This window comes from Lissotriton helveticus, chromosome 2_1 (genome assembly GCF_964261635.1).
Source record: "Lissotriton helveticus chromosome 2_1, aLisHel1.1, whole genome shotgun sequence".
In the NCBI taxonomy this organism is placed as follows: Eukaryota; Metazoa; Chordata; class Amphibia; order Caudata; family Salamandridae; genus Lissotriton; species Lissotriton helveticus.
The window spans coordinates 366,580,363-366,652,451 of record NC_136059.1 but is presented as its reverse complement, the minus strand read 5'-3'; the positions used below and the strand labels follow the sequence as shown (position 1 = coordinate 366,652,451).

The 72,089-nt window shown below is 45.3% G+C and overlaps 1 long non-coding RNA gene across 2 annotated transcripts; it reads left to right on the top strand.

The window, feature by feature from the left end:
* The first annotated feature begins 22,406 nt into the window (after positions 1–22,406).
* Positions 22,407–52,138, top strand: LOC144819355 (uncharacterized). Of its 2 annotated transcripts, XR_013607309.1 has the most exons (4): positions 22,485–22,529; positions 25,781–25,931; positions 26,859–27,029; positions 51,084–52,138. It is a non-coding gene; the product is annotated as an uncharacterized LOC144819355 (long non-coding RNA). The 2 variants fall into 2 exon arrangements; XR_013607308.1 differs by lacking the exon at positions 25,781–25,931 and having other exon boundaries at positions 22,407–22,529.
* The last annotated feature ends 19,951 nt before the right edge of the window (positions 52,139–72,089 follow it).

Genomic DNA, 72,089 nt, shown 5'->3' with positions numbered 1-72,089 from the left:
TCACAAAAGTTCACTAATAACATTTGTACACCAATGTCCAATACACATGGATAACATGTGACACACGTAAATATCCAAAGTTCTTTGCATCAAGTCCTGCAACTCCCAATATTGTGCTCAAGAGGTTTCTAAAATAAACAACCATGTCCAAATAGCAGAATAATTATCATGAAGATCGTGTTTTTTCAAGTCCTGTTCAAAGCGCGATAATTATTCATTAAATAGTTCAAAGTACTTACTGGAATCTTCTCTGAATATCTTAAATCCACTCGCGAGTGCAATTAACAGATTTATCTTACTTTTTTGTTCAGGGAAGGAAGGAGCAAAGTTCACGGGACACGCAGGAAACAGGAAGGACGAGCCTGAATCTCCGAGGGAAACGTTAAACAGCCGGACCGGAACAACAAATTGACTGTTGCTGCATTGCCAAGGACGCCTCGAGATGAGCGCAGGAACAGCAGAGGAGATGTCATCTAGTCTCAGGTGAGCAGAGAGGGTAAACGAACGCAAGCGCCTTCTGGCGATGGAGCAGGGTTTATATAAGGCTGAGTGGGTGGGGTCGGTTCATAGCCGAGAGCGTGTGAAAGCTGTTCCTCACGTTTTACACATGTTTTTTCATTTCCTCTAACCGGCAGTCTTTTCCATGTGCACAACGTTATCTTTATGTAAATGCTGCACATGGTTTAAACAGTTGCTTCAGTACGAACATTTCCGGAGAGGAATAGGCAAAACAAATAACAAGCCTCATAGAAACAGGATGAAACAAATAAGCATTGGCAAACACAAGATTATTCAAAGGGATAAATATTTGGCAATTAGAAAGGAAATAAATGTGTCAATGCGCAACTTTATGAATGGGGCCTAACAAAGGCTACCTTGGACTCATAATACCAAATATACATGTAGACAGAATGTTCATGCAATTACTGAAGTACCCTAACAGTCGCTCCCCTCAAAGGCCGTCCTACTGGACGTGGCTTTCGTGGATATTTTAAATGGAATAACCTAACTAATCTAGGAGCATGAACAAATGATGCTGGTTCCCAAGAATTCTCTGTGGAATCATAACCTTTCCAAGATATTAGATAGAACAATTTTCCCTGAATTCTTTTTGCATCAAGAATTTTATGAACTTCATATTCTAAGTGACCGTCAAGTGGAATAGGAGGAGGTGGTGGTTCTGGTCTGGTATTTGGGTCATATGGTTTTATCAAGGATACATGGAAGGTCGGATGCACAGCATATTCAGAAGGTAAGTCTAATTGGACAGTTACTGGATTTATAATTTGCACTATAGAAAATGGCCAAATGAACTTTGGTTGCAATTTTCTCGAACCTAATATTTTTAAGTTCTTTGTTGAAAGCCAAACTTTGGTCTCCAATCTGATAATTTGGAGCAGCTATTCTATGTTTATCCGCCTGTTTTTTCATATTTCTTTTATATTTGAATAGGCACTTTTTAGCTTTCTCTTGGATATCCAATAACTGATTTAGACGACCAGTGACTTCTGGAGTGAGGGAGGAAGTAATGGTTATAGGCAAGTACCGTGGATGGAAGCCATTTAAAAAAAAAAAAGGTGTACACTGAGTGGCTGAATGCATGTGATTATTATAAACAAATTCAGCAATTGGTAAGGCCTTATCCCATTCACTAGTGAATTCTGACATTAAACATCGTAGGGTTTGTAGTAAAGTCTGATTAACTCGCTCTGTTTGGCCATCAGTTTCTGGATGGAAGGCGGTGGAAAGAGCGATTTCCATCTGTAGTTTATTACATAAGCTTGTCCAGAATTTTGAAGTAAACTGACTACCCCTATCTGTAACGATCTTTTTTGGCAAACCATGTAATCGTACAATGTCTCTGATAAAAATTTCAGCAAACTCTGATGCAGTGGGCATTTTTAACAATGGTATGAAATGCGCCATCTTGGACAAGTAATCAATAACCACTAAAATTGTAGTGTAATTATTTGCTTTAGGCAAACCTGTTATAAAATCCACACTATGGGGCTCATTAGGATGGAGGATTTTCCGCATCCTCCGGGCCGGCGGAAGCCACCGCCAGCCCGGAGGATGCGGAAAATCCTCTGCGGACCCACCAAAGACCCACCGCCACATTAGGATGGCTGGTGGGTCCTGGTTTCCGTCCGCAGCTTTTCCGCCGCGGTTGGCTTACAACCGCGGCGGAAAAGCACTAATATGGTGACGGTGTCTCAGACACCGTCAGCTATATTAGGATGCCCGAAAAGAAATGCTTTTCCACGGCGGGTTTTCCGCCGTGGAAAAGCATACGGAGCTTTACTGCGGGGGCCTGTTGCGGGCCCCCTGGGTGAAGGGGGGTGGGGGTGCACATGGGGGGTACCTATGGTACCCCCCTGCATTTGTATGCATTAATCAGCAGGCACCGCGCGGTGCCTGCCGCTTGCTGCATACAAATGCAATGTATGCATTTTTAACATTGCGGCGGGTGCAGCTTGAAGCTGCACCGGCCGCAATGTTAAAGATTGAGGATGTGACCGCCACCCTGGCGGTCACATCCTAATCTGCACGGAGGGACCGTCGCAGCCCCTGCGGACGGTCCCTCCTACTCTATGGTGGCGGACGGACTCAGATCCGTCCACCATCATAATCGGCCCTTAAGAGTGTGCCACGGGGTGGAAGGAGTTGATAAAGGTTGAAGTAAACCAGATGGCGCTTTATGTGTTGACTTGTTTCTGGCACACATCGGACAAGCAATAACATACTCTTTACCATCTTTTCTCATTGATGACCACCAGAAATGCCTTTGACATGATTCCAAAGTTTTGGCATAACCTGGATGACCAGCTAAAGCGGAATTGTGATTCCAAGATATGACCTTTTCCTGTAACTCTGCAGTGGGCACATACAGAAGTGAAGAATGATAAAATAAACCTCCCTGAATTGTGTTCTCAGTGTTTTTTAACCAATCTTGTGCATTCTGTTTTAAATGTTCTGTTCTAAGTATATTCATGAAATCATCTCGAGTGACAGGGGCCACAATTCTTTCTGGAGGAATAATTGGTGGTCCTAAACCATCCTTTTTTGTTTCATGTGTGTAACCATATCTGGATAGGATATCTGACTGCAGCTGCTGAGTAGCTGGTCTGTAGGTGATTACAAAGTCAAATGCACTGAAGAAATTTAACCATCGCATTTGACGAGGAGTAAGTGCTTTTATGGAGCTAAAGAATTGTAGATTCTTGTGATCACTAAAAATAGTTACTGGATACTTGGTTCCAACCAAGTGATGCCTCCATTCAGTGAAAGCTAATTTTAAGGCCAATAATTCTCTTTCTGCCACAGTATAGTTTTGCTCTGCGGGCAATCATTTTTTTGAATAAAAGGCCACAGGATGCAATTGACCATCATGTGGATCCCTCTGAGAGAGAACACCACCTATTGCCATTTGGGAAGCATCAGCCTCCACAAAAAAAGGTATTTCTGGATCTGGATGTTTTAGAATAGGGGCTGTTATGAACTTCTTTTTCAGATTGTTGAAAGCCTGAGCCGCGTCTTCTGACCATGTGAAAATGTGTCCTTTTTGTAATAACTTAGTGAGTGGGACCACTGTTTCAGCAAAATGGGGAATAAAACGTCTATAAAAATTTGCGAAGCCTAAGATTTTATGGACGTCTTTTACTGATTTGGGTTCTGGCCATTGGTCAATCGCATTGATTTTCTTAGGGTCCATCATGATACCCATGGGAGACAAACAATAACCAAGAAAGTCCACTGTATCAGTATTGAAAATACATTTTTCCAATTTTGCAAATAAAAGATTTTCTTGTAACTTAGCCAAAACTGCTCTTATATGTTGTATATGATCTTCTTTATTCTTAGAATAAATCAGAATATCGTCTATATAGACTATTACACAAATATCTAGGAATTAGTGCAATACTTCATTAATAAAATATTGAAAAGCCGCAGGTGCATTACACAACCCAAAGGGCATAACTGTGTATTCAAATAAGCCAAATTTTGTTTTAAAAGCAGTCTTTCATTCATCATTTTCTTTCACTCATACCAAATGGTACGCACCTCTTAAATCAAGTTTCGTATAAATGGTGGAATGACGTAACTGATCTAGAAGTACCGGTATCAAGGGCAAAGGATATTTGTTTTTAACTGTAGCTTTGTTTAACCCGCGATAGTCTATGCAGGCGCGAAGAGAGCCATCTGGTTTCGGGATAAAAAAAAGTGGCGAAGACACTGGGGAAGTAGAATGTCTTAAGAATCCAGAGGCTAGTAAATCATCTAGATATGTTCTTAGATATTTAGTTTCATGTTCTGAAAGAGCATATACCCTACTGCTAGGTAAAGGAGCTCCTGGTATCAAATCAATACGACAATCGTATGTTCTGTGAGGAGGTAAAGTTGAAGCTTTAACCGGATCAAAGACATCCTTGAAATCTTGATATTCATACGGGATGCCACTAGAAGGTTTTTCAAGACTGGCACAATGAACCACTGTCATAGAGTCATTTGGAGCTTCTTGATAACATGAAGCTCTACAAAAAGAAGAGTCTAAAGTTACAGTTCGGGAAATCCAATTTATCTTGGGGTTGTGTGAAATCGGCCATGGCACTCCCAGGATTAAACCAAAATGTGGAGTATCAATCAAATCAAAACTGTGTTTTTCAGAATGGCCATTTTGTAGCACCATAATCATAGGTGTTGTTCTTTTTGTTATCATTCCTGATGATAAGGCGGAGCCATCAACAGCACAGACAGCTTCATGTTGAGTTTTAAATTCAGTAGAGATTTGCAATTCCTGTGCTAATTTTATATCCATAAAATTCCCTGTGGCTCCAGAATCTAACAAGACAGGCAAAGATTGCCGCAACTGAGTACTGATTATTAAGATTACCTGTATTATAACATGTTTAGGGATTCTTGGAACCATATTTGCCAAACAATGGGAGATCCTATTTTTAACTTTACTCGTGCAGGCGACCTCCGATCCTGACGAGTGAATCAGTTTTCCTGTTCTTGAGATGAGATATTTAAAGCATTGACCTTTTTGGCACCTTAGGTTTGACAGGACATTCTCTAGCAAAGTGTCCTGAACGAGCACAGTATAAACACAAATTTAGTTTCCTTCTTCTATCTTTTTCTTCGTTTGATAAAGGACCTTTTACTGACCCTACCTGCATTGGTTCTGGATCTGGCATTTTATTTTCTGTTTCCTTTTTCTCATGTTTAATAGTTGTAAACCTGGGTTCAAATCGAGTTTTATCACCCTTCCGTTCTCCTAATCGATGGTCTAGTTTCACAACTAAGTCCACAAATTCAGAATAATCCTCTGGTAAATCAACAATGTGTGCCAAAGCATCTTTTAAGTCATCGCGCAAACCTCTATAAAATAAGGAGGTTCGCTTTTCTTCGGGCCATTGAGTTTCCGTTAGCAACCTATTAAAAGAAGGTACATATGTCAACAAATCCTTGGTTCCTTGCTTTAAATTAAGAAGCTCATTATCACTGGAATGAACGTATGTGTGTTTGGCAAATAACTTGGTCATAGTTCTTTTAAACTTAAACCAATCATGTAGAATTGGATCATCCCTGTCAATATAAGGTATTGACCAATTTGCAGCAGTTCCTCCCAGATAAGACAACACAAAAGCTACTTTAGTTGCATCATTAGGAAATAAGTGAGGCTTACATATAAAGTGTAACTGACATTGACTTATAAACACACCAAACGTATTACTATCCCCAAAGAAACGTTCAGGAGCAGAGAGTGGTACAACATTAGGTTACAACGCGCCTGGACCCCGATCAGCACCGAAGACACCGTCCGCACGATGAACTCCATCCACTCCGGATCGCCGACCGACCCCTGCCCTCACCACATCTTCAACAAGGCCGACGCGGTCATCGCACCCCACCTGCGGGACATCATCAACACCTCCTTCGACACCGCCACCTTCCCGGAGAGCTGGAAGCACGCCGAACTCAGCGCTCTACTCAAGAAGCCATCAGCCGACCCCACCGACCTCAAGAACTACCGCCCCATCTCGCTGCTCCCGTTCCCTGCAAAAGTCATCGAGAAGACCGTCAACAAACAGCTGGCCGCCTTCCTCGAGACGAACGGATCCCTCGACCTCTCGCAGTCTGGCTTCCGGGCCAACCACAGCACCGAGACCGCCCTGATCGCAGCCACCGATGACATCCGAGCCCTGCTTGACAACGGAGAAACAGCAGCCCTCATCCTCCTAGACCTCTCCGCGGCCTTCGACACTGTCTGTCACCGCACCCTAGTGCAGCGCCTCAGCAACGTCGGAATCCAGGAGAAGGCACGGGAGTGGATCATCTCCTTCCTCGCCGGAAGGACACAGAGAGTCCGCCTCCCCCCATTCAGATCAGAAGCCACCGAAGTCATCTGCGGCGTCCCTCAAGGCTCCTCGCTCAGCCCAACCCTCTACATGAGCCCCCTCGCAGAAATGGCACGCCAGCACAACCTCAACATCATCTCCTACGCCGACGACACCCAGCTGATCCTCTCCCTCACTAACGACCCCGCCACCGCCAGAGCCAACCTACACGAAGGGATGAAAGAGGTAGCCGAATGGATGAAGAACAGCCGCCTGAAACTGAACTCTGACAAGACGGAAGTCCTCATCCTGGGATCCTCACCCTCCACCTGGGACGACTCCTGGTCGCCCCCCGCCCTAGGCAGCGCACCCAAACCAACAGACCACGCACGCAACCTGCGCTTCATCCTGGACCCCTCCCTCTCCATGACCAGACAAGTCAACGCCGTCTCCTCGTCATGCTTCAACATCCTGCGCATGCTACGTAAGATCTTCCGATGGATCCCCACCGAGACCAGGAAGACGGTCACCCAGGCCCTCATCACCAGCCGGTTGGACTACGGCAACTCCCTCTACGCCGGAACCACCGCCAAACTCCAGAAGAGACTCCAGCGGATCCAGAACGCCTCAGCACGACTCATCCTGGACATCCCCCGTCGCAGCCACATCTCCGGACACCTGAGAGACCTTCACTGGCTCCCGGTCAACAAGAGAATCACCTTCCGTCTCCTCACCCACGCACACAAAGCCCTACACAACCAAGGCCCAGGATACCTCAACAGCCGCCTCAACTTCTACGCTCCCAAACGCCAGCTTCGATCGACCGGCCACGCCCTCGCCCTCGCTGCCGTCCCCCACATCCGAAGAGCCACCACAGGGGGACGGTCCTTCTCCTACCTCGCCGCCAAGACTTGGAACTCCCTCCCGACTCACCTCCGCCTGACCCAGGACCACCTCGCCTTCAGGAAGCAACTCAAGACCTGGCTGTTCGAGCAGTAGCGGACCCCCCTCCCCTAGCGCCTTAAGACCCTCTGGGTGAGTAGTGCGCTTTATAAATGCTTTGATTGATTGATTGATTGAGGTACTGCTACAGTAACTTGCAAGGGTGCAGTAGTAGTAGAATCTGATACATTAAAAGCGGTTGTAGTTTTAAATTTTTTTCTGTTGTATTTGTATATGTTGAGGAAAAGGGTTCCCCCCCCAAAGAGATTTCCTAGGCTTATAACGCACCACCTCTTGATGTAGTAACTGATTCTCCTGTTTTAACCTATCTATTTCCAACTGCATTTGTTGCAACATGGTAGTTACTGAAGTTTGTCTTTCTAAATCCTCACTAAGAGCCTTTGCCATGGCCTGACCATCTATCTTATCGTCCTCATCTTCCATGTCTATCAAAATGAACTTTTAATTTTGTAGAGGCTTGCGTTTCTGTTAAAGCCTCCACTCACCTGAAAGCTCAGGTAGTTCAAGTTGATTGACGTGAAGCTTATTCTCGTCTGCCCCTGAGAATCTGAGCCCCAGTGACTGATTTATGTAACAGCCAAAGAAGATCACAATCCCAAGGGAAGGGGGAATGGATAAAATAATAAAAAGAGAGACACTCCAGTGAGGTATCTTCTAGCAGGCAACCTCGTCGTCTAGGATGGTGTCTGTTATCAAAAGAAGAACAGAGAAATCAAATGTATAATAAGATCTAACTTTACATATGAATAAATACTCTACATACAATTCTAGATGTACCTTTCGAGTCTGATTATATTTTCATCAGACTGCTTATAATAATTTAAGTGCTTTGAATCTTCCTTTTTGAAAGTCTGGATTCTGTAAATAAATAAGGAACAGTTTTCTAATATTAATCAAAACCTGAAATATCTAGACTTGACCAAACTAAACTATAAAGTTGTTCTACACCAACCTGTTTTGCTGAAGTAGTTTTGCTGCCTTAAGATTCACCTGTAACTGTTCAATGTCTTTCTTGTGCGCTCTAAATAACTCTTTAGAGTCAATTATTATTACACATCACCAAAGTTCACTAATAACATTTGTACACCAATGTCCAATACACATGGATAAAATGTGACACACGTAAATATCCAAAGTTCTTTGCATCAAGTCCTGCAACTCCCAATATTGTGCTCAAGAGGTTTCTAAAATAAACAACCATGTCCAAATAGCAGAATAATTATCGTGTTTTTTCAAGTCCTGTTCAAAGCGCGATAATTATTCATTAAATAGTTCAAAGTACTTACTGGCATCTTCTCTGAATATCTTAAATCCACTCGCGAGTGCAATTAACAGATTTATCTTACTTTTTTAGGTCTCGGCAACGAGAACTATTGTCGCCGAGTAAGCTCGCAAGGGAGTACAGAGCGGTGCACGAGCCGACCAGGGTCTGTGGACGTGCACACACAAAGGCAGGCAGGCAGGCACACACCAGACAGACACACGCACGCACACACACACACCCTCACTCCCTCTCTGCCCACTCCCTCTCTGCCGCCCCCCCTCTACCCCCACTCACCGGGCTCTTTCCCTCCGCAGCGGGTCAGTCATGGCAGCAGGCAGGCTCAGTGTCTTCTCCGGCGATCTTCAGCTGATGTGCACGCTCACGCTGCGTCTCCTGCGCGCCCACCACGCTGTTTCGCGCCCGTTGATCCTCAGCTTGTGATTACTACTCCTTCTAACCCGGATTCTAAATGACTATTTCTTGGTTCTCTAACTCCACTCTGTTGATTCGTAACAAACTGATATTCAGCACATTTCACAGTCTCGCTTTTGCTTCTCATAAATACAATAAGATTATTTTAAGCAATGTCTACCCTTCTTTTGGTTCTGTGCCTATTATGCTTCGGACTATAGAGTTTTAGAAAGTGTGGTGGAAGATTCCATGATATCAGTGGTGTGCACAGTGCAGAGTGAGTGTGCAGAGTGCAGAGTAGTGAGTGCAGAGTAGTGAGTGCAGAGTAGTGAGTGCAGAGTAGTGAGTGCAGAGTAGTGAGTGCAGAGTGTGAGTGCAGAGTAGTGAGTGCAGAGTAGTGAGTGCAGAGTGTGAGTGCAGAGTGTGAGTGCAGAGTGAGTGGGCAGAGAGAGTGTGCAGAGAGTGTGCAGAGTAGTGAGTGCAGAGTGAGTGTGCAGAGTAGTGAGTGCAGAGGAGTGAGTGCGCAGAGTAGTGAGTGCGCAGAGTAGTGAGTGCGCAGAGTAGTGAGTGCGCAGAGTAGTGAGTGCAGAGTAGTGAGTGCAGAGTAGTGAGTAGTGAGTGCAGAGTAGTGAGTAGTGAGTGCAGAGTAGTGAGTAGTGAGTGCAGAGTAGTGAGTGCAGAGTAGTGAGTGCAGAGTAGTGAGTGCAGAGTAGTGAGTGCAGAGTAGTGAGTGTGAGTGCAGAGTAGTGAGTAGTGAGTGCAGAGTAGTGAGTGCAGAGTGCAGAGTAGTGAGTAGTGAGTGCAGAGTAGTGAGTGCAGAGTAGTGAGTGCAGAGTAGTGAGTAGTGAGGCAGAGTAGTGAGTAGTGAGTGCAGAGTAGTGAGTAGTGAGTAGTGAGTGCAGAGTAGTGAGTGCAGAGTAGTGAGTGCAGAGTGCAGAGTAGTGAGTGCAGAGTAGTGAGTGCAGAATGCAGAGTAGTGAGTGCAGAGTAGTGAGTAGTGAGTGCAGAGTAGTGAGTAGTGAGTGCAGAGTAGTGAGTGCAGAGTAGTGAGTAGTGAGTGCAGAGTAGTGAGTAGTGAGTGCAGAGTAGTGAGTGCAGAGTAGTGAGTGCAGAGTGCAGAGTAGTGAGTGCAGAGTAGTGAGTGCAGAATGCAGAGTAGTGAGTGCAGAGTAGTGAGTAGTGAGTGCAGAGTAGTGAGTAGTGAGTGCAGAGTAGTGAGTGCAGAGTAGTGAGTGCAGAGTGCAGAGTAGTGAGTGCAGAGTGCAGAGTAGTGAGTAGTGAGTGCAGAGTAGTGAGTAGTGAGTGCAGATTAGTGAGTAGTGAGTGCAGAGTAGTAAGTGCAGAGTAGTGAGTAGTGAGTGCAGAGTAGTGAGTGCAGAGTAGTGAGTGCAGAGTAGTGAGTGCAGAGTGCAGAGTAGTGAGTGCAGAGTGCAGAGTAGTGAGTGCAGAGTAGTGAGTAGTGAGTGCAGAGTAGTGAGTAGTGAGTGCAGAGTAGTGCGTGCAGAGTAGTGAGTAGTGAGTAGTGAGTGCAGAGTAGTGAGTAGTGAGTGCAGAGTAGTGAGTAGTGAGTGCAGAGTAGTGAGTGCAGAGTAGTGAGTGCAGAGTAGTGAGTGCAGAGTAGTGAGTGCAGAGTAGTGAGTGCAGAGTAGTGAGTGTGAGTGCAGAGTAGTGAGTAGTGAGTGCAGAGTAGTGAGTGCAGAGTGCAGAGTAGTGAGTAGTGAGTGCAGAGTAGTGAGTGCAGAGTAGTGAGTGCAGAGTAGTGAGTAGTGAGGCAGAGTAGTGAGTAGTGAGTGCAGAGTAGTGAGTAGTGAGTGCAGAGTAGTGAGTAGTGAGTGCAGAGTAGTGAGTGCAGAGTAGTGAGTGCAGAGTGCAGAGTAGTGAGTGCAGAGTAGTGAGTGCAGAATGCAGAGTAGTGAGTGCAGAGTAGTGAGTAGTGAGTGCAGAGTAGTGAGTAGTGAGTGCAGAGTAGTGAGTGCAGAGTAGTGAGTAGTGAGTGCAGAGTAGTGAGTAGTGAGTGCAGAGTAGTGAGTGCAGAGTAGTGAGTGCAGAGTGCAGAGTAGTGAGTGCAGAGTAGTGAGTGCAGAATGCAGAGTAGTGAGTGCAGAGTAGTGAGTAGTGAGTGCAGAGTAGTGAGTAGTGAGTGCAGAGTAGTGAGTGCAGAGTAGTGAGTGCAGAGTGCAGAGTAGTGAGTGCAGAGTGCAGAGTAGTGAGTAGTGAGTGCAGAGTAGTGAGTAGTGAGTGCAGATTAGTGAGTAGTGAGTGCAGAGTAGTAAGTGCAGAGTAGTGAGTAGTGAGTGCAGAGTAGTGAGTGCAGAGTAGTGAGTGCAGAGTAGTGAGTGCAGAGTGCAGAGTAGTGAGTGCAGAGTGCAGAGTAGTGAGTGCAGAGTAGTGAGTAGTGAGTGCAGAGTAGTGAGTAGTGAGTGCAGAGTAGTGAGTAGTGAGTGCAGAGTAGTGAGTGCAGAGTAGTGAGTGCAGAGTAGTGAGTAGTGAGTGCAGAATAGTGAGTAGTGAGTGCAGAATAGTGAGTAGTGAGTGCAGAGTAGTGAGTGCAGAGTAGTGAGTGCAGAATGCAGAGTAGTGAGTGCAGAGTAGTGAGTAGTGAGTGCAGAGTAGTGAGTAGTGAGTGCAGAGTAGTGAGTGCAGAATGCAGAGTAGTGAGTGCGGAGTAGTGAGTGCAGAATGCAGAGTAGTGAGTGCAGAGTAGTGAGTAGTGAGTGCAGAGTAGTGAATGCAGAGTGCAGAGTAGTGAGTAGTGAGTGCAGAGTAGTGAGTAGTGAGTGCAGAGTAGTGAGTGCAGAGTAGTGAGTGCAGAGTAGTGAGTGCAGAGTGCAGAGTAGTGAGTGCAGCGTAGTGAGTAGTGAGTGCAGAGTAGTGAGTAGTGAGTGCAGAGTAGTGAGTAGTGAGTGCAGAGTAGTGAGTAGTGAGTGCAGAGTAGTGAGTGCAGAGTAGTGAGTAGTGCGTGCAGAGTGCAGAGTAGTGAGTGCAGAGTGCAGAGTAGTGAGTGCAGAGTGCAGAGTAGTGAGTGCAGAGTAGTGAGTGCAGAGTAGTGAGTGCAGAGTGCAGAGTAGTGAGTGCAGAGTGCAGAGTAGTGAGTGCAGAGTGCAGAGTAGTGAGTGCAGAGTAGTGAGTGCAGAGTAGTGAGTGCAGAGTGCAGAGTAGTGAGTGCAGAGTAGTGAGTGCAGAGTAGTGAGTGCAGAGTAGCGAGTGCAGAGTAGTGAGTGCAGAGTAGTGAGTGCAGAGTAGTGAGTGTAGAGTAGTCAGTGCAGTGCAGTGCAGGTGAGTGCAGTGCAGGTGAGTGCAGTGCAGTGCAGGTGAGTGCAGTGCAGGTGAGTGCAGTGCAGTGCAGGTGAGTGCCGTGCAGGTGAGTGCAGTGCAGGTGAGTGCAGGCGAGTGCAGTGCAGTGCAGGTGAGTGCAGTGCAGTGCAGTGGAGTGCATGCGAGTGCAGTGCAGTGCAGGTGAGTGCAGTGCAGTGCAGGTGAGTGCAGTGCAGTGCAGGTGAGTGCAGTGCAGTGGAGTGCAGTGGAGTGCAGTGCAGTGCAGGTGAGTGCAGTGCAGGTGAGTGCAGTGCAGTGCAGTGCAGGTGAGTGCAGTGCAGTGCAGGTGAGTGCAGTGCAGGTGAGTGCAGTGCAGGTGAGTGCAGTGCAGGTGAGTGCAGTGCAGGTGTGTGCAGTGCAGGTGAGTGCAGTGCAGGTGAGTGCAGTGCAGTGCAGGTGAGTGCAGTGCAGTGCAGGTGAGTGCAGTGCAGGTGAGTGCAGTGCAGGTGAGTGCAGTGCAGTGCAGGTGAGTGCAGTGCAGGTGAGTGCAGTGCAGGTGAGTGCAGGTGAGTGCAGTGCAGGTGAGTGCAGTGCAGGTGAGTGCAGTGCAGTGCAGTGCAGGTGAGTGCAGTGCAGTGCAGTGCAGGTGAGTGCAGTGCAGTGCAGGTGAGTGCAGTGCAGGTGAGTGCAGTGCAGGTGAGTGCAGTGCAATGCAGGTGAGTGCAGTGCAGGTGAGTGCAGTGCAGTGCAGGTGAGTGCAGTAGTGCAGTGCAGTGCAGGTGAGTGCAGTGCAGTGCAGTGGAGTGCAGGTGAGTGCAGTGCAGGTGAGTGCAGTGCAGTGCAGGTGAGTGCAGTGCAGGTGAGTGCAGTGCAGGTGAGTGCAGTGCAGTGCAGGTGAGTGCAGTGCAGGTGAGTGCAGTGCAGGTGAGTGCAGTGCAGTGCAGTGCAGTGCAGGCGAGTGCAGTGCAGGCGAGTGCAGTGCAGGCGAGTGCAGTGCGTGCAGTGCAGGTGAGTGCAGTGCAGTGCAGGTGAGTGCAGTGCAGGTGAGTGCAGTGCAGTGCAGGTGAGTGCAGTGCAGGTGAGTGCAGTGCAGGTGAGTGCAGTGCAGGTGAGTGCAGTGCAGGTGAGTGCAGGTGAGTGCAGTGCAGGTGAGTGCAGTGCAGTGCAGGTGAGTGCAGTGCAGGTGAGTGCAGTGCAGTGCGAGTGAGTGCAGTGCAGGTGAGTGCAGGTGAGTGCAGTGCAGTGCAGGTGAGTGCAGTGCAGGTGAGTGCAGGTGAGTGCAGGTGAGTGCAGGTGAGTGCAGTGCAGTGCAGGTGAGTGCAGGTGAGTGCAGTGCAGTGTAGGTGAGTGCAGGTGAGTGCAGTGCAGGTGAGTGCAGGTGAGTGCAGTGCAGTGCAGGTGAGTGCAGTGCAGTGCAGGTGAGTGCAGTGCAGGTGAGTGCAGTGCAGGTGAGTGCAGTGCAGTGCAGTGCAGTGCAGTGCAGGTGAGTGGAGTGCAGTGCAGGTGAGTGCAGTGCAGTGCAGTGCAGGTGAGTGGAGTGCAGTGCAGGTGAGTGCAGTTGAGTGCAGTGCAGGTGAGTGCAGTGCAGGTGAGTGCAGTACAGGTGAGTGCAGTACAGGTGAGTGCAGTTGAGTGCAGTGCAGGTGAGTGCAGTTGAGTGCAGAGTGGTGTGTATTGACAATGTAAATGACAATGCCATTTATTTATGATTTAAAGAAAAAAAATGTCATGAGCAATGCCAATAGCTCTACCTCTAATGATGCCGAGACCATTGCATTGTAAATGCTTGTTGTTCAGGGAAGGGAGGATCAAAGTTCACGGGACACGCAGGAAACAGGAAGGACGAGCCTGAATCTCCGAGGGAAAGGTTAAACAGCCGGACCGGAACAACAAATTGACTGTTGCTGCATTGCCAAGGACGCCTCGAGATGAGCGCAGGAACAGCAGAGGAGATGTCATCTAGTCTCAGGTGAGCAGAGAGGGTAAACGAACGCAAGCGCCTTCTGGCGATGGAGCAGGGTTTATATAAGGCTGAGTGGGTGGGGTCAGTTCATAGCCGAGAGCGTGTGAAAGCTGTTCCTCACGTTTTACACATGTTTTTTCATTTCCTCTAACCGGCAGTCTTTTCCATGTGCACAACGTTATCTTAATGTAAATGCTGCACATGGTTTAAACAGTTGCTTCAGTACGAACATTTCCGGAGAGGAATAGGCAAAACAAATAACAAGCCTCATAGAAACAGGATGAAACAAATAAGCATTGGCAAACACAAGATTATTCAAAGGGATAAATATTTGGCAATTAGAAAGGAAATAAATGTGTCAATGCGCAACTTTATGAATGGGGCCTAACAAAGGCTACCTTGGACTCATAATACCAAATATACATGTAGACAGAATGTTCATGCAATTACTGAAGTACCCTAACAGTCGCTCCCCTCAAAGGCCGTCCTACTGGACGTGGCTTTCGTGGATATTTTAAATGGAATAACCTAACTAATCTAGGAGCATGAACAAATGATGCTGGTTCCCAAGAATTCTCTGTGGAATCATAACCTTTCCAAGATATTAGATAGAACAGTTTTCCCTGAATTCTTTTTGCATCAAGAATTTTATGAACTTCATATTCTAAGTGACCGTCAAGTGGAATAGGAGGAGGTGGTGGTTCTGGTCTGGTATTTGGGTCATATGGTTTTATCAAGGATACATGGAAGGTCGGATGCACAGCATATTCAGAAGGTAAGTCTAATTGGACAGTTACTGGATTTATAATTTGCACTATAGAAAATGGCCCAATGAACTTTGGTTGCAATTTTCTAGAACCTAATATTTTTAAGTTCTTTGTTGAAAGCCAAACTTTGGTCTCCAATCTGATAATTTGGAGCAGCTGTTCTATGTTTATCCGCCTGTTTTTTCATATTTCTTTTATATTTGAATAGGCACTTTTTAGCTTTCTCTTGGATATCCAATAACTGATTTAGACGACCAGTGACTTCTGGAGTGAGGGAGGAAGTAATGGTTATAGGCAAGTATCGTGGATGGAAGCCATTTAAAAAAAAAAAAAGGTGTACACTGAGTGGCTGAATGCATGTGATTATTATATGCAAATTCAGCAATTGGTAAGGCCTTATCCCATTCACTAGTGAATTCTGACATTAAACATCGTAGGGTTTGTAGTAAAGTCTGATTAACTCGCTCTGTTTGGCCATCAGTTTCTGGATGGAAGGCGGTGGAAAGAGCGATTTCCATCTGTAGTTTATTACATAAGCTTGTCCAGAATTTTGAAGTAAACTGACTACCCCTATCTGTAACGATCTTTTTTGGCAAACCATGTAATCGTACAATGTCTCTGATAAAAATTTCAGCAAACTCTGATGCAGTGGGCATTTTTAACAATGGTACGAAATGCGCCATCTTGGACAAGTAATCAATAACCACTAAAATTGTAGTGTAATTATTTGCTTTAGGCAAACCTGTTATAAAATCCACACTATGGGGCTCATTAGGATGGAGGATTTTCCGCATCCTCCGGGCCGGCGGAAGCCACCGCCAGCCCGGAGGATGCGGAAAATCCTCTGCGGACCCACCAAAGACCCACCGCCACATTAGGATGGCTGGTGGGTCCTGGTTTCCGTCCGCAGCTTTTCCGCCGCGGTTGGCTTACAACCGCGGCGGAAAAGCACTAATATGGTGACGGTGTCTCAGACACCGTCAGCTATATTAGGATGCCCGAAAAGAAATGCTTTTCCACGGCGGGTTTTCCGCCGTGGAAAAGCATACGGAGCTTTACTGCGGGGGCCCGTTGCGGGCCCCCTGGGTGAAGGGGGGGTGGGGGTGCACATGGGGGGTACCTATGGTACCCCCCTGCATTTGTATGCAGTAATCGGCAGGCACCGCGCGGTGCCTGCCGCTTGCTGCATACAAATGCAATGTATGCATTTTTAACATTGCGGCGGGTGCAATGTTAAAGATTGAGGATGTGACCGCCACCCTGGCGGTCACATCCTAATCTGCACGGAGGGACTGCCGCAGCCCCTGCGGACGGTCCCTCCTACTCTATGGTGGCGGACGGACTCAGGTCCGTCCGCCATCATAATCGGTCCTTAAGAGTGTGCCACGGGGTGGAAGAAGTTGATAAAGGTTGAAGTAAACCAGATGGCGCTTTATGTGTTGACTTGTTTCTGGCACAAATCGGACAAGCAATAACATACTCTTTACCATCTTTTCTCATTGATGACCACCAGAAATGCCTTTGACATGATTCCAAAGTTTTGGCATAACCTGGATGACCAGCTAAAGCGGAATTGTGATTCCAAGATATGACCTTTTCCTGTAACTCTGCAGTGGGCACATACAGAAGTGAAGAATCATAAAATAAACCTCCCTGAATTGTGTTCTCAGTGTTTTTAACCAATCTTGTGCATTCTGTTTTAAATGTTCTGTTCTAAGTATATTCATGAAATCATCTCGAGTGACAGGGGCCACAATTCTTCCTGGAGGAATAATTGGTGGTCCTAAACCATCCTTTTTTGTTTCATGTGTGTAACCATATCTGGATAGGATATCTGACTGCAGCAGCTGAGAAGCTGGTCTGTAGGTGATTACAAAGTCAAATGCACTGAAGAAATTTAACCATCGCATTTGACGAGGAGTAAGTGCTTTTATGGAGCTAAAGAATTGTAGATTCTTGTGATCACTAAAAATAGTTACTGGATACTTGGTTCCAACCAAGTGATGCCTCCATTCAGTGAAAGCTAATTTTATGGCCAATAATTCTCTTTCTGCCACAGTATAGTTTTGCTCTGCGGGCAATAATTGTTTTGAATAAAAGCCACAGGATGCAATTGACCATCATGTGGATCCCTCTGAGAGAGAACACCACCTATTGCCATTTGGGAAGCATCAGCCTCCACAAAAAAAGGTATTTCTGGATCTGGATGTTTTAGAATAGGGGCTGTTATGAACTTCTTTTTCAGATTGTTGAAAGCCTGAGCCGTGTCTTCTGACCATGTGAAAATGTGTCCTTTTTGTAATAACTTAGTGAGTGGGACCACTGTTTCAGCAAAATGGGGAATAAAACGTCTATAAAAATTTGCGAAGCCTAAGATTTTATGGACGTCTTTTACGGATTTGGGTTCTGGTCCTTGGTCAATCGCATTGATTTTCTTAGGGTCCATCATGATACCCATGGGAGACAAACAATAACCAAGAAAGTCCACTGTATCAGTATTGAAAATACATTTTTCCAATTTTGCAAATAAAAGATTTTCTTGTAACTTAGCCAAAACTGCTCTTATATGTTGTATATGATCTTCTTTATTCTTAGAATAAATCAGAATATTGTCTATATAGACGATTACACAAATATCTAGGAATTAGTGCAATACTTCATTAATAAAATATTGAAAAGCCGCAGGTGCATTACACAACCCAAAGGGCATAACTGTGTATTCAAATAAGCCACATTTTGTTTTAAAAGCAGTCTTTCATTCATCATTTTCTTTCACTCATACCAAATGGTACGCACCTCTGAAATCAAGTTTCGTATAAATGGTGGAATGACGTAACTGATCTAGAAGTACCGGTATCAAGGGCAAAGGATATTTGTTTTTAACTGTAGCTTTGTTTAACCCGCGATAGTCTATGCAGGCGCGAAGAGAGCCATCTGGTTTCGGGATAAAAAAAAGTGGCGAAGACACTGGGGAAGTAGAATGTCTTAAGAATCCAGAGGCTAGTAAATCATCTAGATATGTTCTTAGATATTTAGTTTCATGTTCTGAAAGAGCATATAGCCTACTGGTAGGTAAAGGAGCTCCTGGTATCAAATCAATACGACAATCGTATGTTCTGTGAGGAGGTAAAGTTGAAGCTTTAACCGGATCAAAGACATCCTTGAAATCTTGATATTCATACGGGATGCCACTAGAAGGTTTTTCAAGACTGGCACAATGAACCACTGTCATAGAGTCATTTGGAGCTTCTTGATAACATGAAGCTCTACAAAAAGAAGAGTCTAAAGTTACAGTTCGGGAAATCCAATTTATCTTGGGGTTGTGTGAAATCGGCCACGGCACTCCCAGGATTAAACCAAAATTTGGAGTATCAATCAAATCAAAACTGTGTTTTTCAGAATGGCCATTTTGTTGCACCATAATCATAGGTGTTGTTCTTTTTGTTATCATTCCTGATGATAAGGCGGAGCCATCAACAGCACAGACAGCTTCATGTTGAGTTTTAAATTCAGTAGAGATTTGCAATTCCTGTGCTAATTTTATATCCATAAAATTCCCTGTGGCTCCAGAATCTAACAAAACAGGCAAAGATTGCCGCAACTGAGTACTGATTATTAAGATTACCTGTATTATAACATGTTTAGGGATTCTTGGAACCATATTTGCCAAACAATGGGATATCCTATTTTTAACTTTACTCGTGCAGGCGACCTCCGATCCTGACGAGTGAATCAGTTTTCCTGTTCTTGAGATGAGATATTTAAAGCATTGACCTTTTTTGGCACCTTAGGTTTGATAGGACATTCTCTAGCAAAGTGTCCTGAACGAGCACAGTATAAACACAAATTTAGTTTCCTTCTTCTATCTTTTTCTTCGTTTGATAAAGGACCTTTTACTAACCCTACCTGCATTGGTTCTGGATCTGGCATTTTATTTTCTGTTTCCTTTTTCTCATGTTTAATAGTTGTAAACCTGGGTTCAAATCGAGTTTTATCACCCTTCCGTTCTCCTAATCGATGGTCTAGTTTCACAACTAAGTCCACAAATTCTGAATAATCCTCTGGTAAATCAACAATGTGTACCAAAGCATCTTTTAAGTCATCGCGCAAACCTCTATAAAATAAGGAGGTTCGCTTTTCTTCGGGCCATTGAGTTTGCGTTAGCAACCTATTAAAAGAAGGTACATATGTCAACAAATCCTTGGTTCCTTGCTTTAAATTAAGAAGCTCATTATCACTGGAATGAACGTATGTGTGTTTGGCAAATAACTTGGTCATAGTTCTTTTAAACTTAAACCAATCATGTAGAATTGGATCATCCCTGTCAATATAAGGTATTGACCAATTTGCAGCAGTTCCTCCCAGATAAGACAACACAAAAGCTACTTTAGTTGCATCATTAGGAAATAAGTGAGGCTTACATATAAAGTGTAACTGACATTGACTTATAAACACACCAAACTTATTACTATCCCCAAAGAAACGTTCAGGAGCAGAGAGTGGTACAACATTAGGTTACAACGCGCCTGGACCCCGATCAGCACCGAAGACACCGTCCACACGATGAACTCCATCCACTCCGGATCGCCGACCGACCCCTGCCCTCACCACATCTTCAACAAGGCCGACGCGGTCATCGCACCCCACCTGCGGGACATCATCAACACCTCCTTCGACACCGCCACCTTCCCGGAGAGCTGGAAGCACGCCGAACTCAGCGCTCTACTCAAGAAGCCATCAGCCGACCCCACCGACCTCAAGAACTACCGCCCCATCTCGCTGCTCCCGTTCCCTGCAAAAGTCATAGAGAAGACCGTCAACAAACAGCTGGCCGCCTTCCTCGAGACGAACAGATCCCTCGACCTCTCGCAGTCTGGCTTCCGGGCCAACCACAGCACCGAGACCGCCCTGATCGCAGCCACCGATGACATCGAGCCCTGCTTGACAACGGAGAAACAGCAGCCCTCATCCTCCTAGACCTCTCTGCGGCCTTCGACACTGTCTGTCACCGCACCCTAGTGCAGCGCCTCAGCAACGTCGGAATCCAGGAGAAGGCACGGGAGTGGATCATCTCCTTCCTCGCAGGAAGGACACAGAGAGTCCGCCTCCCCCCGTTCAGATCAGAAGCCACCGAAGTCATCTGCGGCGTCCCTCAAGGCTCCTCGCTCAGCCCAACCCTCTACATGAGCCCCCTCGCAGACATCGCACGCCAGCACAACCTCAACATCATCTCCTATGCCGACGACACCCAGCTGATCCTCTCTCTCACCAACGACCCCGCCACCGCCAGAGCCAACCTACACGAAGGGATGAAAGAGGTAGCCGAATGGATGAAGAACAGCCGCCTGAAACTGAACTCTGACAAGACGGAAGTCCTCATCCTGGGATCCTCACCCTCCGCCTGGGACGACTCCTGGTGGCCCTCCGCCCTAGGCAGCGCACCCAAACCAACAGACCACGCACGCAACCTGGGCTTCATCCTGGACCCCTCCCTCTCCATGACCAGACAAGTCAACGCCGTCTCCTCGTCATGCTTCAACATCCTGCGCATGCTACGTAAGATCTTCCGATGGATCCCCACCGAGACCAGGAAGACGGTCACCCAGGCCCTCGTCACCAGCCGGTTGGACTACGGCAACTCCCTCTACGCCGGAACCACCGCCAAACTCCAGAAGAGACTCCAGCGGATCCAGAACGCCTCAGCACGACTCATCCTGGACATCCCCCGTCGCAGCCACATCTCCGGACACCTGAGAGACCTGCACTGGCTCCCGGTCAACAAGAGAATCACCTTCTGTCTCCTCACCCACGCACACAAAGCCCTACACAACCAAGGCCCAGGATACCTCAACAGCCGCCTCAACTTCTACGCTCCCAAACGCCAGCTTCGATCGACCGGCCACGCCCTCGCCGCCGTCCCCCACATCCGAAGAGCCACCACAGGGGGACGGTCCTTCTCCTACCTCGCCGCCAAGACTTGGAACTCCCTCCCGACTCACCTCCGCCTGACTCAGGACCACCTCGCCTTCAGGAAGCAACTCAAGACCTGGCTGTTCGAGCAGTAGCGGACCCCCCTCCCCTAGCGCCTTGAGACCCTCTGGGTGAGTAGTGCGCTTTATAAATGCTTTGATTGATTGATTGATTGAGGTACTGCTACAGTAACTTGCAAGGGTGCAGTAGTAGTAGAATCTGATACATTAAAAGCGGTTGTAGTTTTAAATTTCTCTTTTTCTGTTGTATTTGTATATGTTGAGGAAAAGGGTTCCCCCCAAAGGGATTTCCTAGGCTTATAACGCACCACCTCTTGATGTAGTAACTGATTCTCCTGTTTTAACCTATCTAGTTCCAACTGCATTTGTTGCAACATGGTAGTTACTGAAGTTTGTCTTTCTAAATCCTCACTAAGAGCCTGTGCCATGGCCTGACCATCTATCTTATCGTCCTCATCTTCCATGTCTATCAAAATGAACTTTTAATTTTGTAGAGGCTTGCATTTCTGTTAAAGCCTCCACTCACCTGAAAGCTCAGGTAGTTCAAGTTGATTGACGTGAAGCTTATTCTCGTCTGCCCCTGAGAATCTGAGCCCCAGTGACTGATTTATGTAACAGCCAAAGAAGATCACAATCCCAAGGGAAGGGGGAATGGATAAAATAATAAAAAGAGAGACACTCCAGAGAGGTATCTTCTAGCAGGCAACCTCGTCGTCTAGGATGGTGTCTGTTATCAAAAGAAGAACAGAGAAATCAAATGTATAATAAGATCTAACTTTACATATGAATAAATACTCTACATACAATTCTAGATGTACCTTTCGAGTCTGATTATATTTTCATCAGACTGCTTATAATAATTTAAGTGCTTTGAATCTTCCTTTTTGAAAGTCTGGATTCTGTAAATAAATAATGAACAGTTTTCTAATATTAATCAAAACCTGAAACATCTAGACTTGACCAAACTAAACTATAAAGTTGTTCTACACCAACCTGTTTTGCTGAAGTAGTTTTGCTGCCTTAAGATTCACCTGTAACTGTTCAATGTCTTTCTTGTGCGCTCTAAATAACTCTTTAGAGTCAATTATTATTACACATCACCAAAGTTCACTAATAACATTTGTACACCAATGTCCAATACACATGGATGAAATGTGACACGTAAATATCCAAAGTTCTTTGCATCAAGTCCTGCAACTCCCAATATTGTGCTCAAGATGTTTCTAAAATAAACAACCATGTCCAAATAGCAGAATAATTATCATGAAGATCGTGTTTTTTCAAGTCCTGTTCAAAGCGCGATAATTATTCATTAAATAGTTCAAAGTACTTACTGGAATCTTCTCTGAATATCTTAAATCCACTCGCGAGTGCAATTAACAGATGTATCTTACTTTTTTGTTCAGGGAAGGAAGGAGCAAAGTTCACGGGACACGCAGGAAACAGGAAGGACGAGCCTGAATCTCCGAGGGAAACGTTAAACAGCCGGACCGGAACAACAAATTGACTGTTGCTGCATTGCTAAGGACGCCTCGAGATGAGCGCAGGAACAGCAGAGGAGATGTCATCTAGTCTCAGGTGAGCAGAGAGGGTAAACGAACGCAAGCGCCTTCTGCCGATGGAGCAGGGTTTATATAAGGCTGAGTGGGTGGGGTCGGTTCATAGCCAGAGCGTGTGAAAGCTGTTCCTCACGTTTTACACATGTTTTTTCATTTCCTCTAACCGGCAGTCTTTTCCATGTGCACAACGTTATCTTTATGTAAATGCTGCACATGGTTTAAACAGTTGCTTCAGTACGAACATTTCCGGAGAGGAATAAGCAAAACAAACATTGGCAAGCCCAAATAACAAGCCTCATAGAAACTGGTTGAAACAAATAAGCATTGGCAAACACAAGACTATTCAAAGGGATACATATTTGGCAATTAGAAAGGAAATACATTTGTCAATGCGCAACTTTATGAATGGGGCCTAACAAAGGCTACCTTGGACTCATAATACCAAATATACATGTAGACAGAATGTTCATGCAATTACTGAAGTACCCTAACAGGGGCTTGCTTAACATCTCAAATGTCAACAAGCCTGTGACTGTTCATAAGTGATACTACAGCCTGGTGGAATCAAATTTTCTTCTGTGGTATTTGATAATTTGAATACTTCCCACCTCATGCTGTATTCTTAAATCCCCACAGGGTTGGCCAGCATGCTAACTCCACCTCCAGATCTTCTGATACTTTAGAATCATCTTGATTAGAGCTGCAAATAGAACAAACTGTCACCCCCACCGGCAGCTCCACAATTGATCATCTACCCACTTGTTCACTTACTTCTGCTTGACAGGATCGATGTTACTTTTAGCAAAGATACCAACCTCCCTAATCATAGCGCTCTGGGTCATACATGCTACCAGGGTACACCCTCTAATTGTCAACAATTCCCTCTTGCCCCATGGAATATGCGTTTCCTGTTGACATATAACCTCTGAACCCAGGGACCGCAGTATCTCCGCCACCTTCTGCTGTTAAGCCCTGCCATTTAGGCCTCCCACATTAACTGAACATATGGATAATTTACCCATTTAATAGCCAAAGACTTGTTACTATGCCTATTCCTTGAGATCTGATACTCCACCTCTTTCCCTCTTCTTGCCTTGCTCATGCTGGGATTTTTTGTTTGCCACCCCAACCCTCATCCCTTCCTCCACCGCCCCCTCCCCAACCATCCATCCACCACCACACGCCTGTCCCTCACATCTCCAACAATGTAAAGGTAACTGACATGGTCTATAGAGATGAGAGCATACTCTCAGACCAACCAGCCAGGCAACTGAAATCTATTCAAAAACAAACATTCCTGTTGCACAGTACAAACCCCTTAGAATCAAGTAGAACTTGAAAATAAATACTAGAAAAAAAAATCCACCTGATAACCTTATTGTGTCATAGCCTAGGATGAACCCTCCACAAGTCTACAAAAGTTTATGTACTAAATTCCTGCAGGTATTCTTTTGATTTTATTTCAGACTTGTAATGACTCCCAGATCATTTTTAAAAGTGCCGGATTCATTAAAAAAAGCTTGGGATCCTTTGTACTGAAAAGATTACATTAGTTGTTGCAAGCTCCACTTCCTCTCAATGGTTATGTGGAAGAAGTTAGGCATTACGAAGAAAGAGCAGTCCCCAACTGTTCATTTTGCCTTCGACCTGGCCTTCTCAAATATTGATTGTCTCAGAAGGAAGTTGCCTATAGACACCAGAATAGCCTGTGGCTTCCCAGCTTCCCTAACTGGATGTTTCTGTAAAAAGGGAACCCAAAGGGCTCTCTTAATCTTGAGGGCCTAGTTCCATCCCTCTAGTTTGGGAAATGCCTGACAAAAGAAGTCCACCATAAACGAATAAACATTTGATTGGTCAATTTTCTTCTTCTACCAGCTTCCACTGAATGTCAATTAGTTGGGATTCGTGAGCCTTCACGTGACCGCAAGCTGTGGCGACATTAGATTCAAAAGCAGCGGTTCTAGTCTCGAGATCTGTCAAACACTCCACTGTGGCATTGCATGATTTGGCCACCTTTCGAACCACCCCCTGCAACTTGTGTATTGCTTCCTGAGATCTGCAACCATCCAGTCAAGTTTTCTCTCGATGAGACATAATGCATTGAAAGATGGAGTCCATGGTAGGGGGATTTGAGCTAAGAACCTCTTGGGAACCTTTTGACATTACTCCCACCAATTGCTTGGTTGATGAGTAGTTCCACTTGAGACCCTTTCTGCTTGTAGCTTGCCATCAAGTCTTTTTAACAACTTTCCGTGCCATAGAAAAAAAGCACCACCAGTAAGGTTCTCAGGAACACTGTCACTATCGCTAGACTCAGTGAGGAATTCAGAGCCATCAATGGACCGTTCTGCCTCGTCCAACAGGGAAAAGAATCATTCATTCGTATTGGGGGTCAGAGCTGGCTATGTGTGCTTGATTCTGTGTGCCTTTGCTGGGCCAATGGGATCTGCCTGAGACAGCACTCTCAGAATCTGCAGCTTTAGCTGGAGGCTGCAGTCACCATCATCCTTCATTAATCCCTCTCCAATGTGTACTTTTGCCTTCATGCCTATGCCAGGATTTAGTATAGGACCTACATGTTCTTGTATGGGCATTCCAGAATCCCCCACATTGGCCTCAAGCGGTATTACAATGATAGCGCCCTTTAACTTGCCTTCGAAAGTCTGCACCCCTTGCAGAGGCTTCCCTTTTTTCAAATTTTATTTTGTTATTTATTTTGTCCCATTTTATGCAAGGAAATGCAGAGTACAAATCATACAAGTCAATTCAAATGAGCAAATACAGTCAAGAAATATAGAAGAAAGAAAAAAATGCAGAACATATACGAGGTTGCTTAAATCCAATCAGTTATAGGGCCCCAAATCTTAACTCCCATAGTCCTCTTTCTTATTCCCATAGTCTTGTATATGGCCATTTCCAAATTATACATAGCTAATAGTCTTGTATGCCAGCTAAAGAAGGAAGGAGGATCCGAATTAATCCAATCATTGGTAATACAAGCACGTACTACTGCCATACAAATAAATATAAAATATGTCATAGTCTTAGATCTAGTATAAGCAGAGGTTTCTGAACTGACGCCAATCAAGACCAATTCCCCAGTATTAGTCATTGGTAGTCCCATTATTAATCCTAAAAATTGTTCAATTGAAAAAAATAATTCAGATAATTTGGGACAAGAAAAAAACATGTGAACAGCGTGCGCAGCAAACTGGTCTCATCTGTTATATTTGGTTCCGGCGGTAGTACTCCATTTGGATATCTTTCTAGGCATCTGCTACCTGGCAGCCAAGTCATGGAACTCCCTCCCCACCCACCTTCGACAAACCCAGGACCACCTCGCCTTCAGGAAGCAGCTCAAGACCTGGCTTTTCGAGTAATAAACGGACCCCCCTCCCCCAGCGCCTTGAGACCCGCCCGGGTGAGTAGCGCGCTATACAAATGCTATGATTGAATGCTATGATAGGGGTATAATATAAATCATTGCAGAGGCTTCCCAGCTGTAGCGTTTTCCTGGACTTCAGACTCTGTTAAATCCTTAGGCAGAGTTTCAATTGTCTCACTGATCACTGGTTTTCCTTCAGCCCCCACCAGCAGCTTCAGAATTCCTCACAAGCTGACTGAGCCAAGAAGAAAACTGTCGAGCCGACTGGACATTGAGATAGCGGAGGCTCACTTTTCCCCTTCTTCTTCCCAGACAAATCCATTTTCATTGCTGGTGGAAGGCTCCGCATACTCTTGCATGGAGCTATGTTGCTTGTTGGCTCTGCTCCTGAGCCCACGAGATCCTGGGGCACAGCTGCTGTCAGGGAGGCACCTTTTCCTTTCTAGATGTCTGCTCCTACTCCAGCCCCTAATCACTGGATTATGTTTGCAACACTGGCTGCAGAAGCAACAGCTCACCGCTGCAATTAGTAAGCTTTGACAGACAAGTAGGAATTCTCCCCCTCATAATGTATTGCTTCATCTTCTGCCAGTGAGTTCTGCTAACAGAGTAGCCATCCTCCAGAAATCCTTTATGACCTTCAAGAGCATACTTTACAGGGTTTCTCCAATACTATTTATCCTGGCGACTTGTCAGAGAGCTGCGTTACGGCCGCCTCAAGCAGCCACCAACGTCCTTCCCCTCCAATACATTTCTATAATAGTTAAAAAATAAGTTTCTCCAACTAATAATATATTTATAAATTGGTAATAAGTAGGGAATTACTATAAAATGAATACTAACCTATTTATTTTTTCTCATTTCCATGGTACCGTACGAGTATTGTTTCATGTTTCCATGAGAAATTACTTTATTGCACAGGTTATAGGTGACAAGATTTGAGTTTACCTTTTTTCCCTCCAGGTGGCAATGAAAAAAATCCAGCACAATGGATTCCAATAATTTCTTCCTCTACTCCACCTCTGGTTCCTCCTCTTGCAACAGCACAGCACCATCTCCTTCATCCACTGCAGTTCTACAGCTAAAGAGCACAACCCTCTCCTTTGAAGATTTCAAATTGAATGTGGCTAAAGGGTATATGCTTCCTGTTTCCTACTATTTACATGCGAAATACATGTGATGTCACTGACCGTGTCATGAGTGATGTAATATGTGACGTCATCAGCAGTGCATTGCAGGGGCGCGAGTTATAGTTAGCTCTACTAACTATAATGGGCGAATTTCTCTGGTTTTATACGAGTGAAATGTCCAACTAACTATAACATCCCTGAAACCTATGTTTTTTCAGTGAATTTCTAAGTTTTTTTTAAATGCTAATTTCTAACTATAACGTCTCTGAAACCTATGGATTTTTCAGTGAATTTCTAAGGTTTGTTAAATGCTAATTTCTAACTATAACGCCCCTGAAACCTATGTTTTTTTTTGTGAATTTCAAAGATTTTTTAAATGTTAATTTCTAATTATAAGTTCATTAAGCCTATGGTTTTTTCAGTGATTTTAAATTATCATCCCATTCTCAACCAACAAATGAGAGCGAAAACTGATGCTAATGATATGCAGAGTAGGCGTTTCCGTGCAAAAATAACACAAAAACACCACTTCCCGATATTTTCAACGACCTGCCACATCTGCGATACAATCCAAAAACAAGCGAAAAGCCAAGTTAGTAGTAAGAATGTAACATCTGCCTTTTACTGGTGTAAGGCGATACAAAAGGGGATGATGGACGGAGCGTTTGAGCAAATCAAACACTCACCCCCAGTCAACTGATCTGGGTTTAATCCATCACCATTCTTTAGCCCACTCAGCCACCCCAGTTCAGACATGGCCATATGCAAATCAGTCTGACCCTGTGCCTCATGGGAACATTCCAGCCCGAACTGCCAGATCTTTTGACGGGGTGTGAGTGTTTGATTGATTCAGATGCTCCGTCCATCACCACCCCCTTTTGTACCGCTTTTGGCTGCCATAAGTGTGGCAGGGTATGCTCAGACGTGAGTCCCTTGCTCACTTTGCCACTGGATTCAAGCAAGCCGTGCTGAAGACGGCTGGAATGCCAGAAACCGGTCCTCGGAAGCTTGTTTCCGGTCCAGGGAAGACATGGCTTGGCAGTTCGGGCTGGACTGTTCCCATGAGGCACAGGGTCAGACTGATTTGCTTATAGCCATGTCTGAACTGGGGTGGCAGAGTGGGCTAATGAACGGTGATGGATTAAACCCAGATCTTTTGACTGGGTGTGAGTGTTTGATTGATTCAGATGCTCCGTTCATCACCACCCCCTTTTGTACCGCTTTTGGCTGCCATAAGTGTGGCAGGGTATGCTCAGACGTGAGTCCCTTGCTCACTTTGCCACTGGATTCGAACAAGCCGTGCTGAAGACGGCTGGAATGCCAGAAACCGGTCCTCGGAAGCTTGTTTCCGGTCCAGGGAAGACATGGCTTGGCAGTTCGGGCTGGACTGTTCCCATGAGGCACAGGGTCAGACTGATTTGCATATAGCCATGTCTGAACTGGGGTGGCAGAGTGGGCTAAAGAACGGTGATGGATTAAACCCAGATCTTTTGAGTGGGTGTGAGTGTTTGATTGATTCAGATGCTCCGTCCATCACCACCCCCTATTGTACCGCTTTTGGCTGCCATAAGTGTGGCAGGGTATGCTCAGACGTGAGTCCCTTGCTCACTGTGCCACTTGATTCAAGCAAGCCGGGCTGAAGACGGCTGGAATGCCAGAAACCGGTCCTCGGAAGCTTGTTTCTGGTCCAGGGAAGACATGGCTTGGCAGTTCGGGCTGGACTGTACCCATGAGGCACAGGGTCGGACTGATTTACATATAGCCATGTCTGAACTGGGGTGGCAGAGTGGGCTAAAGAACGGTGATGGATTAAACCCAGATCTTTTGACTGGGTGTGAATGTTTGATTGATTCAGATGCTCCGTTCATCACCACCCCCTTTTGTACCGCTTTTGGCTGCCATAAGTGTGGCAGGGTATGCTCAGACGTGAGTCCCTTGCTCACTTTGCCACTGGATTCAAGCAAGCCGGGCTGAAGACGGCTGGAATGCCAGAAACCGGTCCTCGGAAGCTTGTTTCCGGTCCAGGGAAGACATGGCTTGGCCGTGCGGGCTGGACTGTTCCCATGAGGCACAGGGTCAGACTGATTTGCATATAGCCATGTCTGAACTGGGGTAGCAGAGTGGGCTAAAGAACGGTGATGGATTAAACCCAGATCAATTGACTGGGTGTGAGTGTTTGATTGATTCAGATGCTCCGTTCATCACCCCCCCCTTTTGTACCGCTTTTGGCTGTCATAAGTGTGGCAGGGTATGCTCAGACGTGAGTCCCTTGCTCACTTTGCCACTGGATTCAAGCAAGCCGGGCTGAAGACGGCTGGAATGCCAGAAACCGGTCCTCGGAAGCTTGTTTCCGGTCCAGGGAAGACATGGCTTGGCAGTTCGGGCTGGACTGTTCCCATGAGGCACAGGGTCAGACTGATTTGCATATAGCCATGTCTGACTGGGGTGGCAGAGTGGGCTAAAGAACGGTGATGGATTAAACCCAGATCTTTTGACTGGGTGTGAGTGTTTGATTGATTCAGATGCTCCGTCCATCACCACCCCCTTTTGTACCGCTTTTGGCTGCCATAAGTGTGGAGGGTATGCTCAGACGTGAGTCCCTTGCTCACTTTGCCACTGGATTCAAGCAAGCCGGGCTGAAGATGATTGGAATGCCAGAAACCGGTCCTCGGAAGCTTGTTTCCGGCCCAGGGAAGACATGGCTTGGCAGATCGGGCTGGACTGTTCCCATGAGGCACAGGGTCAGACTGATTTGCATATAGCCATGTCTGAACTGGGGTGGCAGAGTGGGCTAAAGAACTGTGATGGATTAAACCCAGATCTTTTGACTGGGTGTGAGTGTTTGATTGATTCAGATGCTCCGTCCATCACCACCCCCTTTTGTACCGCTTTTGGCTGCCATAAGTATGGCAGGGTATGCTCAGACTTGAGTACCTTACTCACTTTGCCACTGGATTCAAGCAAGCCGGGCTGAAGACGGCTGGAATGCCAGAAACCGGTCCTCGGAAGCTTGTTTCCGGTCCAGGGAAGACATGGCTTGGCAGTTCGGGCTGGACTGTTCCCTTGAGGCACAGGGTCAGACTGATTTGCATATAGCCATGTCTGAACTGGGGTGGCAGAGTGGGCTAAAGAACAGTGATGGATTAAACCCAGATCTTTTGACTGGGTGTGAGTGTTTGATTGATTCAGATGCTCCGTCCATCACCACCCCCTTTTGTACCGCTTTTGGCTGCCATAAGTGTGGCAGGGTATGCTCAGACGTGAGTCCCTTGCTCACTTTACCACTGGATTCAAGCAAGCCAGGCTGAAGACGGCTGGAATGCCAGAAACCGGTCCTCGGAAGCTTGTTTCCGGTCCAGGGAAGACATGGCTTGGCAGTTCGGGCTGGACTGTTCCCATGAGGCACAGGGTCAGACTGATTTGCATATAGCCATGTCTGAACTGGGGTAGCAGAGTGGGCTAAAGAACGGTGATGGATTAAACCCAGATCTTTTGACTGGGTGTGAGTGTTTGATTGATTCAGATGCTCCGTCCATCACCACCCCCTTTTGTACCGCTTTTGGTTGCCATAAGTGTGGCAGGGTATGCTCAGACGTGAGTCCCTTGCTCACTTTGCCACTGGATTCAAGCAAGCCGGGCTGAAGACGGCTGGAATGCCAGAAACCGGTCCTCGGAAGCTTGTTTCCGGTCCAGGGAAGATATGGCTTGGCAGTTCGGGCTGGACTGTTCCCATGAGGCACAGGGTGAAATGAAATGAAATTAAATGAAAAGAATCTTGTATTGCGCAACTAAGCCCGAAGGCATCAAGGCGCCTAACAGCAAAACCATAGGAACAAAAAAGAGAACAGTAACTACGGGTACGCCCTTGCAAACAACCACGTTTTCAGTGCTTTCCGAAACAACAAAACGGAAGACTGAGATTTAATTTCACAAGGAAGGGTATTCCATAATTTAGGGGCAATTGAAGAGAAAGCCCTGCCGCACCATTTATTCCTACGGAAGCGAGGTACAACCAGCGGGTTCTTTGAAGAGGAGCGTAAGTCTCTGCCCGATACATAGGGTAGCAGCAGTTTCTTAACACCCCCGCCCCCTTACCAGAGAGTGCACTATAGGTCAGGCAGAGCGTTTTGAAGATGATCCTCGATTCAATAGGAAGCCAGTGTAAGGCCTTCCTGGCTGCCGTTGCTGACGCTAATCTGGGAGCGTCCAGAACAAATTTCGCTGCCGCATTTTGGGCAGTCTGAAGACGCTGTATCAGGCTCTTATTCATGCCGGTATATAATGCGTTACAGTAATCAAATCGTGAAGCGATAAGTGCTACCACCACTTGCTTCCGCACCAGAGGAGACAGGTAATGTTTTATTTTTCGGAGTATTTTAATAATACCCCAGCAGGTAGCAACAGTTCTGTTGACCTGCAGAGTCATGGAGAGGGCGGGATCAATCAATACTCCCAGGTTCCGTGCCGACCCCGTAGGAGTAGGACAGGTCCCCAACGAGGGCGGCCACCATTCAGGTGACCAGATGTTATTGTTTAGGCCAAACACCAAGATCTCAGTCTTCTCACCGTTCAACTTTAGTGAATTGTAAATCATCCACTGGGACACTGCTTCCATGCAGTTCCTGAAGTTGAACGGTGGCGAGTTATCCAGGTGGGAGAGGGACACCAAGATCTGTGTGTCGTCAGCATACGAAACTACCTCCATCCCAAAAGATCTAACCAACCTGGCAAGCGGGGTCACGTAGATGTTAAACAGGGTCGGACTTAATGCCGACCCCTGTGGGACCCCACATTGCACAGGTAGGGATGGAGATATGAACTCTCCCACCTTAACCCTCTGTTCCCTCTGGTCCAAAAAGGAGGCCAGCAGACTCAGAGCCGCCCCTTCCACCCCTATCTCCCTCAGGCGAGATGTTAAAACCAAAGGGGATAGGGTATCAAAGGCAGCTCTCAGGTCCAGGAGGACCAGGACGGTGGTATGACCCTGGTCTACCTCCATACGGATGTTATTCAGAACAACCGTAAGGTCTGACTCGGTGCTATGATGCCTCCTAAAGCCGTGTTGAGATTGATCTAGGAGACCCGAGGAGTCAAGAGAAGCCGCCAGATGTTGATTTAGATGAGTCTCCATCATCTTTGCGGGAGCTGGAAGCAAAGAAATGGGGTGATAATTCTTAAGCACCTCGGGGTCTAGTGTAGGCTTCTTTAGGAGGGGCTTGACCACCGCACTATTCCATTGAGATGGAAAAGTGCCCTCTCTCATAGCCCTATTCATGATTTCCAGCAAGAAGGGCAATAAGGAGTCTCTGCACTCCTTCAGGACTTTAAGGGGGCATGGGTCCAGTGGGGACCCCGACCTCATCTTATTTAAGAGCAGGTCACGCTCCTGATAAGATAGAGGCGGAAACTCGGACAAAGTCATAGAGGTGGTAGATAGAGCCTTCTTCGAGAGCGGAAAAGAGGGGACGGGCGGAGGAGGGGTAACTGATCTTTGTAGTTCAAGATTCGAATAGATGTCTACGATCTTCGAGTGGAAGAATCCAGCGATTTTATCACAGAATTCCTGGGTGCTTACTACAGGGTCCGGCATCTGTAATGTACAGAGCGAGTCCACTATTTTAAAAAGCTCCCTGGGAAAGGAAAGAGCCATTGTCAGGTTAGCAAAGTACTCTTGCTTCACTCTGATGATCTCCATCTTGTACTCCTTGAGGAGTTTCTTGTGTTTATCCCTCTCCTTCATAATCCAGCTCGTCCGCCAAACCCTTTCTTGCTTCCTGCACCCCTGTTTCATGAGCCTAAGAGGCTCCGAAAACCAGGGTGCCGAGGGTTTCTTTCTCGCAGAGTAGCAAGAAGAAATAGGAGCTGGCACATCTACTGCTGCACTAATGGCTTTGGACAATTCAGAAGCGGCTGAATTGACATCCTCAAAAGGATCAGCATTGTAATTTTGCATCAGTGGGGCCAGCGTGTCGCTCGTGATTTTCCTGAGGTTCCTCCTAGATATAGTTTGACTGGGGACTGGGGTCAGACTGATTTGCATATAGCCATGTCTGAACTGGGGTGGCAGAGTGGGCTAAAGAACGGTGATGGATTAAACCCAGATCTTTTGACTGGGTGTGAGTGTTTGATTGATTCAGATGCTCCGTCCATCACCACCCCCTTTTGTACCGCTTTTGGCTGTCATAAGTGTGGCAGGGTATGCTCAGACGTGAGTCCCTTGCTCACTTTGCCACTGGATTCAAGCAAGCCGGGCTGAAGACGGCTGGAATGCCAGAAACCGGTCCTCGGAAGCTTGTTTCCGGTCCAGGGAAGACATGGCTTGGCAGTTCAGGCTGGACTGTTCCCATGAGGCACAGGGTCAGACTGATTTGCATTTAGCCATGTCTGAACTGGGGTGGCAGAGTGGGCTAAAGAACGGTGATGGATTAAACCCAGATCTTTTGACTGGGTGTGAGTGTTTGATTGATTCAGATGCTCCGTCCATCACCACCCCCTTTTGTACCACTTTTGGCTGCCATAAGTGTGGCAGGGTATGCTCAGACGTGAGTCCCTTGCGCACTTTGCCACTGGATTCAAGCAAGCCGGGCTGAAGACGGCTGGAATGCCAGAAACTGGTCCTCGGAAGCTTGTTTCCGGTCCAGGGAAGACATGGCTTGGCAGTTCGGGCTGGACTGTTCCCATGAGGCACAGGGTCAGACTGATTTGCATATAGCCATGTCTGAACTGGGGTGGCAGAGTGGGCTAAAGAACGGTGATGGATTAAACCCAGATCTTTTGACTGGGTGTGAGTGTTTGATTGATTCAGATGCTCCGTCCATCACCACCCCCTTTTGTACCACTTTTGGCTGCCATAAGTGTGGCAGGGTATGCTCAGACGTGAGTCCCTTGCTCACTTTGCCACTGGATTCAAGCAAGCCGGGCTGAAGACGGCTGGAATGCCAGAAACCGGTCCTCGGAAACTTGTTTCCCGTCCAGGGAAGACATGGCTTGGCAGTTCGGGCTGGACTGTTCCCATGAGGCACAGGGTCAGACTGATTTGCATATAGCCATGTCTGAACTGGGGTGGCAGAGTGGGCTAAAGAACGGTGATGGATTAAATCCAGATCTTTTGACTGGGTGTGAGTGTTTGATTGATTCAGATGCTCCGTCCATCACCACCCCCTTTTGTACCACTTTTGGCTGCCATAAGTGTGGCAGGGTATGCTCAGACGTGAGTCCCTTGTGCACTTTGCCACTGGATTCAAGCAAGCCGGGCTGAAGACGGCTGGAATGCCAGAAACCGGTCCTCGGAAGCTTGTTTCCGGTCCAGGGAAGACATGGCTTGGCAGTTCGGGCTGGACTGTTCCCATGAGGCACAGGGTCAGACTGATTTGCATATAGCCATGTCTGAACTGGGGTGGCAGAGTGGGCTAAAGAACGGTGATGGATTAAACCCAGATCTTTTGACTGGGTGTGAGTGTTTGATTGATTCAGATGCTCCGTCCATCACCACCCCCTTTTGTACCGTTTTACTGGTGTAAAGCAGGACTACTACCTACAGTGTGAAAGGGAGCCCAGCCCAGAGCCACATCTGAAGACCGACACATGTCATAGACCTAGTGATCATGCAGCCCGACACCAAAGAAGGCCACAACACCCATGCCACCACCCCCCGTACCTACCCCCCAGACCACCCCCCCTCTTACCACCGTGGCAGCGCAGAACAGGACAGCGGACCTTTCCAAAACGGCATGGACCCTCAGCCACATAACAGCTGAATGCTGGGAGATGTGGCAACCAAGTATGTGTGAAGGATGCAAGTCAGCAATCAATAACAATGCACACAATGCCAAGTGTAGTGGTGATGTGCAGGACAAACCTCACTATGCAGAGCACCGACCTCTTCATGTGTACATAAACTGATTGTGCATGTAGTGTTGTGGACAGTGGATGCAACCATGTTACCTCAGGCAGTGGGGAAGATCTCGGTCATGTAGATATGTCCCCCCCCCCTGTAAGCTGCACTGGAAGCGGAGTGGGCTGGTCCAATGTACGCCGCTCCATCGTAGGAGTGTGAATAAATAGGCCAGGGCTCTGGGCGTGGTACACTTCTGGCAAGGCCAACGCGTCTACCAGAGTTGCGGCCCTCACCCTGCCACGAGGCTGCTGCCGTGACCACCGGCCTCCTCGACACAGGCCCCCGGCGAACCCAGTAGCACAGCACCGCAGAGTTATTTCTGTACAGAATACTGCCTTCAATGTACACTGTGGACAGCAGGGCTCACAATTCAGATTGAGTAGCGATTGCAGATGACGCAGTCCAGTAGGCAACAGACATTGCTATCAGTGTGGCCCGCGCAGGCCATGCATCATTGCAGGGTGCGCACAGGCTGAGTGCTTCAGGTGCCACTAACTCAGTGCACCACAAGTCATCACCACATAGCCTTATTTAGGTATTTCATTAAACAAACGACATTGCTACCAGTGCAGCCCGCCCAGACCACAGATCATCGAGGCTGCACACACACTGAGTGCTTCAGGCGCCAGTAGCTCCGTGCACCACAAGTCAACGCCATGTGGCCTTATTGAGGCAGAATTAATTAGGCAAAAGTACACCCGTTTGAGGCTATTGTTCGTATGGAGCCTAAAACAGGTAAGCTGCCTCCATCAGATTTATAAAGAGGCTTAAAAGGAAGAGTTGTGTATTTACCTTTAGATTTAAATAAAATCTTGAAACTGTTGCAGTAGAGAAAGAGGAAACTGAACCTGTAGTTATTCTAGTTAATGGTGTTCCTACGAAGAATCAAAAAATATGCCAAGAATGAGCAGATGTCAGCAAAGTGCAAAAGGCTATGTTATATCTCACAAAAAACAATGTTTAGTAAAAAATGTGTCTGTAGAAGAAACCGATTGAGTTGATGATAGCGAAATTTCAAGTGTCCAAATTGAAAAAGTGGACATCTCCAAAAGTGAAGAAATTCATGAACATTATAGTGCGCATCCTTTACATTCAAAGGAAGTGATTGGAAATACTATTGAATTATTCCAAATGAAGAAGGCAAAGGGAACTCCCGTGAGTGTTTGGGAAAGAAGTTTGGAAGCTTGTTTTTTTCCACAGCTCTTCCCCACTGGAAAAGGTGGATGATATGACAAACGAACCGTACAGATTCCAGCATCAGAATATCGTACAACAAGGTTGTACTCAGAAGATCGAATACACCTACACTGGGGTAAGCAGGGTTACAATTCAAATTCAGTCCTTGATTCATTAATTGCAGAGTCGCTGCCTGCGCACACGTGCCACTAACTCTGTGCAGCTCATGTGAACGCCACATGACTATTGGCCCTTGCTGACCGCTGCTCCGTCCTACACTGCGGTCAGCAGGACTGACAATTCAGATATAGTCACCATTGCAGATGACGCAGTCCAGTAGACAACAGACATTGCTACCAGTGCATCCAGCCTGGACCACGCATCATCACAGACTGAGTGCTTCAGGTGCCACTAAATCTGTGCAGCTCAAGGCAACGCCAAGTGGTTGTGGGCCTTTGCTGACCACTGCCTCCAGCCTACACTGTAGTCAGCAGGGTTCACAATTCAAATTCAGTCTTGAGTCATTAATTTTAGAGTCCAGTTGGCAACTGACTATAACGTCCCTGAAACCTACATATTTCGACAATGTAGTCCATACGTATTTCATCTTTTGTTTCATATGCCTACACTGCGGTCAGAAGAGCACACAATTTGAATTCAGTGTTGATGTATTAATTGCAGAGAGAATTGTACTCTATGTCCTTGGATTTTATCAAGAGGAAGTGACAAAAAGCATTCCTCGATGTTTGTGCTGACTCCTGCCTTCGATCTACACTGCGGACAGCAGGGCTCCCAATTCAGATCCAGTTGCGATTGCAGATGACGCAGTCCAGTAGGCAACAGACATTGCTACCAGTGCAGCCCACTTGGACCATGCATCATCCCTGGCTGTGCACACACTGAATGCTTCTGATGCCCCTACCTCAGTGCACCACAACTCATGGACCCTTTATGATAGAATATTTTGTGTATGATTTCAGATCTGCTGCCCCTAACTCAGTGCACCACAACTCATGGACCTTTTACGATAGAATCTTTCTGTATTATTTCACATCTCGGGCCCCTACCTTAGTGAAGCACAAGTCATAGACCCTTTATGATTGAATCTCTGTGTGTGATCGATAATTACTGTTATACTTGTTGCCAGCACTAACCATTCCCTGAGGTCTGACTTACACTCACCCCACACGCATCCAGCACAGACGTCACTGGACATGTGACCCTGGTAATCAAAAGGGGCCGAGCGCACGTGCCCTTACCCAGTTCCACTATCTATCTAACTGTGTCCGTGTGTTCATTATGTATGCATGATGCTGCCCCTGGGCCCTACCACGTTACATTGTGCTATGGACAGCGCATGCAACCATGTTACCTCTGGCAGAGGGGAAAACTTCGGTTATGTAACTTTGTCTGGGTCATTGTAGAAGTACATAGGTAGAGACTGGATCATTAGAGTACTGCAAGGAGAGTGTATAGGGAATTTATAAGTACTTGGGGATTGGCGGAGTAATTGGATAAGTACATATGTTGGCAGAGCCTAACCCCCGAGCACGAACTTGGCTTTAATTGGCTGCCCTCCCTGTGCCAAAAACTGAAATTTGGGCTTTGCATGGCCCTGTATTGGTACAGCTGCAACACTCCACTGAATGCGCAATAAACATTCATATCGACACAGATATGTCATGTGCACGATCTTTCATGTGTGGAAGTATGGATGAATGTAGGGTAAGTGATTCCCTCTGGGTCACAGGGTTACACATTGGCGCTTACGGCCCGCGTGGCGGCAACACTACAACAGAGACACCCACATCAGTTGATTCCTCATACAGCCCAGGACGAAACCACGCCCAGAGCTCCGGGGTCATTGTTCACAGCTTCACGCAGGACTGGCATACGCCAGGCCAGGCCAGCCCACTCCACTTATGCTTACAGGGAGGAACGACAACGCTACATGTCCCAGGTCTTCCCTGTAGTGATCTGCTGATCACAGGTCTAGTTGTCAGCATGCCACAGCCACTCCCTCATGGCTGGTTTACACGCACACCACATTCATGCAGCACAGGTGCCACAGAACATGTGACCCTGCCAATAAAAGGGCTGGGTGCACCTGTCATTTCCATTCTCTCCCATGACTTGAAGTACACATAGTTGGTGGCAGCTGAGGAATTTTGCCCAATACGGGCCTCCCACCACGTGGCGATGACTTGAGTTTCACTGAGTTAGTGTCACCAGACCTGAGTGGGTGTGCAGCCTGCAATAATGCGTGACCTTGATACACCATCCTGGCAATCAAGATCCGATTTAAATTGTGATCTCGGTAGGGCCGCGTGTACGCCAAAGGCAGCTAGCTGTACAGACATGACTCCTCATCGCGGTGCAGCAGGATGCGCAGGGGGCCTGTGCCACAGAATCCTGCGACGGCTGAGGAAGTTGCTTTGACATATGATGGGCCCGCATGGACACACGCCAGTGGCGGAAGGTGAGCAGAGAGGTTTGTTTTGCAGCGGAGGGCAGTCACCTCTGGGTAGTGGGAGTGGATGGGGTGCAGCAGGCTGGGAGCGCAGGGGCGGGCAGACACCTCTGAGAGGCGGGAGGGGATGGGGTGGGACAGCTATTTAGGCGTGTGCAGTTGTAAGTACTCTGCCATTACTGATCCTATACTATGTTTCTGATGAGTCAGCTTGAGGGCTGCACTATGTCCCGGCACGTGGTTGGAGACACACCAGTGGCGGAAAGGTGAGCTGTGAGGGGTTTTGTCCACAGTGTTGGCACTCATTCTCCCTCTCCATCTCTTCCTTTCTCTCTCTCACACTCTTTCTCTCACTCTTCCTCTCTCTCACTCTTTTTCTCTCTCTTCCTCTCTCACACTGTTTCTCTCTTTCTCTCTCCCTTCCACTCTCTCTCACTCTTTCTCTCACTCTTTCTCTCTTTTTCTGTCTTCCTCTCTCTCTCTCACTCTTTCTTTCTTTCTCTCTCTCACTCTTTCGCTCTTTCTCTCTCTCCTTTGATGGGCACCTGACGCACAATCTTATCTTGCTTTTTGTCTTGCAGGCTATGATTCACAGATTGTCGAGGCTGTACCTACTTTTATTTTGTTGTTTGCTTATATAAAATGTTTTCTATGAAAATCCATAGATGACTATGATTCTCATTTGTCCAACCTCGCACGCATCGTTTTTATTATAATTGTGCTACATCAGCTGATTTATTACGTTTCAGATTTCGGAAGGTTGCTGTCACATTTGCTTGTCGAGGAGTTAAGGGGGGATGACGGGCAAGGGGCTGGTGGCGGGGGGTGTTAGGGCACTGTAACTGCGTGATCGTTGGCTTCATTGTATCTGTTGTTTTTCAGGTGTGGCTGTGGGCTGGGCTCCCTTTCATTTTGCAGGTTGTAGTCCAACTTTACACCAGGTCAGAGCAGGTGTAAACCTCCTGGTGAAAACGCACCTTATCGCCTCTTTTGAATTCTCTTCGCCGATCTTACTGGTGGTTGAGAAAGTTGTGAAGTGGTGTGTTCGCTACTTTTTGCATGGGAACGCCTACTCTGCATCTCATTAGCGATATTTGCTGAGGTCATCCATGACAATGTTTTTTGGGGCTGCTATCGCTTATAAACTGGTGATATGGTAATCGTCTCTCTATGTGAACAGCGGTTCTAGCACTGTTTCTGGCTGCCATTTGGGCTCTGACACCATTTTGTGGCTTTCCTTGCTGACCTCCGACCTACCCGGAGGGCCTGTCCACCCCGGTGCTTTCCGGGCTGCCCTGACATTCTTGAGCCCTCACTCACCTCACTACAGTGCCCCGTCCCACCCGGAGTTTGATCTGGTGCCTGCCATTGAGCCTGATTGTGACCCCATGATGCCAATGGAGATCCAACGAGCCTGATGCCCCACGCAGCCTCCCCCGGTGTCCTACATTGCCAGGGACCTGCCAGGTGTGCAGCAGCTGGTGTTGGAGCCTGCCCTCGTGTTTCCCCTTTGAAGTGTGGGCCCTGTTTGGTTCTGAGGAAGTCAAATTTGCCCGCCCTTGCGAAGCCCATCACTGCACTGAACCCCAACATATGAATCTGGGTGCTCATGTGCACATTGTGAGTGAGGAAGAATATTAGAGGTGGATGTGCACACAGATTGGCCTGCTGAGCCACGTAAAGGGGTTGAACCACAGTGCGTTACATCCTTGTCCTTTTAGATTCGAGAGAGCAGCACGGACCCATAACGGCTGTGCACTCTTAGCAAATTTCCAAACCACCGACATAAAAAAACCAATAAAAGGTATTTTACTATTTTTGGGGATATTCTAAACCCTATATTTCTAAAGCACTGGCTGGTAATCTTATTCTCTTTGCTAACTGCCTTATACTATGTGTCTTTCAAGATTTAACCCATGACTTATATGTAGCAGTCTGTCTTATACTGTGAGTTATGATAGTTTAAAATAATGACTTACATGTAGCAGCCTGTCTTATGCTGTGTGTTACGCAAGTTTATAACAAAGACTTATATGTAGCAGCCTGTCTTATACTGTGTGTTATGCTAGTTTAAAATAATGACTTACATGTAGCAGCCTGGCTTATACTGTGTGTTATGCCAGCGTAAAATAATGACTTACATGTAGCAATCTTTCTTTTACTGTGTGTTATGCAACTTTAAAACAATGACTTATATGTAGCAAACTGTCTTATACTGTGTGTTATGTTAATTTTAAATAATTACTTACATGTAGTAGCCTGTCTTATACTGTGTGTTATTCCAGGTGTAAAATAACGACTTACATGTTCACTTCTCCCCACAATAGCTACTTGACCCTTGCGTCTGCTCTCTACCTCACCCCCTTAACTCCGACCTCCCTCTTTCACCTGCGAGCCCCCTCTCTCTCCACCTTCAACTTAACGACCTAACATCCCCCCCTTAATCACACCCTCACCCCCCTAGACTCAACCCTCATCAGACATGGTCCCAACTCATGGTCCATTACTTACCCTCCTAATCTCTTCGAAAATGCTAAGAAGTTTTTAAACATAAATTACTAATTTGGCATCCTGAAACACTCATCGTAGACAACTACCTCAGCCTTTCCTCCCCTCCCCAACTACATCTTCCACTCTAAACACCCCTCCATATGGATGAGTATCTTCCTTCAACACCTCCCAATATCTAAATCTATCAAAATTCCTTATGGATTCAAACTATCCACTACCCCTTCCCCAATTTTTCACGCAGAAATTGGCATCTCCATATTTGAAACCGGTAACATTCTCATACAATCCTCCGAACACTACCTCTCCATCTTTGAGCAGCACTTCCAGGCTCTGTCCTTCCATCTATCCAAACTCTCATCTAACTCCCCTACTACTCAACCCCTCGAGGCCCTTTGGCACTCTCCATCTCCGCCGACTCAAATCCTCCCTCCCCTCGACATCTCTACGGCTAATCCTGTACCCCAAATCTCATCATCCAGTCACACAGTCCCTCCTGAGAGCCTTCCCCCAGTCCCCAAACAACATCATCTGTCTCCCTAACTCTCGCGCTCCCTGATGAACTTCCCCCTCCAACCCCTAATAGTTCCCCAGTCCATACTCCTGCCACTGTTTCCCCCTCCCAGGAACCCCCTAATTCTCCTCACTTGAACCAGACCCCTTTCTTACCCTCTCTGAACTGCAGTCCTCCCCTACACCCGCTGTCACCTACCCCCTCCCCCATCACAGCTTCTCATCTTCTCAAGCCTCACCTCCGGACTCTAGAAATGTCCCAACCTTCCCATCAGACCCCCATATATCTTACAACCCAGGCACTCCTCCTATCCCCCTTCCCAAACAGTCTCCATCACCTCACACCAGGTCTTCTCTGACCAATATAGAAGCTTTCCTTCCCCCACCTCTTCCCCAACTGCGCTCTCCCACACTCCTTTAATTCAGACTCTGTCCAACATTGAAAGCAATCTTGCAACCTTGACGACTGAACTCACACGGCTGAGAGAAGATGTCAACTCGCTCTACTCCAAGTCCCTATCTAACCGCCCTAACTCCGTCGACCCTGGCTCTCAACACTTCTCGAATCCTCAACTGTGGAACACCATTCCCCTTGTCTGCCGTTCTCATAGGCCCCACCACACATCGAATCATCTCACCGCTTCTGACCTTCATACCCTCCGCAACACCTACCCTCCTAACTCCTCTAGTAAGTTCCTCCCCCTCCTCACTGCAACATCCCCGTTATTTTGGGGACCAGCAGATCCCCCCTTTCCCGTCTCCCCCAGACCTCCTCCCCAACGTACCACCATCCATTCACACTCTCCCCCCACAGACTTCCCTAAACCCCTCTCCTGCATTCTCCCTAGCTCCAACATTCATGTCATTGCAGGGACCATCAGATCTCCACCCTCTCCTGTCTCCCCAGATCCCCACCCCAACGACCACCATCCATTCACGCCCTCTCCCAAAAGACTGTCCTAATCCCCTCGCCTGCATGCTAGTGAACTGCCGCTCGTCTTTCAGGCAGGGCAACTGAAATTTCAGAAACCATTCTTAGCGAAAACATTGACATAATCTTCCTCACGGAAACCTGGCTCAATGAACACTCTAATTCCAACCTTGACTTACTTTCCCCCCCTGGGTTACTCTATCATTAGAAAAGACAGGACAGAGAGAATCGGGGGTGAACTAGCGATTATTTTTTAAAATGAACTCCAACTTTCCCTTGTAAAAAACCCCGACCGCAATACCTTCGAATACCTTGAAACTGAACTTAAGTCTCAAGGTTTTCCCCCGATTCGACTGCATAATATCTGCCACCCACCTGGAGCCCCACTCACCTTCATCGAGGAACTATCCGAACTTCTTACCAATCCTCTCTCTCTAACACGTAAAATCTCTTCCTTGGAGATGTTAATCTCCACTGGAATGTGACTGATGACTCCTCAGTCAACCTCCTCACCAATCTTCTTGAGACCAATGAACTCAAACAACTCTGCCACTCTCCCACCCACTCCAAAGGAGCCAATCATGACACCATCATTACCAGCAATGACTTGGCTTCCTTGTCCGCCATCATACCCGACTGGTCTGATCACCACCTCATTCTGTTCTCGATTGCAAACAATAACCCACCCTCCCTCACTAACAACATTAAAGTCTCAAAATGGACCAGAAATATTAATCGCATCCCCCCTGGTGAACTTGAATCTAAACTCCAAACACAACTTCTGCTTACCCCTCTCTTCCTAAATGCTAATGAACTAACTGAACATTTTAACAAACCTGTCAATCGATGTCCTAGACCAAATTGCCCCGTCCAAACTTAAAACCCTAAGCAACATTCCATCTAAAATCATGGTACAATTCCATCCTCAATGATGAAAGGCGTGCTCTTAGACTCGCTGAAAGAACATGGAGACAACACCCTTCCCCCGCCCAGCTTGCTCTCCTCAGATCCGCCAGAGCCAGATATAAGAAACACATTTTCACGAAAAAGGCCTCCTTCTTCTGTACCCAACTCGATCGAGTGAAAAATCGACCCAAAGAGCTGTTCAACATAGTCCGAAACCAAACCTTCTCGGCCCCTCCAACACTGACGGTGAAAACTGACAGATGCGAAGAAATTGCTAACTTCTTCTCTGAAAAATAGCCATTATAGACCAATTCTTCCTAGCATCTCCCCCTCATCCCCTATCTATCGATGTCTCGACTTCTCAATCTCCCTCCCTATTAACTCCCCCCTCCGTCCTCCCTCCTGCCACTACCCATCCGAATTCCAGCCTTTCTAACCCTCAGCCTAAAAACAACGCCTCCTGGCTCAATTTCCACCCCGTAACAGAACATCAAAGTCTCTAACATCCTCTCCAAACTTAAACCTACCTCACACACCAAAGACCCTCTTCCCGCTAACCTTGTTAAGGAGCTCAAGCACATCATTGCTCCTTACTGGACCTCTATCATCAACTCTTCCTTTACCTCGGGATGTGTCCCTCCCTCCCTCCAACTCGGAGAAATCACTCCCATTCTTAAAAATCCCAATGCTGACCCTAATGACCTAAATAATCTCTGCCCCATCTCCAACCTCCCCCTCCTTTCTAAAGCTCTTGAAAAAGTTCCCTTCTTCAACTGGACAAACACATTGTCTCCTTTAGCCTACTTGACTCCTTACAAACCGTATTCCGAAAAGGCTGCAGTACAGAAACTGCCATATTAAGTATTGTCGACGTCATCCATCACTCTCTTGACAACGGTGAGACCTGGCTACTCATTCTCCTTGACCTCTCTGCAGCATTTGATACGGTTAACTCAAAGTTAGATTTGGCCTTAATGGTCTGGTACTTAAATGGTTCTCCTCCTTCCTGAACCACAGAACACAACAAATCAAAATCTACAATTGCCTCTCTAATCCACTACCGTCTCCCTAGGTGTCCCCCCAGGGTTCTATTCTCTCTCCCTCGCTCTTCAACCTCTTTATGGAACCCCTTACATTCATTCTAAAACAAGCCGGTATCAACTATCACCTCCATGCCGATGACACCCAACTTTACTATAAGATCAAATCCCACTCCGACAATCTACACCCTAATAACACCCTGTCTAAAAACCAATCCTGGTTCCACTCTAACCATCTCAAACTTTACTCTAAAAAAACAGAAATCATTCTCTTCTTTCCAAAAAACAACCCTCTTCCTATCCAAACATGGATCTCGGACCGTAATGCCCTCAAATGTCAGCTCTCCTTATCAAGCTAAGTAAAATCACTTGGCATCACCATTGACAACAGCCTAACCCTCCAGGACCACATATTTGGCCAAAGGAGCGCTCTTCACCCTACGCCATCTCAAGTAAATCAAACCCTTCTTCCCAGCTGATGACTTTCAATCGGTCATCCAATCAATGGTCCTCTCAAAAATTGATTATGGTAACGCCCTCCTCTCCGGAACCCCAAAAGTTCACCTAGCCCCACTCATATCTGTGCTAAACCTAGCGGCCAGGCTGATCACTGACTGCAAACGCATCAACCACATCTCCCCAGCCCTAAAGGCCCTTAAATGGCTTCCCATCGAAGGTAGATCCACCTACAAGTTGGCATGCATTACACACAAAGCCCTTCACCAAAAAGCCCCACTTTATCTAACTAATAAACTCAACAAAGCAGGATGTACCCGACCGTTGAGAACCACCAACGGCCTCCTCCTCATCCCACTCCTGACAAAAAAGAAAACCACGCAGTCTCGCCCTTTCTCTGGAAATGCCCCCAGCATATGGAATGTCCTCCCCAAAAGACCTGCGCTGTTATCCCTCCTACAACAGCTTCAAAAAAGACCTCAAACTGCACTTGCTCAAGAAATATTGGGGTCCATAATCATTTCCTTCCCCTACTTTTCCCGCCCCTGTCTATTCTTCTCTACCCTCGTTAATATCACTCCCCCAATCCCTCCACCCTACTACCTCCTAGCCCTACTCCATCTCAGGATGCTATATATTACTCGACCACTTGTACCCATTTATTCATGTATCTTATCCCTCTCGTGGCATCATTTGTTAATGTGTATTTTGCTACTTGTTCTTCTCAATGTAACCTATGTGATCACCATGATTTGAACAATTGTAGTGTGCCTGTATTATCTTCACTCATGTAAAGCGCTCTGATACCCCCGGGTCCAGCCAGCGCTATATAAAACCTTTAAAATAAATACAATAAATAAAATAAATTAAAAAAAAAAAAAATATGGGCTGTTTGCACCAGCTTGTGAATTGGCTGTGATAAAGTGCCATTAACTCGGCGATGTGTCCTTGAGAATATGCCACTCTGTGTTTTAAAGACCTGAGAAGTACTCGAGCGCGGAGAGCTGTGCACCCAGCACATTCACACTACGTGGGGAGCGCTGAGATACGCGCACCCTTCGTATTCACACTAGAGGGCCATGCTGAGAGCCGCGCACCCTTCGTATTCACATTAGGCGGTCGCGCTAAGAGCAGCTCACCCTTCTTATTCAAACTAGGGGGCCGCGCTGAGAGCCGTGCACCCTTCGTGTTCACACTAGGGGCCGCGACTCCAATTTTTTTGAAAAATAAAAAGTGTTCACTTTCATTAATTTGCATGCACCTCGGGGACCCCATCCCCCGAGGCATGCCCACATCTACATATATATTATTTTTTTTTCAAAGGTAAGGGGTGATGCGTGGCCCCCCTCCCAGGCCACTTCTGGCCCCAGGGGACCCCATCCCCTGGGGCCTGGCCTCTCTGTTGGGGACAGTACCTACCCTGCACCCTTTTCTTAATTTTTCACTTTCTTTTACTGTTTTCTTGTGATTCAGTTCTACCGAGTCACAAGATGGCTGCCAACACTTCCTGGCTTGGATTATTGGCAGCCAATTAGAATGAAGCCGCGTGGTAGTGGCAGCCAATTAGAATGGTGTGGAGTGCAAAAAAACGATGGATTTAGGCCCAGATCCTTGTACTGGGGTGAATGTATGACATTGTTCTACATTCTGTCCATCAACTGTGTTTTTTGCAATTTTCACCCCGAGTGGGCTGGGTATGCTCAGACGTGAGTCCCAGGCTCTCCACACCACTGGAGTCAAGCTATCCAGGCTGATGAAGGCTGATAGCCAGAAACCGGTCCTTGGATGCTTGATTCCGGACTGGGAAAGACATGGCTTGGTAGTTCGGACTGGACTGTTCCCATGAGGCACAGGGTCAGAGCTGATTTGCATATAGCCAGTGTCTAACCCAGGGTGGTGTGGAGTGCAAAAAACGATGGATTTAGGCCCAGATCCTTATACTGGGGTGAATGTATGACATTGTTCTACATTCTGTCCATCAACTGTGTTTTTTGCAATTTTCACCCCGAGTGGGCTGGGTATGCTCAGACGTGAGTCCCAGGCTCTCCACACCACTGGAGTCAAGCTATCCAGGCTGATGAAGGCTGATAGCCAGAAACCGGTCCTTGGATGCTTGATTCCGGTCTGGGAAAGACATGGCTTGGTAGTTCGGACTGGACTGTTCCCATGAGGCACAGGGTCAGAGCTGATTTGCATATAGCCAGTGTCTAACCCAGGGTGGTGTGGAGTGCAAAAAAACGATGGATTTAGGCCCAGATCCTTGTACTGGGGTGAATGTATGACATTGTTCTACATTCTGTCCATCAACTGTGTTTTTTGCAATTTTCACCCCGAGCGGGCTGGGTATGCTCAGACGTGAGTCCCAGGCTCTCCACACCACTGGAGTCAAGCTATCCAGGCTGATGAAGGCTGATAGCCAGAAACCGGTCCTTGGATGCTTGATTCCGGTCTGGGAAAGACATGGCTTGGTAGTTCGGACTGGACTGTTCCCATGAGGCACAGGGTCAGAGCTGATTTGCATATAGCCAGTGTCTAACCCAGGGTGGTGCGGAGTGCAAAAAAAACGATGGATTTAGGCCCAGATCCTTGTACTGGGGTGAATGTATGACATTGTTCTACATTCTGTCCATCAACTGTGTTTTTTGCAATTTTCACCCCGAGTGGGCTGGGTATGCTCAGACGTGAGTCCCAGGCTCTCCACACCACTGGAGTCAAGCTATCCAGGCTGATGAAGGCTGATAGCCAGAAACCGGTCCTTGGATGCTTGATTCCTGTCTGGGAAAGACATGGCTTGGTAGTTCGGACTGGACTGTTCCCATGAGGCACAGGGTCAGAGCTGATTTGCATATAGCCAGTGTCTAACCCAGGGTGGTGTGGAGTGCAAAAAAACGATGGATTTAGGCCCAGATCCTTGTACTGGGGTGAATGTATGACATTGTTCTACATTCTGTCCATCAACTGTGTTTTTTGCAATTTTAGCCAATTAGAATGAAGCGCTTGGTCAGGAGGGTTCGCGAACGCACCGTGCCCATAGATATCGATATTTATTGTATCCTCAGCAACTACTGAATGGATTTGCACCATTTTAGAATAGGTCGCTTTCTGAACCAAGAACTACCTTCTTGCCAATTTTGGTGTAATTCCGTTTAGCAGTTCGGGCTGTAGCCTTGGCTAAAGTTTCCAATGGGAAATAGATTTTTTTACTTTTATTTGTCAAATTTCTCAGCAGCTACTGAACAGATTTACACCATTTTAAAAAAGTTTCATGATAGGAGCTGACCTGGATAAACCTTTTTTTAAAAATAATTTTTCGAAGATTCATCAAACGACGCCAAAGTTATTAGCAAATCAAAAAATGCTTTTCCGATGGAAAATAGGTTCTGAATATAACTACCTACTGGTGACCGCCAGGAGGTAATATATCTATATATTCGCGAACTCTGCTGAAAAAAAAAAACACGGTTTGCTTTTTAAAAAAAATTAGCCCCCGGAGGGACCAAATCCCGGGGGCATATTTCAAATAAAGTGTGGGGGTGGCCCAATCCCCCCACACACTGCCCCGGGGACCGCCACCCCCTGGGGCAAAGTTATTATTCCCCGGGGCAAAGACATTAATGATGGGAGGCCTCTAAGGCCCCCCGAGCCCCGGGGACCGCCACCCCCCGGGGCTTTGTTCTAAAGTATGCGGGGGGCTCACGGCACCCCTGCAGCCCCCCTTCTTAAAAGTTTTTTTTGTATACACCGGGATCGGGAGGAGGCCACGCCTTCTCCCTGCACGTCTCTGCAAACGCACCCCCTGGTGCGTTTGCAGAGGGGGAAGTAATTCACCTCACATACGGGGGTCCCTGCGGGCTAACTAGCCCACCAGGAGCCTCCAGAATGGGCCAGGGGGCTCCCTTGCAGAGACGTGTAAGGAAGCCATGCCCCTTTTTATACCTCTCTGAAACGCAGCCCCCTGGCGCATACTGGAGGTTCCTGATGGGCTAGTTGGCCCCCAGGGACCCCCAGTATGCAAGGGGAATTAGTTCCCCCTCTGCAAACGCGCCAGGGGGCTGCGTTGCAGAGAGGTGTAATGAGGCAACGCCCCTTTTTACACCTCTCTGCAACGCAGCCCCCTGGCGCACACTGGAGGTTCCTGGTGGGCTAGTTGGCCCCCAGGGACCCCCAGTATGCAAGGGGACTTAATCCCCCAACTTAGAACGCTTTACGGGGCATGTTTGCACAGTGGTGAAGGTAGGGGACGGGGCTTGAGGTGACATGTGTGCAAACACGCCCTGTGGCGCATTTTTGCTTGGGGAATATATTCCTCTTCAATCCAGAGTTTCCCTAGCGGCCAACTAGTCCAACGGGTACCTCTAGTAAGTGCCACGGAGCTGCATTGCAGAGTGTTGTAAAAAGGGGGCGTGCCCTCTGAACACCTCTCTGCAACGCAGCTCCCTGGCGCAAACTGGAGGTACCCGATGGGCTAGTTGGCTCACAGATGACCTCAGGATTGAAGAGGAATATATTCCTCAACCTAAAATGCGCCACAGGGCGTGTTTGCACACATGTCTCCTCAGGCCCCGCCCCCTTCCTTCACTATTGAGCGAAATATTCCTCTAAAATCAGCCGAAGTACGAATTCCGATTTACTCACCTGTTATCATGAGAGACGTCAGTGCTGCATCTTTCAGCTCACTACTGATCCTGAAAAGTAATTGTAACCATACTTACAGTAACTTGAATTTCCTTTCATAGGCTAACATTGACATGTTTTACTTGGAAATCCTTCTAAGTGCGGAGTTTTGGAACTTTAAAAAATTCCTCAAAAATCAACCGAACTGCGAATTCTGATTTACTCACCTGTTATCAGGGGAGACCTCCTTGCTGCATCCTACAGCCCACTACTGATCCTGAAAAGTAATTGTAACCATACTTACAGTAACTTGAATTTCCTTCTATAGGCTAACATTGACTGGTTTCACTTGAAAAAATTTCTAAGTGTGGAGTTTTGGAAGTTAAAAAAATTCCTCAAAAATCAGCCGAGCTGCGAATTCTGATTTACTCACCTGTTATCAGGAGAGACCTCAGTTCTGCATCTTTCAGCCCATTATTGATCCTGAAAAGTAGTTCTAATCGTAGTTACAGTAACTTGAATTTCCTTTCATAGGCAAGTGTGGAGTTTTGGAACTTTAAAATATTCCTCAAAAATCAGCCGAGCTGCGAATTCTGATTTACTCACCTGTTATCAGGAGAGACCTCAGTTCTGCATCTTTCAGCCCATTATTGATCCTGAAAAGTAGTTCTAATCGTAGTTACAGTAACTTGAATTTCCTTTCATAGGCAAGTGTGGAGTTTTGGAACTTTAAAATATTCCTCAAAAATCAGCCGAACTACGAATTACGATTTACTCACCTGTTATCAGGAGAGACCTCAGTGCTGCATCTCTCAGTCCACTATTGATCCTGAAAAGTAATTCTAACCCTAGTTACAGTAACTTGAATTTCCTTTCATAGGATATCATTGCCTGCTATATAAAATATATGTAAATTAAAAAAATATTTAAAAAAATAAAAATATTACAATTTCAATATTTTTACAAACATTTATTTTTCAATTTATATAAAAAATATAAAATGTAATTTAAAAAATAAAATATCTAAAAATAAATAATTTAAAATTATGTAGTAAATCAGTATAAAGAAAACATGACAATTAATACATTTAAAAATTATCATTTACAAAACCTTTGAAATTCACTGAAAAAACCATAGGTTTCACCTACATTATAGTTAAAAATTAGCATTTAAAAAACCTTAGAAATTCACTGAAAAAACCATAGGTTTCACGCACATTGTAGTTAAAAATTCCAACAACGTCATTACTCTAATAGTGCCCTCTTAAGCTAGTGCGTTTGTGAAATATCCCCAGACCACCTGGTGGGGGGAATAGAGTACTCAAACTGAGTCAATGGGAATCCAAATATATTATTCATTTTCAAACCAAAAGCCTTGGTGGCTTAAATCTTGATGAAGAGCTACGAATCATTTGCATGTAGCTTAAGATATTCTCTGTTCTCCTGTAACCTCCTTGCTTCTCGGAATGCAGTATTGTTTATACACATGTTTTTAACATTTTGTATATCTGTTTTTAATCTATTTTCTTTCCCTTTTTTCACTGCAGGAGGAAAGGAAGGGACCCACACTACCCTGGTAGTTCACCCTCACGGGCTCCCTAACCTTTTCTTCAGAGGCACATGGCGATGTCAAGTCACATCAGCCAGGAACATGTACCATGTAGTTTGATTCAGTTGTCTCTTTTCTCTAGTCCTATGTTTGAAATTGGGCACGGTCCCAACACATGTATTTACCGGTACACCACTTGGAACTGTACAGTGTATTCGCAGGTTAATTATGTATGCTCACATGTTTAACTGGGCACTCACCCTTTATTTATGATTGTGTTTGACATTGTGTCATACTCTGCATGGTGCCTCTAACCTCTGTTCAGGTGTAATTAGTACTGTAATTAGTACTGTCCAGTAGACCTCATGACCTACTACCTAGCACCATCACAATTGGTGACCTTTTTTCTTTTGAACTTTGAGGCACTGCTTCAGGATGTCATTTTCCATTTATCTTGATAGTATGTGACAGGGGAGGAAACTGTTCACTGGGCTACTTCCAGTCCCAATGGGATACTGAGAAATGAGCATTATCAACCTTTTTTTCTTTGTTTATTATTTTTCACCACAATTTAGTTTCATCACTATTTTCAATATGTCATAATTTACTTTACTTTGATCTTTTGCCTTGACAACTCATTGAACCTTGCATGTGACATACCCTTGATCGGTACCAGTTAGGTTTCATTGGCATTTAGACTCTGGGTAGGTTGTTCTCTACGGGCTGTATGACTCTGCTTGTAGAGGTACCATCCCAAGATGGCCATGAATTCCATTCAGCTTAATCTGCGGGATAAGGTTCATATTTTATTGGCACATGTCGTTTCAACTTGAATTTCTCTTTCTGTCGTGAAACCCTTACAGTTGCTTTACTTGTTGTTTATAATGTACTGAATTCATAACGAGTGCTCAACTTTCATGAGATAAAATGTATTCATACAATTATTATTTACTTAAACCTCGAACAGTTGCACACTACAAATTACCGTCATTCTCTTTGTTACTTCCTTTGTGCTAAGAGTCCTTTGGTTATTGTCATGGCTGTAATGTTTCTTACGTGTGGGAAAGGATTCATTTTCGTAACATGTAATGTGGAAGCAGAATAAAACTTTGCTGAACTGCATACCTGAGAGTGCATTATTTTCGCAACCGCTGAAGGAATTATTGGGACTTTTCTTTACCGGGTGCTCTACCGGTGCATGCACCACCTCCTAAGCATCCATGGTCCGGATTGGAGCATTTGTTTGGATATATATATATATATATATATGTATATATATATATATATATATATATTTATATATACATGCTGCTCACTCCAAAACTCCGCACCCCCTCTCCCAGAGGCCACATGAGAATCAGGATCAAGGAGCCAACCCCGATGTGCAGGTGAGCAGTAATGTCTTTATTTAAAAAGAGCGTCCTGCCAGCATGACGTTTCGGCCTGCCCAGAGGCCTTGATCACATGATTCACCAAGCTCCTTATACAGAACTCCAGACAGGAAAAAGCAAGCGGCACACCAGCGATAACTGCACAAATATTTTAATGTGCACCAAGACGACGCCTTTCGGCGTTAGCCTTTTTCCTGTGAATGAATACTGCAATTTCCCTTAGAAATACATCTTGTAGTTGATAAAAAGCAAAAAAATACTTCATGGTTTTGAGCATGTGAATACACATTATCATAATTCAATGTAAACAAGATATATTGTCATCTTTGATATCATATTATGAAAACCATAATTAATTATATACAATGTACAATATTCAATAGTTATCCCACGCTTTTTAGTTCTCACCGAGGCATGCAGTGTATACAGGTTATACCATTTTAAATTGTCAATAAAGTTTTTTAGCCCATGTATGGTAACTACTTTGTCATGTTGCCAGTGGAACATTCATGCACCAATATTGTGACTTAGCGGAATAGTCAATAAAGTTTTTAACCCGTATTTGGTAATACCTTATTTGCGCTGTCAGCGGGACCTACACGCAACGCTACTGTAGTTAGAACCTTTAAGAATATTAGGCAACCCTATCTGCCTCTTATTCTGTTTATTTATCCTTAATGCCAGTGGTAATGTACCTTGGCTTTGGGAGTGCTTCATGCAATCATAGATAATGTACCTGATGCGGTATATGTGAATTGCACGACTTGACGTTGTCAATAAAGTTTACAACTCATATGTGGCAATTATTGGATCGCACTGTCAGCGGGACCTACGCACAACAATATAGCAGTTAGAAGCATTAAAGATGTTAAATAACACTGTCTGCCTCTTATTATTCTAGTCATTGGTAATGTACCTTTATGATATCCCGTTATTATTATAAGCTTGATCATGCTTTAAGTATTACATTTTGAATGTAATCGTCTTTCTCTGTGGGAAAGCAGATATTGGTGCCTGTGGTGTCTAACTCTATTGAGTTAGTGGGACAATGAACATAGTGAATAACTAAATTATACGTGAAACAAAGGGGAGAAGAGTGGGGGATTTGATTATATCCAATATATAAATTTCGGGTACAGAGTGTTTTAATATCACATACTATGTACACTAATTTCAAACAGAGCCCTGATTCTTTATTGGTAATCAATCAACCTCGCCCAATACCTACAGTCCTGCCATTTAAAATCGTGATAGTGTATTTAAAAGAAGAATTGTGGATAGTTAGCCTTATATTGGTCCAAATGTTAGACTCCTATATGGGTTGCTAATTCCTCCCCGCTGTTAAGTCCATTCGGGTTTTTAGTGTTGAGCCCAATGATGTACTTGGACTCCAGGATGCCGAGTGCTCTCTCCCGGTTTCCACCCCTGGGATGAGGCAGTATCCTGTCTATCCCATAAAATGTTAGGAGATTGCTTTCACTGTTGTGTTTCTCAGCAAGGTGTTGTGCGGTTGGATAGGTATAGCCTCTGTTGGAAATTGCACGCATATGCTGCAAGATCCGCACTTTTAGTTGCAGTTTAGTGCTGCCTACATCTTTGTACTGACATGGATACTCTAAGACATAGATTAAACAGTCACTAGAGTGCTTGAAGAATTTGTTAATCCTCCTTTCCTCATTTAGATCAGTTCTGTAGGATTTTCGGCTCTTACTATTCTTACACGCCTTGCAATTACTGCATGTTACGAATCCTTTAACAGATTTTAACCAGTTACCCACTTGTCCCTCTTGTTGATAACTGTGGACCAATCGGTCCTTCAAAGACCTCAATTTTTTGTATGTGATTTGGGGGGCCTGCCCTATATGTCTGCCTATAATGGGGTCAGCTTTTAATAGACTCCAATGGGCTTTCATTGTTCTTCTTAATCTTTGGGAGCCTCCACCATAGGTGGTGATCATTCTGGGAGCATCGTCATTCTTCTTACCATCTTTAGGATTTGGTTTGAAGAGAAGGTAGTTTTGCGTTTTTCCTGTAATCTTTGTTTTGGCTGTATCTAGTATTTTATTGCTGTATCCCCTCTGTTTGAACCGTTTTACCATCAACTCCTGTTCCTATAGGTAGCTCTCAAGGGTGCTACAATTTCGGTGTGCTTGTTGGAGCTCCCCATGCGGTATGCTTCGTATTAAGGTAGTAGGATGATTACTGTCCGCATGCAGAATGGTGTTTCCTTCACTTTCTTTTCTGAATAGGCGAGTGGTTATTTTATCGTTGACTACTTGCACTGCTACATCAGGAATTCACAGTAATCTCTGCTTATATTATGTGTGACACTCAAATTTAAGCTCTTCATTCCTAATTTCTGAATGAATTCCTCTGCCAGTCTGTTGATCCATCCCAAATCAGGAACAGGTCATCTATGTACCTGAACCAGATTGGGATGTGTTGCGTGTACCGGTCATTTGAGCTTGCCTCCACAACTTGTTCTTCCCAACTGCCCAAAAATAAATTAGCCAGGCTTGGGGTAAAACAAGTGCCCATTGCTGTACCAGATATCTGGCACTAAAGAGTCTTTTCAAAAAGAAAGTTATTTTGCTCAAGACAGTAGGGAATCATTTCTTCTAACATCTTATTGTGATCTTTAAATGAGATTTGTCTACTTCGTAAGTATTGCATGCATGCCTCCACTCCCTGTTTTTGATTAATGCATGTATACAGAGAGCATACATCCATATTAAAAGATATGTGGGTTCCCATTGAATGTCATTCATGCGTTTCAGGAATTCAGAGCTGTCTCTGCAGTAGGAACTCAAATTGACAACAAATTGAGCCAGAAATAAATCTAAGGAGATGGACGTATTCTCAGGGGAACTTATGTGAAGACATATATATATATATATATATATATATATATATATATATATATATATATATATATATATATATATATATTACCTACTGGCGGTCGCCAGTAGGTATATATAGTTAGGATTTTTTCTCTATGGGATTTTTGAAAATTCTATGTCTAATAACTTTGGCGTTTGTGGACGGAATTGGCTGAAATTTTCAGGAAAATGGAACATTTTGTTTCTGAGTAGCCCCTGAAAATTTGGGGGGGGTTCGTCAAGGGGGGGGCTGAGAAAAAAGGGGGGTCCCAAAACGCGTTTTTCCCATGTTAATTTCCATAGGGCGGTTGGCCTCACTTTTAGCCCGAACGGCTGAATGGATTTGCACGAAACTTGGCAAAATTGTAGGGACTGTTAGCCCGATGTGCCTTTGCTAGGTCTCAATATATGTGCTCCAGTGGATTTTGAGAAATTAACGTTCAAAAAAAGATATATATCTGTAACAGCGCTCCGGGCAGCGATCCGGTTCGCGTACTTTTCGCGTTACGGAGCTTTGCGAAACGAAGCTGATTGGCTCTCCGGTGTCTGTAAACATTCCAAACAGTCCGTAGCGGCCGCCATCTTGTCTCTCGGTAGGATCGAGAGACAAGAGGAGGCCAAAGCGAAGGGGCAAATGACCATAAGGGGGCATAGTAGATCCTCCCTGACCCCCTAGGTTTGATGTGGAGGCTTTAAAAGGGCCCCGCGGGGCAACAAAAAAAAAAATATCGTTTTTTATCGTGGGGTGCGCCCGGTACGCGTAACGGAAAGCGGACTGGGGAGCGTACTACAAGGAAACAAGAATGATTGACTTTTAACTTATTGTATGTTTATAGACTTTTGCTGAGTGACGTCTCGGCCTATCTCCACGGGATGCAGTCCCTACCATCTCGGCGTTTAAGCCCAGGGGGACCGGTAGTTTGGGAGAGATAACGTCTGTTAACGTTCAATTCGAAGGAAATCAGGAAGTGTTGATAAACATTGTCTGCGCCATCTTGCCTTTTTTCAAATGCCACACTTTTGTCGTGCACGGCAGCCATTTTAGATGCCTTGACCAGACCCACTCTCTGCACGCTGTCGATCCTTAGCATGGGTCCCCACCCTCGCAAGCATCTCCCCCAGGCACTGGTCACCCCCGCTCTCTGTCTTATGCATGGGCAATAAACCTCCCCCCATCTGCGCTGCTCTTCCTTGAGAATCACACCCTGTGCCCGCCCGACACCTCCCTTTCGCCCTATTCACTACCGCACCCTCTGACACTCCTCTTCCTCTGTGTCCGATTGTCCAGGCCGGTCCCAGGCTATCACCTAGCCATGCAGATGTAGTTTATGGCCCCAGCTGTAAAGAATCACCCCTCTTCAAAGGAGTTACAGTAGATCAAGGCCCCCACCCGATGAGATCCGTCACACCACACGCGTTTCTACTATCTGAAAACCATCCTGTATTGTGATTGGGGAGGGGACCGAGCCTGAAGCGGAAGATTCCAGGGATGCCTCTTTGTACATCAAAGTTTTTACAATTATGTGTCACATTAAAAATATATAGCACTCCAACAAAGTAGTAGGATTATAAAACTTTAATAACTTATAAATATATACAACGCAACAAAAACAGTAAATACATTTAAACATTTTTTTAAAAAAAGAAGCAACAATTGTCAGTAGCTGTGTTTTGTGCGAATAGTCCCAAGGCAGCACAACGTGCCGAGTTCTGGACGGCACCCAGGTGATGTTACCTGGGTGCCGCACTGGTTTTTGGTATCCTCCGAAAAACGGCGTGGGGCGTCCCGGGGGGTGCGGGGGGAGGCCTCGTCAGTAGCGGTCTGTTGTGCGAATAGTCCCAAGGCAGTAGAACGCGCTGAGATGTGGATGGCACCCAGGTGATGTCCAGTAAGTTGCCGCACTGGTTTTGGTATCCTACAATGCTGCTCCGAATAACGGCGTGGGGCACCCCGGGGGGGGGGGTGAGGCGGCGTGAACGGGCCTCCCCAGGTGGAGGCTCGTCTGCTGTAGTGGGGCGCCCCTTTACCGTTTCAGTTGCCATTCCGTGGGGCATCCCGGGGGGCGCGGGGGGAGGCCTCGTCAGTAGCGGTCTGTTGTGCGAATAGTCCCAAGGCAGCAGAACGCGCTGAGATGTGGATGGCACCCAGGTGATGTCCAGTAAGTTGCCGCACTGGTTTTGGTATCCTACAATGATGCTCCGAATAACGGCGTGGGGCGCCCCGGGGGGGGGGGGTGAGGCGGCGTGAACGGGCCTCCCCAGGTGGAGGCTCGTCTGCTGTAGTGGGGCGCCCCTTTAGCGTTTCAGTTGCCATTCCGCCCGCTTTTGGTACACTGTGCCAAAATCCGCCATTCAGCTGAGTTGCGCCCACTCTTGCGGTGCAGCGATAGGCGGCTGCCACAGGACTCTCAAAATGGCGGCAGGCTCTTTCCTTTTTGGGCCTGGTCCACTGAAATGGCCCTGGGACACTTTGGAACTCGGACGCTTGTCTACTAGGTCTTGGACCCCATTCTCAAAAGCGTCCCCTCAGCCTTGAAGATTCTACAAAAGTCATGGGGGCCACCGACTCCTGCAGGCTTCCGGTGGGGAGCGGCTGCCATGATTGCTCGCGGAATGACCACGACGGAGCCACGAGATGGTGGCGCCAGCTTCAGTCTGAAACATCCAGAAACAAGGTGGGGCTTTCATCGTTTGGGAAAAAAAAATGTTTTAATCCAATGAAAAGTGTATTTTTAGGTCATATGATCAAGCCTTCCATCATTAGGAAACCAAAAGTAAAATGAACCAATGAAAAGTTTTATAAACAAGTCACATGACCTGTTATGCGGCATAGGGCTATAAAAAGCGTAGAAAATCCGTTGGCACGTGAGGCGGCGTCAGTAGCGGACCGATGTGCGAATAGGCCGAAGGCAGCACAACGCGCCAAGATCCGGATGGCACCGAGGTGGTGTCCAGCAAGTTGCCGCACTGGTGTGCCCATCCTACAATGCTGCGCCGAAAGTCGGCGTGGGGCGCCCCGTTGGCCTGTGAGTTCGCGTCAGTCAGTGGGGGCTGTTTGAGGATCTGACTGCATTGGAAAGCAATGTGATGCTGTGCGTCGCCCCCAAGATGAGGCGGCGTCAGTAGCGGACCGATGTGCGAATAGGCCGAAGGCAGCACAACGCGCAAAGATCCGGATGGCACCGAGGTGGTGTCCAGCAAGTTGCCGCACTGGTGTGGCCATCCTACAATGCTGCGCCGAAAGTCGGCGTGGGGCGCCCCGTTGGCCTGTGAGTTCGCGTCAGTCAGTGGGGGCTGTTTGAGGATCTGACTGCATTGGAAAGCAATGTGATGCTGTGCGTCACCCCCAAGATGAGGCGGCATCAGTAGCGGACCGATGTGCGAATAGGCCGAAGGCAGCACAACGCGCCAAGATCCGGATGGCACCGAGGTGGTGTCCAGCAAGTTGCCGCACTGGTGTGGCCATCCTACAATGCTGCGCCGAAAGTCGGCGTGGGGCGCCCCGTTGGCCTGTGAGGTGGCGTCAGTAGCGGACCGATGTGTGAATAGGCCGGAACCAGCACAAGGCGCCAAGATCCGGATGGCACCGAGGTGGTGTCATAGTTCAGAGTTCTGAGAAGCGGGGGGGAGGCGGCGCAAACGAGTCTCTCCCTCCATGTGGAGGCACTTCATCTGCAGTGGGGCGCCGAGATCAGGATGGCACCGAGGTGGTGTCTAGCAAGTTGCCGCACTGGTGTGTCTTGAAAATATGAAAGATCCTCAGCAAGTCTATGTTACTTCAATGGAGCGCTGTCTAGCTGAGTTTAGCCCGCTCTTGCTGCTACAGCGACAGGCGGCTGCAACAGGACTCTCAAAATGGCGGCCTGTTCTTTGGATTTGGGCCTGGTCCACTAAAATGGCCCTGGGACACCTTAGAACTCGGACGCTCGAATTTTTTTTCCTTTCCTCTACATGCAAAAAAGGTAAATGCCCGGTATGTTACCTGCCTCATCTGCCACGATGTACTCTCCAGAGGAACTGAAAAAATATATAGTTATGGTAATTGTGGCAAATAAATTTCATGTGGACAGATGAGTGTTACTCTAATAAATACAGCATATGAACATCATCATAGTCGATGGTTGGTGGAGACATTTTGACTATATCCTGGACCTGCCCGTCCTCGCCCAAAATGGCACCGGAATAAATGGGACTCGTAACTCCTTGTTGTGTACTGGTTGCACAACCTTGATATCACGAGATACGTATGCAGTTTTGAAGCACATGGCGGGCGGGGACGAGAATTGATTGAATATTTCGACATCCCTATTGATATTAAGTTCTGATGTGTTATTGATTACTGTACTATTGAAAGTTCGAATTAACGTCACCCATGGTACTTGCCCGCAAATGTATATCTAGATAATTTTATTGGAACTGGCCCTGTCGTTTTTAATTATAAAATGTACGTCCACCGATTCCGCAACTGTTAGACACCTTAGTTCTTGCAACCTAATGGCCCGCCCGTTACGTTCCTCTACAGTGTAAATGTCTCCTCATAATATACGATTACAGTTTGCTCCGTGGCCGGCCCACGTGGTTATAGGCCCGTATTTGTATACTGACATTTTCACAATAAAGGTTTTTAAAAGAAAACATGGTAGTAGTATTTACATTGGTAAAGTTTTTAATAATAGTCACTGTTTTCGAATCAGTAAAAGGCAAGTGAAATAAAGCAGTCCAATTACATGAAGGGTAAAAGGTATAATACGCAGGTACGCAGTAAAGATAAATGGTCAAGGGCTGTTGTGTTTTCTACTCCTGCAACATAAAGTGATCGATAAGAATCTGATATTCAGGCGTATCGGCGACTAAGACAGCAGGCCGAGCCTCTTTTGCTCAACGGCTCCGTCATGGGACGAAGAAACGCCCTTTTTCTCGAAAAAGGAATATATTTTACTTGCAGGACAGTTGTAAATTTTCCGGGAAAGTACATTAGCCTGGAACATTATAACATATATGTTTAAGAAAAAATAATGTTCGAAAGTAATAAAAAGTGTAATTTTTAGGTCATATGACCAAGCCTTTCATCATTAGAATAAGAAAAGTAAAATGAACCAATGAAAAGTTTTATTAACAAGTCACATGACCTGTTATGCTTACGTTACGCGCTGCGCGCCGCGCCCCGGATCGCTTCCGGGAAGCTGCGCTTCGCGCATCGGAGCACTTCCGGATGCGCTAATGCGGCGCGTCATATGACGCATTACGCGACAACGCAGGTCCAGAATATAGTCAAAATGTCTCCACCAACCAGCGGTCGGAACACAACCCCTTTCAGCAGGCTAAATAGTTCTGTTAAATGACAACAGAAGGGACAGGCAACAAGAACCATCAGTCAAAGAGGGGAGGGCAAGTTCTTCTCTACCGGGTCACGTTGGAGCGCTACCGGAACTGATCGAATTGGTAGTCTACAGTGTTTCTGGATGTTACAGACTGAAGCTGGCGTCAGCATGAGAGCACCACCATCTCGTAGCTCCGTTGTGGCCATTCCACGAGCAATCATGGCAGCCGCTCCCCACCAGAAGCCTGCGGGAGTCGGGGGCCCCCAAGACTTTTGTAGAATCTTCAAGGCTGAGGGGACGCTTTCGAGAATGGAGCCCAAGCCCTAGCAGACAAGCGTCCGAGTTCCAAGGTGTCGCAGGGCCATTTTAGTGGACCACGCCCAAATCTGAAGAGCCGGCCGCCATTTTGAGAGTCCTGTGGCAGCCGCCTATCGCTGCACCGCAAGAGCGGGAGCAACTCAACTACATGGTGAGCGAAACGCTGTAGTCGCAAGAGCGGGCGGTAAACAGCTGAATAGCGGAAGAGGCACAGTGTAGCAAAAGCGGGCGGAATGGCAACTGAAACGGTAAAGGGGCGCCCCACTACAGCGTGTCTTCAGGTCAAACGGATTGTGGGACAAGGTCCAGAATGGAAGAGTCACCAAAAGGCAAAAAGTTCCGCTTAACCCCGGGAGCCGGCCACCTATGTCGGGGGCGATCTCAGGCCACACCAGGGCAACACGACTTGGGGAGGGGGCCGGAGCCAAGCGCCCCCTCCGAGTCCGCGCCATCACACCGTCCCTCGGGGGCCTCCGTCAAGCGTTTCAGGGAGGCACCGCATCACATTGTTTTCAAATGCAGTCACGTCCTCAAACAGCCCCCACTTACATTGAGAATAGTGAAGCTGTAGCAGGTGCAAATAAGCTTCAGACAGTCTAACAAGCACTCCTCAAAACTTTGAACTATCAGATCGATTGAGCTAGCCGGATCGGGCAACAAAAAGTATAAAATAGTTATGTAAATAGTTATTTAATAAAATGTTTTACCCTGTTACTTTGCTGGTGTGTTGTATATATTTGTAATATTTGCATAGAGTTTATCGTTATTTTGGGCGGGGTGGGTGGCGGAGCCGAGCTGTCTTGCAGCCATCATGGTGTGGAGTTCAGTTCATCTCACTAGTTTCGTATTTCTCATGAGGGGTTGTTCCTAATGTTTCTATTTTAGCGAGGTCAAAAAGAGATCCCATTAGTGGCCTACTGATTTTGCTCGATCCCTTTTGTTTTTTTACACGATTTTTCACTATCTGCAAAGACTAAACAGAGTATTGCGACTCTGTGCTTGTTTGTAAATAGAGAATGAACCAAAGAGAACCAATTCTAAAACAGTAAATGCTTGGATAACAATCAATCAAATGGAGAGAGAAGCAGGCACGACGGATTACAACGGGGGCAAAGGCCTGCGTTAACTACCCTTCACTATCTGCAAAGAGAGAGTACTCCTAATAGAAATGAGGGGGGGCAGCATTCAAAGCAGATCAGTGTGCATAAACGCGAAAATGTTTTTACTTACCACGTACTTGACATTCGACAGCTTATGATATTTGCTATTAAAAAACCATTGAAATTCACTGAAAAAACCATAGGTTAGAGACCATATATAGTTAGGAATTAGCATTTAAAAAACCTTGAAAATTCACTGAAAAAAACATAGGTTATAGACCATATATAGTTAGAAAATAGCATTTAAAAAACCTTATTTTACTCACACAAAACCATTGAAATTCCATATATAGTTAGTTGCACTAACTATATCGCGCACCCGCAATCCACTGCTGATGATTTCACATATTACATCATTCATGACATGGTCAGTGACATCACTGATGACATCACTGATGACATCTCAAATGACATCACTGATGACATCACTGATGACATCTCATTTGACATTACTGATCACATCACTGATGACATCATTCATGTGATGATACGATGAACCTCTTCAGACTCTAATATAACCTTAGATACACTCAGTGTAAACAGACATTCACAGACTGTCACTCATCCATGAAGTTACTCACACACCTAGTCAGTCTTGCAAAGAATCAATCACACCTCCATTTCCTCAACTATATAGTTATACACACCTTACTTATTAAAACATATACTAGCACATATTTACTCTGTTATACAATCCCTGATACAAGTTCACAATGATCCATACAGCCACTCACACATTTACTGGCTCTTATGCACAGTTATTTATATATGTCAACTCTCACATGTACTGTGTTTTACATATGTACTTACTTTGACATGTAGCACTGAGATATCCATTCACTCACCAATACACTCATGCACACAGTCAACCGCCCATACAGCTGTTTCCACATGCACTTTTGAACCCATACATCTAGTGAATCAACTGCTCACACATCTATGCACAGAGTCATACACCACCAGACACCCACACACACACTCAGTCTCCCATACAAATACTTGGGCAAGCAATCAATAACCCATAGAGTTAGTCATATAGCTAATGATCAACACATGCATCAGATTACAGAACAACAGACACAATGATGCACAATTTAAAACAGTTTAGTCACTAACCCATGCACTCAGTGAGACACATTTAATCACTCACTTATACAGTCAGTCATGCACCTACTAAATCCTTCATCCAGACACTTATACATCCACTCATTCTTCAATATGTAAGACATATTTTAACTTTACAGAAACATACAGTCACTGGATGTTGTCATCAGTGATGTCATTTGAGATGTCATCAGTGATGTCATCAGTGATGTCACTGACCATGTCATGAATGATGTAATATGTGACATCATCAGCAGTGGATTGCAGGTGCGCGATATATAGTTAGTGCAACTAACTATATATGGAATTTCAATGGTTTTGTGTGAGTAAAATAAGGTTTTTTAAATGCTAATTCCTAACTATATATGGTCTATAACCTATGGTTTTTTCAGTGAATTTTCAAGGTTTTTTAAATGCTAATTCCTAACTATATATGGTCTCTAACCTATGGTTTTTTCAGTGAATATATATATATATATATATTCACTGAAAAAACCATAGGTTTGACACCAGTTATAGTTAGCTGGAAATTTTGCTCGCATAAAACCAATGAAATTCCCACGTTATAGTTAGTTGGACTCACTATAACTTGCGCGTGCAATGCACTGCTGATGACGTCACATATTACATCACTCAAGACATGGTCAGTGACATCAGTCATGACATCACTGATGACACTATCCAATGAATGTGTGTCTTTTTAAAAAATAAATATGTGTTATATATGTATATGTAAAAGTTGATGGAAGAATAAATGTTTAAATAAGTGATTACTTGGATGTTTTAAAAAAAAAAATGGATTGGTTAACTGGTTTATTAAGTGTATCTTAGTGAATACATATATTAGAGAGTAATGTTTAAATATTTAAATATATGTATTAGTGTTTCACTTTGTGTATAAGTGGTTGCATGGGTTGGTGAGTAGCTACATGTGTATGTATATGGGTTATTAGATGTTTTTGTTAGTATCAGTATGAGTGTTTGCATGGTTTGGTGGGGGTATTACTTAACACATAGATGCATGAATGACTGACTCTCTCTTTGTATGTGTTTTGAAGACAGCATATGTGCAGGACTGTATGGGTGGAAGAGTGTGTATATGTGTGTGTTAGTGAGTGAATGACTGTCTCACTAGTGTCTTTATCAGTAACTACATATGTTTTAATTTAATATATGTGAATATTGATGTATATAAGTGAGTATATGTGAGAAAAAGAGATTGTAAGAGTTCCTGTTTAGATAAGTATGTGTTTCTATAAGTGATTGTTTAAGAGAGTAAGTATGTGTAAGTTTCCATAGAAGTAAGGTGGTTGTGTGTGTATAGCTGTATATGCAAATAAATGGATGTTCAATAGTTTATTTGCATGTGTGAATATGTGTGAGAGTATCTTTTGGATGACTGTCGGTGTGTAACAGGATGTATAGGTGTATCACTACATATCATAAGTGAGTATATGTACGAGTGACTATATAGAACTGTTGATCAATGAGTGGATGTGTATATAGATGGTGGAATTATTGAATTGGTTGTTGTAACTGGTATGGGTATCTCCATTTTTTTGAAAATTTTATTTTTTATTTTTGAATATGTGTTTCAAGGGTTACATTACAGTGAAAAGAGGTCTGTCACTCTGTCACAAGGATGGTGTCATCAGTGATGTCATGACTGATGTCACTGACCATGTCATGAGTGATGTAATATGTGACGTCATCAGCAGTGCATTGAACGCGCAAGTTATAGTGAGTCCAACTAACTATAACGTGGGAATTTCATTGGTTTTATGCGAGTAAAATTTCCAGCTAACTATAACTGGTGTCAAACCTATGGTTTTTTCAGTGAATTTCATAGGTTTTGTAAATGCTATTTCCTAACTATAACGTGTGTAAAACCTATGGTTTTTTCAGTGAATTTCATAGGTTTTTTAAATGCTACTTCCTAACTATAACGTGTTTAAAACCTATGGTTTTTTCAGTGAATATATATATATATATATATATATATATATATATATATATATATATATATATATATATATATATAAAATTTCTATGGCAAAATGAAACCTCTCATTTTGTTCCTTTTCAAATTAAATGTATTAAGTGTTACCACTTTATTCCAATCAAGATGACTTCAGGGGTGCCATACTTTTGTCATAAGTAAGACTGTTAGCGTTCTAGTTGTTCTTTAGAACACTCTGGGACATTCTGTCATTGGGCTATAGTTGGGCTACATCTGGCTGATATTTGGGCTACATTTGGGCTCTTTTGTGTCTGGTGGCCATCTTGGGAGACTGCATATCAGAATTTGTTTAATGAAATATAAGAGGATTTGAGAAGTCACTCAAAATGTGCCCTAATTTTTCTTTCTTCAGCACTAATCATAATTTCTATGGCAAAATGAACCCCCTCATTTTGTTCCTTTGCAAATTAAATGTTTTAAGTGTTAACACTTTATTCCAATCAAGATGACTTCAGGTGTGCCAAACTTTTGTCATAAGTAAGACTGTTAGCGCTCTGGTTGTTCTTTAGAACACTCTGGGACATTCTGTCATTGGGCTATAGTTGGGCTACATCTGGCTGATATTTGGGCTACATTTGTTTTTTTTTGTCTCTGGTGGCCATCTTTGGGCTACATTGAGCTACATTTGGGCTCTAACATATATATAGCCCAATGTAGCCCAATATATATTTTTTCAAAGTTAATTTTCTCAGCAACTATTGAACAGATTTACACCATTCAAAGAAAAGCGTAATCTGCGAGCCGGACTCTCCCTTTCTACCAAATTTCTTATAAATCCATTCAGCCGTTCGAGCTGTAGCCGTGTCTAAACGTCCTATGGAAAATAACATGGGGAAAACACGTTTTGGGACCCCCTTTTATCTCAGCCCCCACTTGACGAATCCCCCCCAAACTTTCAAGGAAGGAGCGGAGCAGAGCAGGCCATCTTCTTTGAAAAATTCGCAAAGATTGGTCCACCAGCGCCAAAGTTATTCTCAATAGAATGTTGCGGATTTCCTATGGAAACTAGGTCCTAACTACTGTCATTGGGCTATAGTTGGGCTACATCTGGCTGATATTTGGGCTACATTTGGGCTCTTTTGTCTCTGGTGGCCATCTTGGGAGACTGCATATCAGAATTGTTTTAATGAAATATAAGAGGATTTGAGAAGTCACTCAAAATGTGCCCTAATTTTTCTTTCTTCAGCACTAATCATAATTTCTATGGCAAAATGAACCCCCTCATTTTGTTCCTTTGCAAATTAAATGTTTTAAGTGTTAACACTTTATTCCAATCAAGATGACTTCAGGTGTGCCATACTTTTGTCATAAGTAAGACTGTTAGCGCTCTAGTTGTTCTTTAGAACACTCTGGGACATTCTGTCATTGGGCTATAGTTGGGCTACATCTGGCTGATATTTGGGCTACATTTGTTTTTTTGTCTCTGGTGGCCATCTTTGGGCTACATTGGGCTACATTTGGGCTCTAACATATATATAGCCCAATGTAGCCCAATATATATTTTTTCCAAGTTAATTTTCTCAGCAACTACTGAACAGATTTACACCATTCAAAGAAAAGCGTAATCTGCGAGCCAGACTCTACCTTTCTACCAAATTTCTTATAAATCCATTCAGCCGTTCGAGCTGTAGCCATGTCTAAACGTCCTATGGAAAATAACATGGGGAAAACACGTTTTGGGACCCCCCTTTTATCTCAGCCCCCACTTGACGAATCCCCCCCCAAACTTTCAGGGAAGGAGCGGAGCGGAGCAGGCCATCTTCTTTGAGAAATTCGCAAAGATTCGTCCACCGGCGCCAAAGTTATTCTCAATAGAATGTTGCGGATTTCCTATGGAAACTAGGTCCTAACTATAACTACCTACTGGCGACCGCCAGTAGGTAATATATATATATATATATATATATATATATATATATATATATATATATATATATATATATTCAAACACAGGTTGCCTGCTATAGACGAGCCTACACTAGGAGGTAAGTATGCCTTTCATTTATTTGAAGGAAGCAGCAAGAGTAACAGCACAGTGCCTCGCTCAATTCTTCTGTCCTGCCGAAGCGTTTCGTGCTTGGTCAGCACTTCTTCATGGGCTATGGGCAATTCAACTTGCGAGAAGGAACAACGCATTATATCCCTGCAAATGTCCAAGTTCCCACCTCCGTGGGCGTGGCCACAGAGCGTTGAATCCTGGTACTTGTAGTGTCTTGTATTTTCCCAAGTGGGTTGCGTGCCTTCTCCACAACAATAAAAGTTTGTATTACCCCAGTGGGTTGCAGAGTACATCAGGGCTGCCCTCCCGCATCCGTTTAATCCTTCAATGGCTTCCTTGTCCTTACGCCGCCTCGTTGTTTGGCGGGGCAGCAGGGCTGCATGAAATGCAGCGGGACATCGTCCGCGGCTCAGGCGGGGCCGCTGTAACATTCAAACACAGGTTGCCTGCTATAGACGAGCCCACACAAGGAGGTAAGTATGCCTTTCATTTATTTGAAGGAAGCAGCAAGAGTAACAGCACAGTGCGTCGCTCATTCTTCTGTCCTGCCGACGCGTTTCGTGCTTGGTCAGCACTTCTTCATGGGCTATGGGCAATTCAACTTGCGAGAAGGCACAACGCATTATATCCCTGCAAATGTCCAAGTTCCCACCTCCGTGGGCGTGGCCACAGAGCGTTGAATCCTGGTACTTGTAGTGTCTTGTATTTTCCCAAGTGGGTTGCGTGCCTTCTCCACAACAATAAAAGTTTGTATTACCCCAGTGGGTTGCAGAGTACATCAGGGCTGCCCTCCCGCATCCGTTTAATCCTTCAATGGCTTGACACTTGACGTGAATGATTTCTAAACGTGCATCCCTCACCAACAAGGTATAGAGGCCTGCAGATACTTCCTGCAAGCACGGTCTATCTCTTTTCTACTACACTCTGAAATGCTACTTGACATGGCATTTCTATGTTTAACCAAAAACTTCTTTCTTTTCAACAATAGTATTTATCACCAACTGCTCGGGACTGCGATGGGCACCTGCTTCGCCCCCAGTTTCGCGGGTCTTTACCTAGGCTGGTGGGAGGAGCAGGTGGTCTATCAGTCCCCAATTTACCAAACCATGGTAATCAAATGGCTCTGCTACATAGACGATATTTTCATCATATGGAACGGAAGCCATGAGGAGGCATGTGAATTTGTTCAAGAGCTTAACAAAAATGAATACAATCTTTCATTCACCAGTCACACTAGCAATGTGATGATTGACTTTTTAGATTTGAGAGTCAGAATTGAAAATGACAGTCGCATCGCTTCCCTGTTTAGGAAAGAGACAGCTGGCAACAGCCTCCTACATGCCCGCAGGTCCCACCCTAACAACCTTATCAATTCAATACCTATTGGTGAGTTTCTGCGGGCGAAACGCAATTGCTCTAAAGATGAAGACTACCAGAAGGAGGTTCTGGTTATGTCAGAGCGCTTTAAACAAAGAGGCTATACCCAGAAATGTATCACCCATGCCATAAAAATTGTGAACACTAAGGAGGAAGGGAAACAAGATGAAAGAAAAGAAGAGACAGATCAGGGGCCCCCACCCACCATGACCAGTAGATGTATCACTGATTATCACTCACAATCTAACGAAGTGAAGAAAGCGATGGGGAAATATTGGAATGTATTAGAACTAGACAAAGACCTTGCACCAGGGATCTCAGATCACCCACAGATCGTGTATCGGAGACCTAAATCCCTTAAGGACCTCTTATGCACTACTCTAATACCAGTGAATACCAGCACTAGAAAACCCATCCAAGGATTCTACGTTTGCGGCAGATGTAAAGCCTGTCGTAATAGTAGTAATCAGAAAGAAGTTAAACTGTCCAAAGAGAGTGACAAATTTAAGATCCTTAAACATGTCACTTGTCTCACAGACAATGCGGTCTATGCGCTTAAATGCCCATGTAATCTTTATTACATCGGGAGCACTAAGCAACCAGCCAAAAAGAGGGTTCTGGAACACATGCGTGCTATCACTAACGGAGATAGACAATATCCGATAGCAAGGCACTTTGCCGCATTTCATAAAAGCAATGCACACCTATTGTCATTTTGTGTTTTGGAGACGGTACCCGCCAGAGAAAGAGGAGGAAACAAAATCCAAGAATTAAGGAGATTAGAGTCCAAACTCATCATCAAATACAAAACTACACAACCAAATGGGCACAACTTACATGAGGATTTAGCGGTACATTTAGGCTAGAATCTAGTGCCAGTTTTGCCGCATTCATGAATGTTTTTAACTATGTTTGTGAGAATCTGTATGTCGTATATTTTAATCACAGCCACAAGGAAGTCACCATTGATTATGTTTTTATGTTATTATTTTTCACAGAACTACGTGATTATTGCTGGTCGGAATTTGTGCACGATGTACCTGTGTAACAACATGTCACCGCATAACTGTGGAGAACATTTGTGAAGATGCCTGATAACATGCATCATTTAGTACTAGCATTGGCATATGAACTGGCTGTCAACCGCCTGTGATGGCTTACCATGTGTAACTTTTGCCCTCTGGGGCTATATTCTTATGATGGGAACTTCTCTGGCTTCTGATTTTGATTTAAGCATTCGTCTTAATAATGCCGGGTTAGCCCACTTGGGCTTTATTTCTAATTTTGAAAGCAGACGAGTTCTGCTCTTATGTGATTAATAGATGGCACGTTTTTTGCTTTGATATGAACTAATTTTTTGAAAACTTTATCTCTGTCATTGTTACGAATGGGCTTTATATTCGTCCATTGAAGCCAGAGCCATCCATTATTTAACACATCACATGACGTCAGGTTAAAATTGCAAAGCTTTATTAGTTTGCCTGATACGCACACTTACGGGTAGGAACCCGATACAAAAATGCAATGTCACTTAATTATGATGTTACATTTGTTTTGTCCACAGGTATCGCACGATGGCATTAATTAATTGCAAAGTACTTGTGTGCTTATATTATTTTTGCTTCACGATGTTGTTACTAAGTGAACCTAGCTCACAGCGTTTTCAGCGAGTCTGTTGTCTATTGCTATTGGTATGATGTTAATACCTTGTGACCTAGTATATATTGTACGTGAAACAGTTGTCTCGGTCTCGTGAGAAAGCGGGTCTTACCTGCGAAACGCATCGAGCGAAGTCTTCCGATTAAACACGCATTTGAAACTACAAGTGGCCCGGACAATCATTTCTTGTAAGGAGAAGTGAAAGGATATATATATATATATATATATATATATATATATATTCACTGAAAAAACCATAGGTTATAGACCATATATAGTTAGGAATTAGCATTTAAAAAACCTTTTTTTACTCACACAAAACCATTGAAATTCCATATATAGTTAGTAGTACTAACTATATATCGCGCACCCGCAATCCACTGCTGATCATGTCACATATTACATCATTCATGACATGGTCAGTGACATCACTGATGACATCACTGATGACATCTCAAATGACATCACTGATGACATCACTGATGACATCTCAAATGACATCACTGATGACAACATCCAGTGACTGTGTATTTCTGTAAAGTTAAAATATGTCTTACATATTGAAGAATGAGTGGATGTAGAAGTGTCTGGATGAAGGATTTAGTAGGTGCATGACTGACTGTATGAGTGAGTGGTTAAATGTGTCTCACTGAGTGCATGGGTTAGTGACTGAACTGTGTTAATTTGTGCATCATTATGTTTGTTGTTCTGTAAACTGCTGCATGTGTTGATCAGTAGCTATACGAGTAAGTATATGGGTTATTGATTGGTTGCTCAAGTATTTGTATGGGAGACTGAGTGTGTGTGTGGGTGGCTGGGAGGTGTATGACTCTGTGCATTGGTGAGTGAATGGATATCTCAGTGCTACATGTCAAAGTAAGTACATATGTAAAACACAGTACATGTGAGAGTTGGCATATATAAATAACTGTGCATAAGAGCCAGTGAATGTGTGAGTGGCTGTATGGATGATTGTGAACTTGTATCAGGGATTGTAAAAGAGAGTAAATATGTGTTAGTATATGTTTGAATAAGTAAGGTGTGTATAACTGTATAGTTGAGAAAATGGAGGTGTGATTGATTCTTTGCATGACTGACTAGGTGTGTAAGTAACTCCATGGATGAGTGACAGTCTGTGAGTGTCTGTTTACACTGAGTGTATCTAAGGTTATATTAGAGTCTGAAGAGGTTCATCGTATTATCACATGAATGATGTCATCAGTGATGTGATCAGTAATGTCAAATGAGATGTCATCAGTGATGTCATCAGTGATGTCATTTGAGATGTCATCAGTGATGTCATCAGTGATGTCATTTGAGATGTCATCAGTGATGTCATTTGAGATGTCATCAGTGATGTCATCAGTGATGTCATTTGAGATGTCATCAGTGATGTCATCAGTGATGTCACTGACCATGTCATGAATGATGTAATATGTGACATGATCAGCAGTGGATTGCGGGTGCGCGATATATAGTTAGTACTACTAACTATATATGGAATTTCAATGGTTTTGTGTGAGTAAAAAAAGGTTTTTTAAATGCTAATTCCTAACTATATATGGTCTATAACCTATGGTTTTTTCAGTGAATTTTCAAGGTTTTGTAAATGCTAATTCCTAACTATATATGGTCTATAACCTATGGTTTTTTCAGTGAATTTCAATGGTTTTTTAATAGCAAATATCATAAGCTGTCGAATGTCAAGTACGTGGTAAGAAAAAACATTTTCGTGTTTATGCACACTGATCTGCTTTGAATGCTGCCCCCCGC